At 39.6% G+C, this 61,339-nt stretch overlaps 1 protein-coding gene across 3 annotated transcripts; it reads left to right on the forward strand.

Moving 5' to 3' along the window:
- Window positions 1-44,298: 44,298 nt before the first annotated feature.
- Window positions 44,299-58,100, forward strand: LOC140741605 (uncharacterized). 3 transcript variants are annotated; one of them, XM_073071902.1, is made up of 6 exons: window positions 44,299-44,452; window positions 45,046-45,203; window positions 46,783-46,885; window positions 48,727-48,759; window positions 52,768-52,821; window positions 57,144-58,100. In XM_073071902.1, exons 2-6 carry the CDS (start codon window positions 45,084-45,086, stop codon window positions 57,194-57,196), a joined length of 363 nt encoding a protein of 120 aa, XP_072928003.1. In that variant the 5' UTR covers window positions 44,299-44,452; window positions 45,046-45,083; the 3' UTR covers window positions 57,197-58,100. The 3 variants fall into 3 exon arrangements, with proteins under 3 accessions (XP_072928003.1, XP_072928005.1, XP_072928004.1); XM_073071903.1 differs by having other exon boundaries at window positions 44,365-44,452; window positions 45,043-45,203; XM_073071904.1 differs by lacking the exon at window positions 52,768-52,821.
- The last annotated feature ends 3,239 nt before the right edge of the window (window positions 58,101-61,339 follow it).

The following is a 61,339-nucleotide window of genomic DNA, read 5'->3' on the forward strand; positions in this document are numbered from 1 at the left end:
GTTAGATGTGTTCAGGAAGGTTTCTTGACACATTCGGCCCTCCTTATCTGCGAGGGATTGGTCCCAGGACCCCTCACGGATACCAAAATTCACAGATGCTCAAGTCCCTTATTCAACTTGTCTCAATGCTGTGGATCCTAGGACCTAACGGAACCCAAGACCTTATTTAACCTGTTTCAGTGTGGTGGACATTAGGACCCAGTGGCAGATATCTGAATCCGCAGTGTTTCTGTTCACAAAAATAATCACAATCACGATTGAAAATAAGATGGAAATAATAAAGTAATCCGAAAGAGGTGAAACGCCATCGGTCATTGGAAAAGCGTTAGGCTACGTCGGTCAATGATCGGAAAAATTTTAAAGGATAAAGTGAGAAAGGCTGTGCCCCGATGAAAGCTACAATTATTACTAAGCAACGCGGTGGTTTAATTATTGGGTTTTGGTTTTTGATCCTGCACATCAACCCGGCACGGTGGAGAGCGCACTCGATAGTGATCTGTCACTAGATCGAACTCGGGAACTTCCCGAGCCCGGCGCTGAAACATGCATTTTTAAATGTTTTATATGCATAGAAAGGTAACATATATACTATATACGAATGCAAACGTTTGACTAACTGACGCTAAATAATACCGGATGTACCTGTTCCGACTTACTTAATAAGAGAACTTCCGGTTTTTTTCGATCCCGATCCACGATAACCCATGCACATCCTCCTGTATACTTTAAATCATCTCTAGATTACTTATAATACCTAATACAATATAAATGCTATGTAAAATAGTTGTTATACTGCATTGTTTAGGGAATAATGACAAGAAAAAAAGTCTGTACATGCTTGAACAACAAGTGCTGGAAGAGCACTTCCGGGTTTTTGCGATTCGCGGTTGGTTGAATTCGCGCATGTGGAATTCGCGGATAAGGAGGGCCGACTGTATGTGGATAAGCCTACAAGAGAAGACGCTGTACTTGATCTGCTATTGGGAATAGGTCTCTCAGTGGGAGAGCATTTTGGAGATAGTGATCACAATTCTATCTCGTTTACCATAGCATTGAAGAGGGATAGGAACAGACAAGTTAGGAAAGCGTTTAATTGGAGTAAGGGGGAATATGAAGCTATCAGGCTGGAACTTGGAACCATAAATTGGGAACAGATGTTCTCAGGGAAATCTACTGCAGAAATGTGGCAAATGTTCAGGGGATATTTGCGTGGTGTTCTGCATAGGTACATTCCAATGAGACAGGGAAAGGATGGTAGGGTACAGGAAGCATGGTGTACAAAGGCAGTTGAAAATCTAGTCAAGAAGAAAAGAAAAGCTTACAAAACGTTCAAAAAACTAGGTAACAATAGAGATCTAGAAAATTATACGGCTAGCAAGAAAGAGCTTAAGAATGAAATTAGGAGACCAGAAGGAACCATGAGAAGGCCTTGGCGAGCAAGATTAAGGAAAACCCCAAAGCATTCTACAAGTATGTGAAGAGCAAGAGGATAAGATGTGAGAGAATAGGACCAATCAAGTGTGACAGTGGAAAAGTGTGTATGGAACCGGAGGAGGTAGCGAAGGTAGTTAATGAATACTCTGCTTCAGTATTCACGACGGAAGAGGATCTTGGCGATTGTAGGGAGGACTTGCAGCAGACTGAAAAGCTTGAGCATGTAGACATTAAGAAAGAGGATGTGCTGGAGCTTTTGGAAATCATGAAGTTGGATACGTCACCGGGACCGGATGAGATATACTCCAGGCTACTGTGGGAGGCAAGAGAGAGGAGATTGCTGAGCCTCTGGCAATGATCTTTGCATCATCAATGGGGATGGGAGAGGTTCTGGAGGATTGGAGGTTGCAGATGTTGTTCCCTTATTCAAGAAAGGGAGTAGAGATAGCCCAGGAAAATATAGACCAATGAGTCTTACCTCAGTGGTTGGTAAGTTAATGGAGAAGATACTGAGAGGCAGGATTTATGAACATTTGGAGAGACATAATATGATTAGGAATAGTCAGCATGGCTTTGTCAAAGGCAGCTCGTGCCTGACAAGCCTGATTGAATTTTTTGAGGATGTGACTAAACACATTGATGAAGATAGAGCAGTAGATGTGGTGTTTATAGATTTCAGCAAGGCATTTGATAAGGTGCCCCATGCAAGGCTTGTTGAGAAAGTAAGGAGGCATGGGATCCAAGGGGACATTGCTTTGTGGATTGAAAACTAGCTTGCCCACAGAAGGCAAAGAGTGGTTGTAGACAGGTCATATTCTGCATGGAGGTCGGTGACCAGTGGTGTGCCTCAGGGATCTGTTCTGGGACCCTTACTCTTCGTGATTTTTATAAATGATCTGGATGAGGAAGTGGAGGGATGGGTCAGTAAGTTTGCTGATGACACAAAGGTTGGAGGTGTTGTGGATAGTGTGGAGGGCTGTCAGAGGTTACAGCGGGACATCGATAGGATGCAAAACTGGGCTGAGAAGTGGTAGATTGGGTTCAACCCAGATAAGTGTGAGGTGGTTCATTTTGGTAGGTCAGATATGATGGCAGAATATAGTATTAATGGCAAGACTCTTGGCAGTGTGGAGGATCAGAGAGATCTTGGGGTTCGAGTCCATAGGACACTCAAAGCAGCTGCGCAGTTTGACTCTGCGGATAAGAAGGCGTACAATGTATTGGCCTTCATCAACCATGGGATTGAATTTAGGAGCCGAGAGGTAACGTTGCAGCTATATAGGACCCTGGTCAGACCCCACTTGGAGTATTGTGCTCAGTTCTGATCACCTCACTATAAGAAGGATGTGGAAACTATAGAAAGGGTGCAGAGGAGATTTACAAGGATGTTGCCTGGATTGGGGAGCATGCCTTATGAGAATAGATTGAGTGAACTCGGCCTTTTCTCCTTAGAGTGACAGAGGATGAGAGGTGACCTGATAGAGGTGTATAAGATGATGAGAGGCATTGATCATGTGGATTGTCAGAGGCTTTTCCCAGGACTGAAATGGCTAACACGAGAAGACACAGGTTTAAGGTGCTTGGAAGTAGGTACAGAGGAAATGTCAGGGGTAAGTTTTTTATGCAGAGAGTAGTGAGTGCGTGGAATGGGCTGCCGACGACGCTTGTGGACACGGATACAATAGGGTCTTTTAACAGACTCCTTGACAGGTAAATAGAGCTTAGAAAAATAGAGGGCTATAGATAACCTCAGGTAATTTCTAAAGTAAGTACTTGTTCAGCACAGCATTGTGGGCCGAAGGGCCTGTATTGTGCTGTGGGTTTTCTATGTTCTATGAAAAGATGGACTATTATTGCATGCAAGTGGAACCGAATTGACAGATATTGTAACAAAGGCAGGTGAGATTTTTCACTTCACAAACAGAGCAGAACCATTTATTAGTGTGTGCCACAATTATGAGATGAAAAGAAGTTGAAATTAATGTGTAGAATAGACCATAATTCTGCTGTTTTGTTCCTGATCTGGCTAGGAGAGATGATAAGCAAGATACAGGATGTAACATAAAGCCAAGCAGCTTTATGATTGTATATCTTTAATGAGGAATGCAGGAGGCATGAGTGTAGAAGGGCAAGAACGCCAGGAGCTGCATCGGGGTATACCACAAAATGACGGGTCAAGATAGCGAAGCTGCAGGACAGGACTACTTGCATGTCAAGCTGCATAAGCAGCGTGCAACAGGCAGAACAAAGCAATCCCTCAACAAGTGGATCAGATCTTTGCAAAGCTTCTCATTGCAATCATGGACAAAAGGGTGTCCTCCAGAGTTGAACTGAGAGTAACTGTCCTGGACTTCAGGTAAGCATTTGACTGAGTACTGCATTAAGCAGCCTGATTAAGACAGGAGCCAACAGGAACCTAAATTCAACCCCTCATCTGTAGGAGTTATCCTTCGCACAAAGGAAGATGGGTGTGGTGGTTGGAGATCAGTCATCTCAGTCACAGGGTATCTCTGCATGAGTTCCTCAGGGTAGTGTTGCAAGCCCAACCATTTCCAGCTGGTTCAGCACTACTTGCAACTATTTAGATAATAAAGTAGTCCACATCCAAAGACAGAAAGAGATTTGATAGGTACCTCATCTACAATCTTTCACTCCCTCTGCAACCAATGCCAGTAGCACCAGTTTGTACCATTTACAGAATATACTGCAGCAACTGATCAAGATTCCTTAGATAGCTCCTTTCAAACTCACATCTTCCAGTTAGGACAAGGACAGCAAGAGCATGGGAACACCACCATCATGAGTTGTCCTCCAAGCAGGACACCTTCTTGTCTCAGAAACGTATCACGGTTCCTTCACTGTCACTGGGTCAGATCCTGCGACTTATTCCCTAATATCATTATGGGTATACACACACCTCAAAAATTACAGCAGTTCAAACAGGCAGCTCACTTTGAACAGTCATGAGCCAGTATTCAACAAAATGTTGCAATTCTTCAACAAAGTTTTGAACACATCCTTGAATCTTTTTCTCTGTCTTCATGACAACCCCCTTCAGGAGTCTGTTGTCAGGCCTGAAGACCATGTGGCCTGCTCGACATAGCTGTCTGAGAGTGACTTAGTGTTGCCCCGGTAAAGGTCATTAACATTGGTTTATATTTCTTTCCATTGAATTTTGGAGAATTTTGCAAAGGGTTGTATAGACTCAGCCAGTTCCATCACAAGCACAACCTTCCCTGACTTTGAGGACAAATTCAAAAAGTGGTTCATCAAGATGATGGCATCTATCATTAAATACTCTCAATCTGGGAAGTGCCCTCTTTGCAGCACTAAAATCAGGGAGGAGGTACAGGAGCCTGAATGCCTGAATCTTCTCTACCACCATCAGATTTCTGAATGATCCATGAACTCGTCATCATTATTCATCTTTTGTGTATATATATATATATGGGCCATTCAATAATATATATATTTGTAACATCGTAATTTATTTTTCTTTCTTGCACTGTACTGCTGCTGCAAAACAACAAATTTCACAATATATGTCAGTGATAATAAACTTGATTCTGTTTCTAATTTTAAACTGTGTTGCTGGTATATTTCAAGTGCTTTGCGATAGTGGTCCAGGAATCAGAAGCACATAGGAGGGCAGGAAACACTGATAATCTGGTAGACCACAAGTTTTTTACTGGCTGATACTTTCTTTGACGTACTTTGACTCCGTTCCACAGCAACCAATTTTGGCCAACAAGGCAGCTACACTCAGTAGCCACTTTATTAGGTAGACGTGCTTCTTAATACAAATATCTAATCAGCCAATCATGTGGCAGCAACTCAATGCATGCAGACATGGTCAAGAGGTTCAGATGTTATTCAGACCAAATATCAGAATGGGGAAAAAAATGTGATCTAAGTGACTTTGCCTGTGGAATGATTGTTGGTGCCAGACAGGGTGATTTGAGTATCTCAGACACTGCTGATCTCCTGGGATTTTCAGGCACAACAGTCTTTAGAGTTTACAGAGGATGGTGCAAGAAACAAAAAACATCCAGTGAGTGGCGGTTCTGTGGTGAAAATGCCTTGTTAGTGAGAGAGGTCAAAGGAGAATGGCCAGACTGGTTCAAGCTGACAGTAACTCAAATAACCACGTGTTACAACATTGTTGTGCAGTAGAGCATCTCTGAACACACAACATGTTAAACCTTGAAGTGGATCGGCTGCAGCAGAAGACCATGAATATCCACTCACTGGCCACTTCATTAGTCATAGGAGGTACCTAATAAAGTGGCCATTGAATTCATAGTCCAACTAAAAGATAATAATTCCTTGGGAGCAGTCACTTGCCCTGCTAAAATTCTAAAACATTGTAGTAAAGAGCTTCAATCACAGATCTGCAATCCTATCATCCACTTCTAGGAATGCCATGGCACCTCAGAGATGCCAAGATTTGTAATTGTTTCATTGCATTTATGCACAACAACATCTTTAATATCTATGAGGGTGTTTTTTTCCAAATAATGGCCATTAAAAATCCTGAACAATAAATATTCGACAACTATTTATGTCATAGCTGTTCATCCAAATTGGTGAGACTGCTTTGATACTATAGTTTTCATGGTTTCATGAGCTGCATGCAAGTATTTTCGGCAAAGGGTATTCTAATTATTTTCATAGGTCATATGTGGATCACAAATCCTTGAATTGATTTTTCAATCAATGCACATGGAAATGTGGGATTAATTTTGAGTTACTTGTTGTGTTGCTAAGAATTCCAATATGTAGCACTCAACCTGGAAAGCTACATTACTTCAATAGCTAAAAAAACTCTGCAGCTTCCACCATCATGTCCATCTGAGTTCCATTTCTGCCAGAGAAAATACTGTCTGAACTGAAGAGCCAAGTTTGATAAAGAATCAATTTAATTTTCATACTCCTTAAATTTATATGGCTATTCAAATGTCAAATGGTTGGCTAATTAAATGAAAAGGCAAAACATGAAACAAAATATAATTTATAAAGCATTTTTCATATGGTTAATTTAGATGTGGAAAAACATCTAAATTTTACATTTAGATCAGTGAGCCAGATAATTGGTTTGGAATATCAAAGTTTATTTACATGAAATCTCCTTCAAATTTGGTGGGGAGGCATTGAGTTATTTTATGGTGCATCAGCTAGTGAGTTACTTGATTTCAACTTTTGCAATAACATCTATATCTTTTAAAAATTAAAGATATTAGCTTTATTTGCCACATGTACAATGAAACATCCAGTGAAATACATCATTTGTATCAAATCAAATCTTGTGCGAAGGGCAGCCTGCAAGAGTTGCTATGCTTCCAGCACCAACATAGCATGTCCACAATTTAATAACCAAACCCTAACCATACATCTTTGGAATGTGGGGGAAAATCAGAGCACCATGAAGAAGTCCATGTGGTCATAGGAAGAACGTACAAACTCACAATCGGTGTTCGCTGATGCTGTAAAGTGAATGTGCTAACTGCTACTCTAGGTTTATGAGGGTATTGCACTTAAATATATTTGTCACACCATTGTTTTCTATTCATCAATATTCCCTAAAGTAATTTCCTCCTCACTATCCATTAACAGTGAAGACAATCTTGACATCTTTCCCATCACCTTAACAGAAAGAATAGCTAATTGGCAAACTATTCACAATTGCAATTTTAATGGGGCATTAATTGGGTACAATTGGAATGGAAGCAATATAAATCTTTTTTTTAAATAGCCAGAGCCTTTCAATATTTAAGCTAAAGTATTTGTGAAATGTTACTGTGTTCAGATTACATTCTTAAATTTTAAAGAATATTGAAAATTAAAGCTGGTTTCAGTCTGAGAAAAACAAGTATAATAATGTAATGATTATTTTACTCTCAATTAACTCACAAACATGCAGAATTTAAACCATAAACCAAAAAAGAGAATAACAATGCGTCAATTGTTCTTCAGTGAGTGAACATTTTGTACCAGGTAACATACTTCGCTATCTTTTAAAACTCGGTTCACATAGAGTCAAGAGTTTGATTTATCTGAATGGTTTCTCCAATCACTGAACTGCAGCTTCCTATTAGTAGCTATCTGATTGCCTGTCCGGATTGTCTTTGGAATTGAATTTTCCCACACAGTATGAATTAAGTTCAGACCCCTCACCCCTCATCGAGTGGATAACAAGAACAGGGGTTATGATGGGAAATAACCCATCTCTGTTTCTTCTTACAGGCAAACTGTACAATGTTCTTACAAGTCACTTCCCTTATGACCTTATAAATATCTTCAATACAGCATCAACTTAAAACTTATAAGTATGTGGAAAACATGACCTGAATACTGGAACAATCACTTGCAGCTCTAAAGGATTAAGTATTTGCAGACAAAAGTTTAAGAAGTTATTCAAGACAAGTTTAAAAATTTTTCATTCTGTAACTCCACTGACCAGGAGAATCTAGTGCAACCGTAGAAATCAAGTTGCCTCATAAAGGGTGGCTTATATACAGATAAGGCCATAAGACATAGGAGCAGAGTATCTATTATATTAAGAACATAGTTTCCTAAGTGTCCCTTTACCTTAAGATCCTTAATCAAATTCAGTTCATTACAAAACACCTAATCTAGATTTGCCTTTTCCCTAGTGGGCTCGATCACAAGCTGCTCTAAAAAGCTATCGTGTGGGAATTCTACAAATTGTCTCTTGAGATCCAGCACCAACAGATTTTTTCAATCTACCTGCATATTGAAATCACCCATGACCATTGTAGTAACATTGAACATTGAAAAGCTGGCTGAGTGATACTACAACAACAACGTCTCACTCAATGTCAGCAAGACCAAGGAGCTGATTATTGACTTTAGGAGGAGGAGACCAGAAGTCCATGAGTCAGTCTTACGCAGGGAATCAGAGGTGGAGAGGGTCAGCAATTTTAAATTCCTCAGCATTATCATTTCAAAGGAACTGTCCTGGGCCCAGCACCCAAGTGCAAGAACAAAGAAAGGACAGCAAAGTCTCCACTTCCTTAGGAGTTTGTGAAGATTCAGCATGATACCTAAAACTTTGACAAACTTCTACAGACATCTGGTGGAGAGTATATTGACTGGCTGCATCACAGCCTGGTATGGAAACACCAATGCCTTTGAACAGAAAATCCTACAAAAAGCAATTGATATAGACCAGTCCATCATGGGTAAAGCCCTCCCACCCACTGAGCACATCTACATGAAATGTTGTCGCAGGAAAGCAGCATCCATCATCAGGGATCCCTACCACCCAAACCATGCTCTGTTCCCACTGCTGCAATCAGGCAGAAGGTACTGGAGCCTCAGGACTCACACCACCAGGTTCAGGAACAGTTATTACCCCTCAACCATCAGGCTTTTGAACCAAACGGGATAACTTAACTTGCCCCATCACTGAACTGTTCCCACAAACTATGGACTCACTTTCAAGGACTCTTCATCTCATATTCTCAATATTTATTCCTTATTTATTTATTAATATTATTTCTTTATTTTTGTATTTGCGCAGTTTGTTGTCTTTTGCACACTTTGTCTGTTTGGTGTGGTCTTTCATTGATTTTATTATGGTTATGGGATTTATTGAGTATGCCTGCAAGAAAATAAATCTCAGGGTTGTTTATTACTTTGGTAATAAATTTACTTTGAACTTTAACATTGTCCTTTTTACATGCCTTTTCTCTCCTCCATTGTAATTTGTACTCCACATCTTGGCCATTGTTCAGAAGCCTCTATATCACTCCCATCAGGGTCTTTTTACCCTTGCAGTTTCTTAACTCCAATCACAAGTATTCTATATCTTCTGATCCTCTGTCAATTCCTTCTAAAGGATTTGATTTCTCTTTTTTTAAAACCAACAAAGCCACCCCACTCCACCTGCCTGTCCTTTTGATACGATGTGTAACCTTGGACGTTAAGCTTCCAGCTGTGATCTCCTTTCAGCCATGACTCTATGATGCCCATGGCATCAAATATAGCACACCCAGTACTGCCGTGTTAGAATTTTAAAATGCTCCTTTACATCAGTAAACAGATCATGATAATGCCCTTCTGACATTTGTGCATTTCCTTTGTGTACATATAATCTTTTGTTCCATCTTAATTTTAATTACTATGTACCACCATGGGAAAAAAAAATAATTTTTAGTGAAGCAGTCTTACATTTAAACTTGCTACATACATATAATGCTCTTTTTTGTCTTCTTTTACCGTTATAAAACTACATTGAAATGCAGTAACCGAAATGCATATAATAAATCAGTTCATTAGAAAATGTTTTTAACATGTTTAACTTACATGAACAGAGTGCAGATTTAAAGGCAATGTATTTCTAAGAAATCATCTCACATAAAAAATAAATTAAATAAATTTAAAATGACAAGTCAATAAAAAAACAAAACTTTAAAATATTTTTGCAGTAATAAGTGTATGACTCTTATGCTGAGAGTTTAAGACATCTTTAATGAAAAGGGAAGACAATTTGTTTATTCCTTGACCAGAAAATTTCAAGGCCAACATGCAGTAATGTACTATGGGAGTGCTGCTGTGCCAGATATTGCAAATTTTGTCTGCTCCCTCAGTCACATGCAAACGAATTCATTGCATTATTTTGAAGGAAAATATGTTATTGTAACATTGGCTGATAGCTACGTCCCACACAGCACTCTAAATCACATTATCTGATCATTATTGCATCGTTGTTTGCACGGCGTTGAGTGCCCAAGATGGCTGTGTTCTTTTTACTTTACAACAGCGATTACATGAAAGGAGCTGTCAATGCAAAGTCTTTCTTTCAATCCTTAATTGCTATTTATGCAGGGATTAGTACTTAATGCTGCAAGTAGATTATTAATTATGCAGATTATGTTCTTACTATTGCCAGTTGACTTCTTCAGCTCAAAAATGATAGAGATCTAGAAGATTATAAGGCTAGCAAGAAGGAGTTTAAGAATGAAATTAGGAGAGCCAGAAGTGGCTATCAGAAGGCCTTGGAGAGCAGGATTAAGGAAAACCCCAAGGCATTCTACAAGTATGAGAAGAGCAAGAGGTTAAGACAGAAGAGAATAGGACCAATCAAGTGTGACAGTGGATTAGTGTGTATGGAGCTGGAGGAGATAGCAGAGGTAGTTAATGAATACTTTGCTTCAGTATTCACGACGGAAAAGGATCTTGGCGATTGTAAGGATGATTTACAACAGACTGAAGAGCTTAAGCATGTGGACTTTAAGAAAAAGGATGTGCTGGAGCTTTTGGAAAGCATGAAGTTGGATAAGTCACTGGGACCGGATGAGATATACCCCAGGCTACTGTGGGAGGCAAGAGAGGAGATTGCTGAGCCTCTGGCAATGATCTTTGCATCATCAATGGGGATGGGAGAGGTTCTGGAGGATTGGAGGGTTGCAGATGTTGTTCCCTTATTCAAGAAAGGGAGTAGAGATAGCCCAGGAAATTATAGACCAGTGAGTCTTACTTCAGTGGTTGGTAAGTTAATGGAGAAGATACTGAGAGGCAGGATTTATGAGCATTTGGAGAGGCATAATATGATTAGGAATAGTCAGCGTGGCTTTGTCAAAGGCAGCTCGTGCCTGACGAGCCTGATTGAATTTTTTGAGGAAGTAACTAAACACATTGATGAAGATAGAGCAGTAGATGTAGTGTAAATGGATTTCAGCAAAGCATTTGATAAGGTACTCATGCAAGGCTTGTTGAGAAAGTAAGGAGGCATGGGATCCAAGGGGACATTGCTTTGTGGATCCAGAATTGGCTTGCCCACAGAAGGCAAAGAGTGGTTGTAGACAGGTCATATTCTGCATGGAGGTCGGTGACCAGTGGTGTGCCTCAGGGATCTGTTCTGGGACCCTTACTCTTCATGATTTTTATAAATGATCTGGATGAGGAAGTGGAGGGATGGGTTAGTAAGTTTGCTGATGACACAAAGGTTGGGGGTGTTGTGGATAGTGTGAATGGCTGTCAGAGCTTACAACGGGACATTGATAGGATGCAAAACTGGGCTGAGAAGTGGTAGATGGAGTTCAACCCAGATAAGTGTGAGGTGGTTCATTTTGGTAGGTCAAATATGATGACAGAATATAGTATTAATGGTAAGACTCTTGGCAGTGTGGAGGATCAGAGGGATCTTGGGATCTGAGTCCACAGGACACTCAAAGCCGCTGTGCAGGTTGTCTCTGTGGTTAAGAAGACATACAGTGCCTTAGCCTTCATCAACCATGGGATTGAGTTCAAGAGCCAAGAGGTAATGTTACAGCGATATAGGACCCTGGTCAGACCCCACTTAGAGTACTGTGCTCAATTCTAGTCACCTCACCACAGGAAGTATGTGGAAACTATGGTAAGGGTGCAGAGGAGATTTACAAGGATGTTGCCTGGATTGGGGAGCCTGCTTTATGAGAATAGGTTGAGTGAACTCAGCCATTTCTCCTTGGAACGATGGAGGATGAGAGGTGACCTGATACAGGTGTACAAGATAATGAGAGGCAGTGATTGTGTGGATAGTCATAGTCTTTTGTGCCAGGGCTGAAATGGCTAACACAGGAGGGCACAGTTTTAAGGTGCTGGGGAGTAGGTACAGAGGAGATGTCAGGGATAAGTTTTTTTATGCAGAGAGTGGTGTGTGTGTGGAATGGGCTGCCGACGATGGTGGTGGAGGCAGATACAATAGGGTCTTTTAAGAGACTCCTGGAAAGGTACGTGAAGCTCAGAAAAATAGTGTGCTATGGGTAACCCTAAGTAATTTCTAAGATAAGGACATGTTCGGCATAGCTTTGTGGTATATTGTGCTGTATGTTTTCTATGTTCTATGGTCTAAAAAGGAATTAACAAAGTATGAAGTATTGTCCTTAATAATAATATATCGGTTCTCCCCAGGTTATGGGTGCCCAACAGAGAGACACCCCAGACATATGAGTGTGTGTTTCTGGGATCAGCAGGATAAATGGGGATAGGAAATACAAACTACTGTGAGGCTGCTGGAACCTCCTACCATTTTTACAGCAGAATATTTCCATGTCCCTTCTCTCCCCACTCATCCAGCCCCCAACACAAAGCCACAACAATCGGGATCTGGGTTAAGCCAAGCAGAATTGGAGAACACTGAACAGACTCAGTGAGGCCAGTTACCAGTCATTCTTCCTGCACTTGCTCAGTGTCCCATAATAGCTGTTTTTGCCATTCTCTTCCCACACAGGTTTTGTTCACTTCCAACTGACGAACAGCTCTCAAGAATGGAACCCTATTTAACCTTATGATGGACCAGGACGCTACATGTTTGCCAAGCTCGGCTTTCTAAACACAGCAGCTGCAAGTTAAACTTCCAACTATATCCTTTATTTAGCTTCCGGTCATAAACGGGAGCCAGTATTCACTTCATTAAATGTAAATAGCAAGCAGTAATCAACTTGAAGTTTGAAAACATTTTCGCAAACAAGCTCTGTCTATGGAGCAGAATGCTAGCCCACAACACCTTACTGCACAAGGAGTGCAGTATAAGATAAAACGTTACTTTATTTGGCTTGTTTCAAAACAGACAATGCTGGCTAAGTTGCTTAGTTCAAGGAAGCTTGCAGAACAGATGAAAGCAACCACTTAGCATATCAATAATTGATTTATTGGGAGTTTAACATGCTCAAGGAAGTTCAATTTATAGCATTAATTATGGGTAGCTGGAAACAGTCTCCAAGAGACTTTTAGACCTTTTGTGTAAGAAGATTATCTGTGGAAATATCATATACTGTACATGTGAAATCACCCAAGTGGCAAAGAAACTGTACAAATGTAGAAAGCAGTTCAGGCTTATTAGGAATGGGGTAGGGAACTGCAGAAAGCATGAAAGAAACACGAGATGAAATATAACCCATTCTTCTGGCTTCAATTTCTGCAACGAGCGATTCAGTTGTCTGCATTGGTCTGTATATATAGCTTATATAGGAATTGTACCTCATTCATATCCTCGCCATTCTATTTTTTCTTCTCTATCCCTCTATAATTTCCACATTTTTATATTTCTTTGTGACATAGGAGACCACTTGGCCCATTGTGCTTATGCTCTCACAGAGCAACTCTATACCCTTGCCGATCCTTCCTGTGATCTATTCCCATCAATTCTCCACCCCATCCATAGTCCCACAACCACAAGTTCTACCACCCACCTATACCACGTGGTCAATTCTAGTTAACCTACCAACCAGTACATGTTTAGGATGTGGGAAGAAACTGGAGCACCCAGAAGATAACTACAAGGTCACAGGAACAGTAACATCACTTGTTACACCATTATGCAGCCCAATTTCTTTATGAACCCTGAAAGAATTGCAGAGAGTAAAACGGGGGTGGGATTTATTTTGTTATTAATGTAAACATATCAGATGGTATTTGCTGTTTGTCCTCAGTTTTGCACAATGTCTTCAGTGCTGTTACTCTCTGTATTCATTTTCTTTAATTCACACACTGCCTCTTATTTTCTTAAATCTCATTGGTTAAAGGAATGTGCTACTTACTAATAGCTTCATTTCTCAAGGTCCCAAATGCTCATTGTCCTCACAGCACTAGTACAATCAACAGCTGTCAGAACAAAAACAAATTGAACTGAAGAGCATGTGGAAAAGATGATCCACTTTAAAAAAAAACTTCTGTTTAATGTGAATAAATATGAGTTAACCAACATTGGTAGGAAAACTAGAAAGGCCAAAAATTATTTAATCAGAATCAGAATCAGAATCAGACTTTAATCGCCAAGTACCTATGCACATACAAGGAATTTACTTCCGGCAGATGTTGTCTCTCTGCTCATAACAATAATAATGATAGATATAAATGAAAATATAAATTATACATACAGGTAGTGCAATCCAAGTAATAGTTAGCCGACAGTTAACCAGCAGTTAACTGTTCAGCAAAGTGACCGCAATAGGGAAAAAACTTCTCCAGTGCCTATTAGTCTTAGTCTGGAGGGATCTGAAGCGCCTACCAGACGGAAGCAGATCAAACAGTCTGTGCGCAGGATGGGAGGAGTCCTTTATGATGTTCCCCACCCTCTATTTAAATTATTTAAATAGAAAATTTGGAAAACATTTATGCACAAGGGGACTTGGGTGTACTTTCTCTCAATGGCCACTTTTTTTAGGTATATGTGTACACTCGCTCATTAATGCAAAGACCTAATTAGCCAATCATGTGACTGGAACTCAATGCATGAAAGCATGGTCAAGCAGTCCAGTTGTTGTTCAGACCAAACATCAGAATGGGGAAGAAATGTGATCTAAGTGACTTTGACGGTGGAATGGTTGTTGGTGCCAGACAGTGATTTGAGTATCTCAGACACTGATCTCCTGGGAGTTTTATGCACAACAGTCTCTAGAATTCTTATAAAGAATGGTGCAAAACACAAAAAAAATCCCCTGATTGGCAGTTTTGTTACAAAAAATGCCTTGCTTATGAGAGAGATCAGAGGAGAATGGCTAGACTGGTTCAAGCTGAAAAGGTGGCAGTGGCACAAATAACCACGTATTATAACAGTGGTGTGCAGAAGAGCATCTCTGAACGTATATGTTGAACCTTGAAGTGGATGGGCTACAGAACCAGAAGACCACACACATACACTCAGTGTATACACCCATCACTGATTTTCCCATGTATTTGGCCATTCACTCATCTTGCCTAAATCATCTTGATGCCTCCTTGCATCCTCCTTACAACTCACAATCCCACCCAGCATTGTGTCATCAACAGCCAATTTCTTCATCCAAATCATATACATTCTGAACAGCTGGCCCCAAGCATTGATCCCTACAGTACCCAACTAGTCTCTGCTCTGCACCTCAGCATTAACCCAGTAATTCCTGCTCTTTCAGTCCATACAAATACATCATTTAGTTTTCAACACTAACCTGCTGTGTGGAATTTTCTCAAGAGAAGAATATTTTGGAAAACCTTAATTTTCAAACACAAAAATGATTCTGTTTTTATCATTTCTGCAATGCATTACAAAGATTCTGGTTGTTAACTCTATTCATGCATTAAACAGCCCAGTCCAATTATTAAACAAAGCATTTTGGAACATTGCTCATCAAGATGGTTCAATGCAAATGAGTCAGTCAACAGCTGAAGGTAAATATTGTTTGTTCTTGAAACTGTGTTGCTGGGATTTTAAAAAAGGGGATATCAATTGAATTATTTCCTGCAATCAATCAAAGCATAGCATCAATATACAATTAACAACATAATCGGCTCTTTATGACCCAACCCCAGTTATAGAAAGGTTATTAATCTGGAAGTTCTGCTACATGTTACAATCTGAACAGATTTTTATCTTCTTTAAATCCTGTAGACATTGCATCAATTTTAAAAGGACCATTTTTAAAACCACAAGTAAAATGTATTGTATATGGAAATTATGATATCTGGAGACTAATATGTAGTCATCTGATTATGATAAAATATATGCAAATATTGTAACAAATGTTCAGTAAAAACAGGGGTGGGCAATAAAGTCTATTTCAGGTTGGTATACAATTTCTAAAAGGTGTGATCCAGTTAAACTTTCAATGACTATATACCATGCAAAAGAAACTCCACATCAGAACTGATTAACCAGAAACATCTGCTTGGTTTCCTCTTCACTATATCTGCCTTAACTGCGAAAGAGAGAAGATGCTTCCTTGTAGGACTGAGTTCTGGCTGGTCATGTGCATGTATACACGTACAGGGGTGAGATAGTAAGGGAGCTTAGAAACACAACACTTATTGTTTTAAGCATATCATCCAAGCACCAACAGCAATCAAAATATCTGTGGTTTATAACATCATCCTGAGAGACCTGATATGATTATTCAACAACATGGTTTCAAATCCCAAATAATTAGTTGGGAATCTTAATCAATTAAATAAACTGGGAAAAAAACTATATGATAGTGACCATAAAACCATCCGTAATAAAATTCTATCTAATTCACTAATACCCTCTCATATAGAATATCTCCCATCCTTACTTTACATAGTTTATTATAACTTAATCAGAATCAGGTTTATTATCACTGATATATGACATGTAATTTGCTGTTTTTTGGCCACTGTACAGTGCTTGACTGAAATAGTCTCACCACATATTTCAAGAGAGATTGAGGATAACCATTAAATGATGGTTTCCATCTCATGGCCATGATTTGTGAATGAAAAATAGAAAAGTTGATCTCTGAGCTCAGATAATCTCAGCTGGTGATACATTCCAGAATGTACAAATTGGAACTAACTTCGGCTATTCAAGACATCCATTTCCTGCAGAAAACATATTAATGTCTGTTCCTTTGCCTTCATTCTTAAGTGAAAACTTATTTCTACTGTAGAGTCAGTAAGATCACTCCAGCTTTCATCTCTGGTCAAATTCCCTAAATGTACAGTACATGTTCTTTCTATTCTGTCTCAAAAGCCCACAGGGAGGTTCTCTGACACACCCACACACCTCAGCACAGAACGGCCACTGATCAAGTGTGTGGGATTGAACTGTTGTCAATAATGAGAAGCTGCCCCTTTCTGTTGAGGAAGGTTGGTATTGCAAATATTTAGGTCAAAGACCTAAATAAGAGATGAAATGCTAAAGAAGGCTTTAGTGGAAGAAACAGAGATGTCAGTTGGAATTAAGGAACAGAGTCAAACTGTTTTTCAAGGTGATAAATACCATTAATTAGGCATCTGGAATGTTCTCACACATTGTTAAATTGATCTATAATTTTGACATCTTGTGAAGTGATCTCTCCAACAAGGTGACTTTTTCGGAGATCAATAGTAGCTCATTAGAGACAACCATTTATAAATTACTTAATCTGGCAACATTTACACTCAGGACTTGCCTTTGTGATTAGACAGAAGAACTATAGTACTTACACTCTGTGAAACAATTGATTAATGATTAATGACTGAGATTGAGGCAGAGTTCTGACATATTAATTTTGAATAATGATATTTGTAATAACTGTTTATTTTTCAATAATTGCCTTCCATGTATTTAGCACCTGAATAAACAATGGTAAGCATACTGCAGATTACCTGGCACATAAACCTGGGAGACTACAAATCATGATTTTAATTATGCATAAAGGAATGCACATAGCTGAAATAACATTAACGGTATATCTTAAGAATATATTTCAAGTGTATGATGGAACAACTTCATCGGGAATCCAATGTATGACTGTCCTAATTTTGAAAATAATATGTTGTACACTGATTTTTAAATTGGTGTTTCACAACATTTAACGATCTGGACGAACACTTAAATTGCCAAAGCTACAAAGCACTTGCTGGTAAATGGAATTAGTTTAGATGGGTACTTGATGGTTAGTATAGACATGGAGAACTGAAGGCTGTTTCTGTGCTATATCACTCTAATCTGTCACTGCTTGCAATATTTTAAATATTACCAAAAAATTGATCTATCCAGTTTCAAAACTTCACTTCTCTTTCTTAACATTTCTCATTTAAATACCAATATATTAATTCAAACACCATTCATTAAGTACTCAAAGATGCCTTTAGGCCTCTGAAGAATTCTTCTGAGCTGTCTAAATGCCACTAAACAAATCACATTATTGGAATGGCTACAACCACTACAGAGAACAAAAAAAATGCATAAGCTTGGTTTGAGGTATGTTGTTCTCTGAGATTCGTAACATCCAACAAGATCCATCTATAGACTATACAGTCAAATACTCATGGAGGCTCAAAGAGCTCAAAAGAAAACATCACCTTTCTGTTCAACAGGCCTTCCCATTCTGTCTCTCTAGAATTTTCTTTGAACACTGATGCAACCCAGAGAGCAGTGCACCTAAAACAGGTTAACAGTCTGATAGGAACAATTATTATTCACAGCCAATGCCACTTTAAAAGGCCAACAGTGTAGGAATAAAAACTGACTTTCTGGGCTAATTGTGCTGAGGTGGAAGGTATGAAAAGTATCCTTTCAGTTTTTGATACAAGATCACAACTGAAATCAAAAAACAGTTGCATGTTGGGTACATTTACATCAGACCTAATTCTTTGTATTCAGACTGTGCTTATGGATCAATCAAAAGTCAAACATTAAACAGACATCAAAGCAAAAGATGAATTCTTAAGAAAATAAATCCAAACCAAGCCTGCAAAGCTAAGCTCACAAGTGACAAACTCGTCATATTAAAAGTAAATATCACTTGCGATCTTTTTTTCCAATATTATTATTCTTTTAAAAGACCAAAAGCAATGAAATTCAGGAATTTTGTTTCAAAATCTTATCAAGTAGTTGCATGATCAGTCCATTGTGGATTCACTCATTGATTTGAACTTTCAGTATTTACAGACTTTGGTTTGGGTCACCTGTCCAATGACACCTCCCATGGGATCCAAGTGGTGTACTTGTGTGACCCTGGAGCAACCAAAGTCCTCAAAGCTTACCAGCTGTAAGTTGGGGTAGTCCATAAGGAGGAGCTGAGGGACTGGATATTCTTCATGCCATCAGTCCACACAAAGAGATCCCCACCCCTGGGCAACAGGGATTGTGTCCTGAAGATTTGATGCTTTCAGAAGATCCTTTCCACTGTCTCTACATGTCTCTCAAGATTAAATACATTTAAAATCATTTGAAATGCTTTTAAGTCATTAAAAATAATCTATGGAAGAAATAAATAACTTTATTAAAAAAATTCAACTTATGGAAATTCAGTAGTCACAATAATAGTAATTAAAGTCAGGAAAAGCAAGTGACTCATTTTCAATTTCCTGTTCCAAACTTGTTGGCAATCTCATTCAAATGGAGAGGTCTTTGCTCATAATCCAGCTTTGGTGGCTTCAGAGCTGAGAAGCCAGACATGAAGTATATCCAGTCCCTCAGTTTAGCGCTTTATGGAACTGCCCCTAGACTCAGTGGTGGGTCTGAAGGCAGTGCTAATGCCATCAAATGCTGATGTCATTAGATGCCATCTCACTGTCAGAATAAAGCAATACACTGCCATGCACACTAGAGCCTATACTCCCTTCAAAATTATCCCCCTTCATATCTGCTTCTAGTCCCCTTGCTAATAACAACTCTTAAACCATGCTTTCATCTTTTATGAAGCAAATACAACCAAGAAGCAAAGATTTGTTGCCTGACAAGGTTAGTTTATCCAATTGCAGAGCAAATTCTGTTGTCAAGCTTTTTCACACAACAGGCACATTGGCTTAGTGCTGATATAAACCCATATTTTAGATACTCCACACTATACTGTCTACACTTCTTTTCTGTTTGGTCTGTTTCTGTCATTTTCATTATGGATTAACAACCACAATCAATCGTCTATTGTTTTAAGTCCAACCTCAAGCACTGCGATTGATAAAGGGGAAAGTTATGATTTCATCATAGCTCAGGCAGACTTGACTCTGCCTGAAGGTACATAAACCAAGGTGATATCTCAGTTGGACCTTGGGGTGGAGAAATGCAGTCAAGACCATTCAAAGGGTTGTTCCAGAACTTTACCCCATTGAACACCACATTCTAATTCACAGGAAATGCATCACTGTGTGATTAGAGTATGGGAATTGGACTAGCTAACACTGTACTACAGTAGTGAATGGCAAAAATGTGCGGGCACAATTTCTTCAGTTCAGATTTCTCATGATATGCCAAATACAAAAGCGTCACTTTACTTTTCAACAACTATAACACGTTTCATGCAATGTCTAAGAGAACAGTGGGTTAGCAGGAAATGAGATGATTATGAGATCATTGTAATCAATTATAGGACAATGAGGAGCAAGAGCTTATAATAAATAATTATTTTCTTAAATTAAGCCTGTCATTCCTCAATTTTCCCTTTGCTACCAAGTGCCCCTTTATATTTATTGCCCTCTTAGAATCTCCCACTGTCCCCGTGGGGGGCAATATCACCCACTTAGGGAACTATGCATTAGGGTTAGAGTTAGGATCTATTATCTACTGCCTAATCTGGATCTTTGGAAGCTAACTATATGACTTTCTTTGCCAATTATTCTCACTATAAAACACAGAAGGAACTAAAATGGATAGTGCTAGGAAATGAATACTGTGATAGTGAGACTCACTAATCCACTGCCCTTTGACCCAATGTAAGAATCATATCTAGCAAGCTGATTACTAGATGATTTAGGATCATTAGTACAGTTGCTAATCTTAATACACCACTATGGGCCTAATTTCTTCAGTGGATATCTAACAGTGCAAGCTATCCACAGTGCATTAAAACCAGCCTGCACGTGAACAATTGCAAACTTCATTCCAAAGGTTTTTGGCATCCAGACTTGAACAAGGTGGGAAATGGGCATTGGTGAGGTGGTGCTGAGGAGTACGGTCCTCCATTGGCAGTGCCAGGAAGTCTTTAGATAAGCAGAGACAATAGCAGAGGTGACTATCAAGGATGACATTTAAAATAAAAATAAAGTACTTTTCATGCAAGATATTTTTACAGTTTCATGAGATACCTGAAGAATGCAAGAAGTCAAGCCTTGAGGACGATGCAAGACAAAGTTCAATGTTCTTATACTTGTGGTCAAGCAAGACACCTCAAATCCCATCTTCCAAAACCAAACTAGTAACCTCACATAGTGTCCAATCACATACTTATCATTGGCCAGCTTCTCCCCTAATGACCAGGATTGAGATGTCCTAGACTGTGGTAACTGAGTTGTACTGTTATGCTGAAGAAGCTTTCACTTATGTACCATAGGTAAGTGCCAAATGGGATTCATACAATGTGCTTTCCAAAGAGCACACAGGCTAAGCTGTGGGTGTTTGGCGTGTAGCTGAGTGAGAATGTGATGATACTCATGAATTATCAATCCACAATTACACATAAAATACAATACATAAAATTATGCAATTTTAACAACTACTTACTCATAGAAAATCGTACAACCACTAAATTACTTACAAAGTTATTACAGTAAAGAATATGCCTCTTGTGACATAAAGTGAATATTAAGAGCATTATTGACACACTTAGAAATCTAATCAGACATATATTTAGTCAGAAATAAAAATCAGGAAACACTCAGCAGGTCAGACAGTATACAATATATTGGAAGAGAAATGGAGTTATAATTTTGGGTTGAAACCCCTTCGTCAGTTTTGAGTGTTTCCAGCATTTTCTGATTTTATTTCAGAACACCAGTGTCAGCAGATTTTTTATATACATCTAGTCAGTCCCTTGGTTTTATATATCTATATATAATGAGTTCTTTTGTAATATTTTGCTTGTAAATATTTGTAGAGATCTTTATCTTTTAGACTTATTTTACTTTTCTTTGCATTTGCTCAGTTAGGTACAGTAGAGATGCCAAGCAGGATAGTGGAATGTTCTTGTTGCGAGATGTGGGAAGGCAGGGAGACCTCAAGTGTCCCTGGCGACTACAACTACTAGAAGTGCATCAAACTGCAGTTCTAACAATCCGCATTAAGGAGATGGAACAGCAACTGGATAAACTCCAGATCATTTTGGAGGCTGAGGGTGTGATATTGAGAGGTAGTTACACCCAAGTTTCAGGACACAGGAAACTGGGTGACAGTCAGAAAGGGGAAACGGGTTAAACAGCCAGTACAGAGTACTCCTGTGGGCAGCCTCCTCAGTAACAGGTATACCATTTTGGATACTGCTGGGGGGGATGACCTCGTGGACAGATCTCTGGCACTGAGTTTGGCTCAGTGACTCAGAAGGAGAAGAGACAAATGTGGTGGTAGGGTATTCATTAGTTAGGGGAACAGAAAGAAGGTGGGTGAGAACAAGAATCCTGAACGAGAATCCTGTATGTTGCCTCTCAGGTGCATGGGTCTGAAATATCTTGGATCGAGTCATCAGCATTCCTAAGTAGAAGGGTGAACAGCCAGAGGTCATGGTCCATGTGGGTACCAATGACATGGGTAGGATGAGTGACGAGGTTCAGCAAAGGGAGTTCAGGGAGTCAGGTGAGAAGTTAAAGGGAAGGACCTCCAGGGTTGTGCTCTCAGGATTGTTACCCATACCACATGCTAGTGAGGCCAGAAATAGGAAGATTACACAGTTTAACATGTGGCTAAGGAATTGGTGTAGGAGGGAGGGTATAAGATTTTTGAATCATTGGGTTCTCTTCCAGGGAAGGTGGGACCTACACACCTACACTGAGACAGTTTGCACCTGAACTGGAGAGGGACTAATATCCTAGTGGGAAGATTTTCTAGTGGTGTACGGTGGGGTTTAAACTAAAGTTGCGGGGGAAAGGGAAGCAGAGTGCCAGAAAAGTTAGTGGAGACGTTGTAGAGAGAGATGTTGATAAGACCTCAGACAGTCAGGAATCAAAATGTTGATCATGGTGCAACTAGTGTCCTGAGCTGCCTATATTTCAATGCAAGAAATATCATGGGAAAAGTGGATGAGTTCAGGGCATGGATCAACAACATGGAATTATGATATTGTAGCCATTAGTGAGACTTGGTTGCAGGAGGGGCAGGACTGGCAGCTCAGTATTCTGGGGATCTTTTGTTTTAGATGTGACAGAGCGGGAGGGATTAAAGGAGGAGGGGTGGCATTACTAGTCAGGGAAAATGTCACAGCAGTGCTCAGTCAGGACAGACTGGAGAACTTGACTAGTGAGGTATTATGGGTGGAACATGTTAATGGGGCTATATTACTGACCACCCAACGCCAAGGGATTTAGAAGAAATTTGTAGAGAGATTGCAGACTTTTGGAAGAAATATAAGGTTGTTATAGTATGTGATTATAAATTTCTGCATATTGACTGGAACTCCCATATTGTCAAATGACTTGATGGCATAGAGTTTGTCAAATGTGTTCACGAAAGTAATCAATACATAGAAGTCCAAAAGAGAGAGGGTGTGATACTGGAACTGCTATTAGAGAATGAGACAGGGCAGGTAACCAAAGTTTGCATCTTGTGACTACAATACCATTAGTTTTAAAGATAGGTCTGGTCCACGGGTTGAGATTCTAAGTTGAGAAAAGCCAATTTTGATGGTATAAGAAATGATCTGGTAAGTATGGATTGGGACAGGCTGTTTTCTGGCAAAGGTCTACTTGGAAAATGGGAGGCCTTCAAAAATGAAATTTTGAGAGTACAAAGCTTGTATGTACCTGTCAGAATAAAAGGTAAAGTTAACAAGTGTAGGGAGGACCTGGTAAGGCTCTGAAAACCTGTGCCAACCAACTAGCGGGAGTATTCAAGGACATTTTCAACCTCTCACTGCTATGGGCAGAAGTTCCCACTTGCTTCAAAAAGGCAACAATTATACCAGTGCCAAAGGAGAATAATGTGGGCTACCATAACGGCTATCGCCTGGTAGCATTCACAACTACAGTGATGAAATGCTTTGAGAGGTTGGTTATGACTAGACTGAACTCCTGCCTCAGCAAGGACCTGGGCCCATTGCAATTTGCCTATCACCACAATAGGTCAATGGCAGACACAATCTCAATGGCTCTTCACACAGCTTTAGACCACCTGGACAACACAAACACCTACGTCAGGATGCTGTTCATCGACTATAGCTCGGCATTTAATACCATCATTCCCACAATCCTGATTGAGAAGTTGCAGAACCTGGGCCTATGTACCTCCCTCTGTAATTGGATCCTCAACTTCCTAACCGGAAGACCACAATCTGTGCGGATTGGTGATAACATATCCTCCTCGCTAACAATCAACACTGGGGTGTGTGCTTAGCCCATGTTATGGTCCGGTCCGGAGCCCGCATTCCAGGTCTTGATCCGGTCCACGTATTCCGGACTCTGGGTCTTGTAGCCGTTCCTCCTTTCACCCTTGAACCCAATCAGTCACACCTGTGGATCATCGTGGCTTGTTGGGGCTCAAGCAGGCGCACCTGATGCCCATCGGCTGGCGGTGTATCGGCTGGGGGCTCTGGGACTGAGTGGAGTTGGGGGTTGTCTTGCTCCTCTGGTTGCCATGGCTTGGAGTTCCCCTCATTAAAGATGAGTTCTTTGAGTAAGTCTGGCAGTCACCCTGGACCTAGATCCCTTCCTATCCCTTGCCTCTGTTGGGCAAGCCTGGCTGGACTGCTGTTGCCCGGTGGAGGACTCTGCCTCTTTCCATCCCTCGCTGCTGATGGGTTGTGCCCCGCAACCTACCCAGGTGCCCCATGACCTGCTCAGGCCCCTGTGTTCCTGCCTAGGAGGTCTGGGCCCTGCCTAGGAGTTATGTGGCCTGCCCAGTGAACTCCAAGATCCTGCCTTGCCTGAACTCTAAGACTCTCCCGGAACCCCAGAATCACCTTGAACATCACGTCCCTCACGCATGCCACGGTCACCACATCTTGTCTATCGTTTAGTTGTTCCTGTCCTGCCCCTAGTACTTCAGTGCCTGCGTCCTGCACTTGGGTCCAGCCTCCTGTCCCCTTATGACAGCCCAGTGCTCTACTCTCCCTGTACCCATGACTGTGTGGCTAGGCATAGCTCACATACCATCTATAAATTTGCTGACGATACAGCCATTGTTGGTAGATCTCAGGTGGTGATGAGAGGGTGTACAGGAGTGAGATATGCCAACTAGTGGAGTGGTGTCACTGCAACAACCTGGCACTCAACGTCAGTAAGACAAAAGAGCTGATTGTGGACTTCAGGAAGGGCAAGTCGAAGGAACACATGCCAATTCTCATAGAGGGACCAGAGAGTGAGCAGTTTCAAGTTCCTGGGTGTCAAGATCTCTGAGGATCTAACCTGGTCCCAACACACTGATGTAGTCATAAAGAAGGCAAGACAGCCGCTATACTTCATTAGGAGTTTGAAGAGATTTGGCATGTCAACAAATACACTAAAAAACTTCTATAGTTGTACCGTGGAGAGCATTCTGACAGGCTGCATCACTGTCTGGCATGGAGGGGCTACTGCACAGGACTGAAAGAAGCTGCAGAAGGTTGTAAATCTAGTCGGGTCCATCTTGGGCACTAGTGTACAAAGTATTCAGGACATCTTTAGGGAATGGTATTCCATGTGTGGAGCCAAAACAAATGGGGAGAAGGGTTTGGCCTGAGAATCTCGATCGTGTTCGGAAGCCTATGATCTCAGGGCTCTGGAGACGGGCGGACCGAGAGTCGTGTCAAGGCAGGAGACTCGTGTGTCGTCAGGGAGCCTGGAAAATCTTTTGCTGTGGGCCCAAAGTCCTGGGGTCTTTGCGATCTTCAGACACAGAGCTCGAAAAAAGTGAGGGAACGGACTTTTAAGATCATAAACCAGCGGGTTGTTGTTATGTCTCCCACTCACTGTGAAAATGGGGGACACCTCCCTCTCCCTTGCCAGGGAGAGAGAAAACCTGTGGTTTGTCGAATGTCAGATGAAATGCGAAGCTTTTGGGCAAACTTCGGTCTACGTCTTTGCTATTGCTTAGCACACGCTTGGGCTCGGTGATGGTACCGATGCGTGTTTTTTTTGCTGGTGGGGGGAGGGGGGATGGTTGCTCACTGCTGCTTACGCGCGGGAGAGGGGAGCGGGGGGCAGTTTGGGGTTCTCACGTTTAACTGTCGTTCATTCTTTGGGGCAATTCTGTTTTTGTGGATGTTTGCGAAGAAAAAGCATTTCAGGATGTATATTGTATACATTTCTCTGACACTAAATTTGACCTTTGAGATCTTAAATAATATTTTTGAATCTGTATTTACTAAGGAGATGGACACAGAGTTTATCAAAGTGAGGGAAAGTGGCATCAACTTTATGGACCCTGTACAGATTACAGAGGAGGAGGTGTTTGCTATCCTGAGGTAAATCATGGTGGATAAATCCCCAGGGCCTGACAGAGTGTTTCCTTGGACCCTATGGAAGGCAAGTACAGAAATTTCCAGGGCCCTACCAGAGATACTTAAATTATCCTCAGCCACAGGGGGGATACCAGAGGATTGCAGGATAGCCAATGTTGTTCCACTGTTTAAAAAATGCTCTAAATATATCCCAGGAAATTATAGACCAGTGAATCTGATATCAGTAGTGGGAAAGTTATTGAAAGGTATTCTAAGGGACTAGATATGAGTATTTGGATAGACATGGACTGATTAAGGTGTGGTAGGTCACATCCAGCTAATTTTAGAGCTCTTTGAGGAAGTTATCAGGAAAGTGGATGAAGGCGAGGCAGTGGATGTTGTCTACATGGACTTTAGCAAAGCATTTGACAGGGTCTCACATGGGAGGCTGGCCAAGAAGGTTTAGTCACTCAGCATTCAGGATAATGTAGTAAATTGAATTAGACATTGGCTTTGGGGGAGAAGCCAGAGAGTGGTAGTAGGTGGTTACCTCTGACGATAGGCTGCAGGAATCGGTGCTGGGTCCATTGTTGTTTGTCAATTATATATACGATCTGGATGATAATGTGGTTAACTAGATCTGCACATTTGCAGATGACACCAAGATTGGGTGTGCAGTGGACAGTGAGGAAGGCTATTATGTCTTGCAGAGGGATCAGCATCAGCTGGAAAAACAAACTTAAAAAATGGCAGATGGAATTTATTGCAGACAAGTGCAAGGTTTTGCACTTTGATAGGACCATCCAGGGTAGGTCTACACAGTGAACAGTAGGGCACTGAGGAGTGTGGTAGAACAAAGGGATCCGGGAATACAGGTCCATAATTCATTGAAAGTGGTGTCGCAAGTAGATAGGGTCATAAAGAAAGCTTTTGGCAGATTGGCCTTCAGAAACCAATGTATTGAATACAGAAGATGGGATGTTATATAAGACATTGGTGAGGCCGAATTAGGAGTACTGTGTACAGTTTTGGTCACCTACCTACAGGAAAGATGTAAGAAAGATTGAAAGAGTACAAAGAAAATTTACAAGGATGTTGCCAGCTCTGAAGGACCTGAGTTATAAGGAAAGATTGAATAGGTTAGGACTTTATTCCTGAGAATGTAGAAGACAGAGGGGAGATTTGATAGTGGTGTACAAAATTATGAGGGGTATAGATAGGGTAAATGCAAGCAGGCTTTTTCCACAGAGCTTGGGTGGTACTACAACCAGAGGTCTTAGGTTAAGGATGAAAGGTGAAAAGTTTAAGGGGAACATGTGGGGAAACTTCTTTGCTCAGGGGATATTGAGCTAATTAATTTTGCAATGAATCTTCTGGTCCAGTACAGAACCTTTAAAGTGTTGAAGCCAAATCTGAAGTGTAAAATGCTAATCCTCCTTTTCTAATGAAGGAAGGATTTGAACCACTTTATGACATGGTTTGCTATTTACACTGTCCTGTGCCAGAACAGGAATGGCAAATAAATAATTTCCAGTATAAAATCAATATTAATAAATATAAAATCTATATATATTCAAAAGCCCAGTCAAACCATAACCTGCTTCCTCCATGCAGATAATGTTTTCTCCATTTCTCTCCTCACCACGAACTATTAGCCAACATTTCCTCATCCTCCTATTGTCTACTGGAAGTAAAGTACTTCCAATGAACATGTTTTAAGCAGAGTGCTAAGAGGATGTATGTATTAAAAGTACAGCTATTTTGTATTTGCTAAGTATAGGATAACTTCTACAATATTGAATGAACAATACCTGAAGCCATCAAATTTAAAGGTGCATTGCTCAAAATATTAACCTTGCATTGATAAAAATACAAGAAGTAATGGACTTTGACGCAGGAATAAATGAGAAAGAAGGGGAGAAAAGGGATGGAGAGAGGAGACAAGATATGGGAAAGAGAAAACAATAGGTGAAATAAATATAATTGTCTTTCTTAGCATGAGGCACCAATGAATTGCTTCAAAAATACATTAAGCATTGCAGCTAATTTGGCCTCAGGAATTTCACATACACAATTTCACAATGACCAAACCGATTTATTTATGATGATTGACAGAACAATACTGTGCAAATATGTATAAAGAACATACCTGGGATTTTTCAAATCCCCCTAAGCTTAGTTGGAAGGGAAAGACCTCAGTTTAAAGGCTCATCTGAATAGCAGAAGCCCCAACAGTCCAGCAATGCCTTGGTATTACAATTCATTGTCAGCCAGGCTTGTATTCAAGGCACTGAAATGGATTTGATGTGAGCACAAAAGCTACAAAATCAACTATGATATGGTATCATTAATCTCATTTCTCTGAGCAACAACTTAACATTCAAAGAGCACCACTAAATTGAGCTGTCTGTTCTAATCTAACTAGCTATTGCCATTTTTGACATTTTCTTCTCAATGCTTGTCAAAGTTAAAAGAGTCAGATCAAATCAGGCATCAGGCTAGTTATTTCCTCTCATAAATTATTGTAAAGCACAAGTCATTTTTGATAATCAAGCACTGACCTTTTATACTTCAACTTTAATTATTTTTGTTTTCAATTTCTGGAACTTTCATGAGAATATGTAAAGTAAGGTAATTTTTCAAATTAAAAAATGTTAAAACATGCATATACAGACTGTGTAGTCTATGTTCATTGACCATCATTTAAAAATCCAATTAAACATAAATACAGGTATACAATTGCTGTTCCTTGAGCACAGCAGTGCTTTCATCATATTATCAGTTAATAGTTCTTGTATATCTAAAATTCAACTTCCATTGTCTACCTTCTATTACATTTCATTGCGGGACAAAAATCAGCACAAGGTGCTATGTTATTCACCTACCTGCCTCAGTCACACCACCTAATATTAATCAATTTATTTCTGTAGATACCTCACAGTTGGCTTTATTGTGCATGTCTTTATTGATGAGGCTAGCCTATTACATTATTTCATGTCAAAGACGAGTGACTGACCATTCTTCATTATGAATCAGTTTTGCCTAATTAGGATATTATAGTCTTGCAACATAGACAACAGCCATTCATGCCATGGTGTACAGACTAGCTATTGGAAAAGACCAATTCCATTCATCCCACTGTTATTTCCCCAAAGTTCTGCAAATATTTTTGTTCTCACAGAAATATTCAATTATTTGAACGTTACCGCTGAATCTAATTCCATCACTATTTCAGACAGTGCATTTCAACAGTTTACAAAAGAAACGTGCATCTCTGTTGCAATTATCTTAAACTTAAACTTATCTTCCACTACCATCAAAAGCCATTTCTCATTACCTGCTCAACAAAGATCATTCATAATTTTGAACCTTCTTCTTGCTTCTTTTCCCACCCCCCAACCCCCAGCCTTCTCTTTACTGGGAATAACAGCCCTTTCTTCTCCTCTCTTTCCAGTTAAGCCTCTTCTTGTTACCCTTCTGTTCTACACACTCCCCTCAGTCACAAGGGATAAGGAAGATTGAATTAGGAATTATTTCACAGAGAAGTTTTCACCTCAGGCAATCAGTCCAAAAATCACTGTAAATTATCTCCATAGGTACACCACTCTCACAAATCTGCTCTGTGGACAGATTTGCACTTGTTAAGTCCAAGAATACAGGCTCATTCTGACACTCAACAAATTGTCAATTCAATCATTCTTTTTTAAGCTGTAAAATGTGGCACATCATTTGCATGACTTCCTTCATGAAGCAACAAACTACACCCTCACTGTTTAAACAGAAGTTCAGAAAACCCTCCTCCTCCCTGACAATCAACACAAGTACACCTCAAAGATGTATGCTTATCCCACTGCTTTACTCTCTCTACACTCAGGACTGTGCAAATTAACAGCTCAAACACGATCTGCAAATTTGTTGATGACACCACTATTGTTGGCAGAATCTCAGATAGTGACAGAGACGTACAGGAGTGAGATAGATCAGCTGGTTGAGTGGTGTTGCAACAATAGCCGCACACTCAGTGTCAGCAAGAACAAGGATTTGATTGTGGACTTCAGGAAGGGGAAGTCATGAAAATGTACACCAGTCTGCATTGAGGGGTCAGCGGCGGAAAGGGCGAGCAACTTCACACCTGAGAGGATCAATCCTGGGCCCAACAAATTGATGCAGTCACAAAGAAGTCACACCAGCAGTTCTGAGAAAAAGGGCTTTGCAATGAAGAAAGCAAAAGTCTCGGCTAACCAGTTCTGAGAACCTCATTGCCAAAAACTCCTCTTTTTAGATGTAGCATTAAAATGTGTTTTTTTTACATTCTTGGGAGGATTTGTTTTTAAATCTCACAGCAAGAAAATCTACTCTTTATTTGTTCTTTAAGGGAATTATTATGTTGTTTAGGGGAAATGAGAGACTGCAGATGTAGGAATCTGGAGCAAACAAAACAATCTGTTGGAGGAACTCAGCAGGTTGAGCAGCATCTGTGTGGAGACAGGATAATCATTGGTTCAGGGCATATCAGTCCCTCAGCAGTTTTTTTTGTTGTTTTTTGGGAGCTGTTTGTACATAAATTAGTTACTGTGCTATGAAAGTGGCTACAATTCAGAAGAACTTCAACTAATAATCATCTTGAAATCACAAAAGACATTCTAAAAATTTAACACTTTCTTTCTTGATTTCAATCACAAACATATCTCAGCAGTAAAATCCAGAAGGGTCCATATTCCTGGCCTGACAGGTAACTAACCTCAACAAAGTTTACAACAAGACTGTCACTATACACTACACGGAGATTCATCATCTTGCAGTACTCACAGTGAATACGAAGAAACACAATAGAATCAATGAAAAACCACACACAAAGCTGCACAAACAACCAATATGCAAAAGACAACAAAAGTGCAAATACAAAAACAGGAATAATAATAATTAATTAATTGATTGATTGATTGATTGATTATTTTATTAATTGATTAATTAATTAATTAATATCAAGAACACATTTTCCAGAGTCCTTGAAAGTGAGTCCATAGGTTGTGGAATCAGTTCAGTTTTGGGGTGAGTGATGTTATCCCCTCTGGTTCAAGAGCCTGATGGTTGAGGGGTAATAACTGTTCCTGAACCTGGTGGTGTGGGACCTAACGATCCTGGGCCTCCTTCCTGATGGCAGCAGCATGAAGAGAGCATGGTCTGGGTGCTGGGGGTCCCTGATGATGGATGCTGCTTTCCTGCAACAGTGCTCCTTGTAAATGTGCTCAATGGAGGGGAGGGCTTTACCTGTGATGGACTGGGCTGTATCCACTACTTTTTGTAGGATTTTCCATTCAAGGGCATTGGTGTTTCTATACCAGGCAGTGATGCCATTGGTATACTCTCCACCACACATCTATAGAAGTTTGTCAAAGTTTTAGATGAATTAAGTAGATGCACTGCTGTGCATACTATGTAATGGAACGTAGGTGCTGGACCCAGGACAGATCCTCTGAAGTGATAACACTGAGGAATCTGAAGCTAATCTCTGATCCCCTGATGAGGACTGGCTTGTGGACCTCCAGTTTCCCTCCTTCTGTAGTCAATAATCAGCCCTTTGGTTTTGCTGACATTGAGTGAGAGGTTGTTATTGTGGCAGCAATCAGACGGATGTTCAATCTCGCTCCTATGTGCTGATTCGTCACCACCTTTGCTTGATAGCTGCAAAACTTTTCCTCGGCACACTTTTACATTGAGGGAAGAATAGAGAGGACTCTATACAGCATTCCAGAAATACAACCCTTGCTTTCTTTTCACTGAGGCTAAAAGAGGAATAAGGATTTGGAATGCATGAATATATTTTTATTGAAAGCTATTGCAGAACCATAAAAGATTATCTAAATAGTTAATAGAAAACTGACCTTTATCTCAACAAAAAAAATCTGAGGAAGTGGTAGCTCAGTTGTTCAGAATTTTGATCAGCTGTCAACTAACATATTCTATTCAATTTTTGGGCATCACACAACAGAAAATAAGGATTTATCTTGGAACAAAGATTCAGGGGAATACCAGAGATAATGAAGTTAAATTATCATTGGAATTGCTTCTCCCAGAGAAGAATAGGAATGTTGGTGGGGTGGGTGAGGTGGGGCATGGATTCTAATTGCGGTATCTAACATTTTATGAAATAGGGAAACCTGAAGCAGCTTTAACTTTCAGAAGGATACAACAAGCATTATAATTTGGAAACACCAATTTCTTGCATTTGCTCTGAATAACTTAATCCTCAAAGATTTGGAGGCCATTTGCTCCCAGAACCTAAATTCCATTTGAAAATGGATCCATATGTCAAACCAGCCACTTCCTGTGTTGTGCCTTCTACAAACCTTTCAAAACATCCAAAATTGGCTTACTTTTGAAGTAAAGTCATAGTTGTAATGAACTTCTGCAGTAAGTAGGAAATGGGCCAGCTAATTAATGCATAAATAAACTTCCACAAATAGCAGTGTGAAAGTTACTTGATAATTTAGAGCTGTTAATTGTAATGATAGCCATTAGCCAATACATGAAGAATTAACTCCTCTGCTCTTTGAAGTAGTGCAATGGACATCCTTAGTTTCCAGTTGAGATGGCTAGGGCTTAAGTTTAACATCTCATATGAAAATATGTACATGTGTACAGCATTTCTTCAATACCTCACTATATTGTCACCCTAAACTGTTGTGGTCAAGCCTTTGGGATTGGATTTAAATCTGCCATATTGTGGTGAACTACATATATCTGTCTGGACACGCCCCCTGCTGACTGCTCCTGTGGCTCCTCACAGGCGATTGAGGCCTGAGCCTGGCCCTCATTCTCCAGGATGTAGTATGGTGGTCAACTACTGCTTGTTCTTTCTTCCAGTCAATAAAAGCCGATATCTCTACTTCACGTCTCAGAGAGAGTTATTGATGGTGCATCACATATTCTGACTCAAAGTCAAGAGCACTGACAAATGAGCTGCAAGTTACTGCCTGGTGGCTCAATTAATGTGTCTGAGTGATAGTTTCCGAGTTTAATGACGTATAATGGTTCATGTGGACAGTTTCGGAGAAATCAAATTTCCATCCCGCAATACAATTCTAGATTTGATTTATGATGCCATCCTAAAATAATATTTTTCTCCAGATACATTAGCCAGGATATGCACAACAATAGAAATAATCAGCTTATCAGTGAATTTGTGCATGATTCAAACACTAGGAGAAATTAGTTCAAGGTCTGCTAATACATAACAATTTGATATACTTATAATTTTTTTCAGTATTCATTAACAAATGGACTGTTTCATAAAGTTTTAGTGTGTGTAGGACTCATAGCACGAATGTTGTCCGAGGGACAACATTTCTTAGTAAATCCCTTATCAAACTATGTATGAAGCCAAATAATCTATATAGTCTTGATGAAGTACTGTTGAAGAATCCCAACCCAAAATATCAACTGTTTATTTCCATCCACAGTTGCTGCCTGACCTGCTGAGATCCCTCAGAATTTTGTGTGTGTGTTACTCAAGATTTCCAACATCTGCATAATCTCTGTGTGTCATCTATAGTTCCATGGCATTACTGTATAACTTCCCACAATGATTAATTCAAAAGCACACAGTAAGAAAGCAAAGCACATTACAAATATATTTGATAGCAAAAATAGACTTTTAAAATTACCTTTCTAAACCTTATAAAAGCCCTGTTTCCCAATTCATCGAATCTAATTTCATTGCCTTTATCTCTTTTGTTTGTCCGTCTTCCTAATACTTGGTTCTGATTTAAAACAAACTCAGCTACATTTACAAGTCCAATTTTGCAAATCATATTAAATGACCCCTTTCATTAGTAATACTATCAGACTCAGGCCCTTGATAGAAGTTGTGGTTGGAAATCATTCAATAGCTGACCAACAAAAGGATTTTAGGTTGGAGCCAGTAACCAAAATATCCAGATATGTCTTAATTGTTACCTCATTGTTTTATAAAAAGAGAATTATCAGCTAACTAATCGCATTGATTAATATTGATTCAATCACAACAAAGAATGAGTAAGTTCTACTATTAGAAAGATGTCACTTGAATACTAAACAATATGACTGAAAAAATACATTCCACTGGATAAAATTACATTCTGTCATAATGGTCAACATTCCTTGTTCTTATACACAATAGATTATTAAACATTAAATTTTGCTTTTTTTTGCTAACATTATTTCCAGATCATTATTTAAGGAAATTAATTTGTGGATATTAATTATTAGCATAATTAATACATTATAATTTTATATTTTAAATCTGAGGTTGAATCTGTGCAGCATACATTTTTTGCTATTTTCTACAAGAGTCCTACAGGAAATAAGTCTGAAAAGATTTATACATTGGACAAGAATGATGAATCATTATTATATAGTATACATTTATACAGAATTGCTCACCATTGGGAGATAAATATGCAATTAAGTTTACATTGGTCTACCAGGGCAGAGTCTCTAATGGTGAGGTGAAGGCATATGGAAGGAACAAGCGTCTCAATTTTACTGAGTGAAAAAAATTGCAAATAATAAATAACATCATAGAATAGTGCGCTGCTGTTGAACGTAAAGTGCTCTCTATTGAACTGGCAGATGAATAATATTGGATCATACAATTCAAAGTAGTTTTAAACTTCACTTACACTACTCTTTGTCTGAGATCTTTCATCATTCACAGCCCCGCTAATTCCTGACAATATTCAGACCACTTAAGGTTAATTTAGACAGTATCAGAAAATTAGAACTTTATACTGCATCACAACATTAGCTTCAGTACATTTTTAGGTAATATTTTTATGCAGATCCCTGCTGTTTACTGCTGTTTCTTCTTTCTTGATTCTTGACATCCTTTCACCTGTTAATATAGCAGCTTTCCTTGTGACATTTGTTAAGTACTCACTAGATTTGAGTTTCTGCCCAGGTTGCCAGTTTTGCTAGAGAGAAGCATTAACAAAACATTCCATAAGAGTCTAAAAGCAGACTTACTGTAATTTTATCTTTACAATGATGGTATGTGATAGAGGTGATAATCATTCATTGACATGTGCTAGATTAGGGCTTCCTGGTGCTTTTTTTTATATACCATAAAACATAGGAGCAGACTAAGGCCATTTGGCCCATTGAATCTGCTTCACCATTCAGTCATGGCTGATTCTTTTTTCCCCTCCTCAGTCCCACTCCCTGGCCTTCTCCCCATTACCTTTGATGCTGCATCCAATCAAGAACCTATCAAGCTCTGCCTTAAATACACCCAACGACCTGGCCTCCACAGCAGTCTGTGATAATAAATTCCACAACTTTACCACCCTCTGGCTAAAGAAATTTCCCTGTGTCTCAGTTTTAAATGGATGGCCCTCCATCCTGAGGTTGTGCCCTCTTGTCCTGAACTCCCCCACAATGGGAAACATCCTTTCTACATCTACTCTGTCTAGGCCTTTCAACATTCGAAAATTTTTATCCAACATTTGACACCAGGTGCTCATATGATAAGCAGAAGTGTCTCAGCAATGTACAGTGCCAGAAAGCTGCATACATTAGAGAAAAGGAATATTCTTTCCTCAGAGATTACAAATGCAATAACAGCTGGAGCTTTCATGAATGAAAGGCAGAGCTGTGGATGTTGCCTACATGGATTTTAGTCATTGGGAGCTCATCTAGAAGATTAAGGTGCATGGGATCCATTATGAATATGCTAATTGTCTATTAATGACAAGACCCTTAATAATGTTGAAGAGCAGAGTGATCTTGGGCTCCAAGTCCGTAGCTCCCATAAAGCATTTACATAGGTTAATAGGGTGGTTAAAAAGTGATATGTCTTTACTAGTTGAGGAATTGAGTTCAACAGTCTATATAGAGTGTTAAAACACTACTCAATTGTTGCATTTGGTTCTGATTGCTCTGTTATAGGAAGGATATTGAGGTTCTGGACAGGGTGTACCAGGATGTTGCCTGGATTAGAGGGCATGTGCTATCAAGAGAGGTTGAACAAACTTGGCTAGTATTCTCTGGAGTGAAGGAGACTGAGGGGCGATCTAGAGATTTGTAAGATTATGAGAGGCACAGACAGTCAGTACCTCTATCCCAGGTTTGAAGTATCCTGTACCAGAGAGAGCACATTTAAAGTGAGAGGGGGTAAGTTCAAAGGAAACATGCAGGGCAAGTTTTTACACAGAGAATGATGGGTGCCTGGAACGCGCTGCTGGGGTGGTGCTGGAAAAGAAACAACAGAGAAGTTCAAGTGCATCTTAGAAAGGCACGTGAAAGTGCAGAAAATGGAAGAATATGGACATTGTATGGGCAGAAGGGATTAGTTTAGTTGGGCATTTGATTTTCAATTTAGTTGGTGTGGCACAACATTGTGGGCCTATGAAGCTGTTCCTGTGCTGTACTGTTCTATGTTCTATGAGATGGGCATATTTCTGTTACATATGTCTTTCAAAGGTTATGAAGCTCCAACAGTTATATCAAGCTGGGATGCACATCATCAATGATCTAACTGAATGGTGAAGCAGGGATAAGGGGTTGAAGTAACTACTTTTGTTCCAATGTATGAGAACATAACATGGATTTGTCTATACTGACATTGATTCACCAATAACGAGTGTTAGTGATTTCAAAGTGTGTAGATTACTGAAAGGTAATATCAACTAATGTAACAAGTGATCTAGGGCTAGCACAAAATGAAACTGTTAAATCCCATATTAATCAGTATACTCTGCTGAAACTTTGTGTTGTTGCCTCAACACCAGCTCCAAGCTGAAGTCAATGCCAGAGCTGCTTTCAATGAATGGAGCTGAGGAGGAATTAGTGGTTATTTCATAATATAGAGTAGCAAGTAAACAATTGTTAAAACACTAGAAAATATAATTTAATTTGTGGATTTACTTATGAAGGGCAGTTTCCAGTGCAATCAAGGAGCCTCTGGGCTCTGCACAAATCACAAGTTGCAACAGTCGACTTTATAAGAGAGAGAAAAAGAACAGGGGAAGTCATTTTATAGAGGAATGCATTTGTCAATGAAGTAATAATGCTGAAGATGGAAAACAGATGGAGATAATCAGTTAATTACACTGATGTGTAAGAATTGTAATAACAATTCACTTTTGCATCATCTACACAAATAATAAATGGAGAAATAAGAAGGTGATTTTAGGAAGAAAAGATTCAGACTGAATGAGCCAGCTGCGACAACCAATCATTTAATTTACATCTTTGTTTCATAAATAGACTTTTAGTGTATCTCAATGATTAAAACTTCCGAAGTGGAGTTATAATACTGGGCAAATTGTTAAAATTTTTAAAGAAAATTTCCCCATCAAAATAGATAGGGCACTTGAAATACTGTAACTAATATTATCTGCTGTTGTTTGTGAGAGTTTCCTGAAATATATATACTGTAAGTAATGTATCTGTTTGCAACTACATTCTTCTGTTCTATCTTACAAATCACAGTAACAAAAATAGAGAACAGGGACAGGCAGAAGGCATCTTTGTGTCTGGAACATTTAAAAACATTTTACCAAGAGGCTTTTTGTCTTCATTCACCTTCAGTATCCAGACTATTTTACTCTATAGTTATACAATCATCACATATAAAAAAGCTGAGTATCAGCCTTCAGGAAGTTTATTTTCTTTAAACCTGCTGATTGCACACACCTGCAGAAACAGCCCTTCCAGAGATCGACCAAAATGGCATTTATTAAAGATCAAAACAGTTACACAGTAGGCCCCCACATGACTCCGGCTAGCTTGGAGGAGAGCAACTATCAACTATCAACATTTAGTTTGATATATATTACAGATTGAGTACCCCTTATCCAACATGCTTTGTGCCAGAAGTGTCTCTGATTTTGGATTTTGAAATATATATTGAGATAGCTTGGGATCGCCATCATTTCTGACTCTGAATTTGTCTGCTACTGGTAAGCAGTCTTTGTCTTACACTTGTTCATCACACATATGCAATTAATAGTAAAAATTGTTACAAACCATCAAAAAAATGAAAATATAATGTGTGTGCAAGGTAACAAAAGCAGCACAGCATCGGGAGCATACCTGAATCAGCTGTTGAACAACAGGCTTTCAGTCTCCATCTACAATGCCACATTTTGATTAACAGGTTACAGAACACTATATTTGTATTTTACTTCTTTTTAGATTTTATGTAAGGTATAAAAACAATCAGCATTGGTGTCTTGTACTGGTGTTAGATTTTCATCAGCGACGATCTCATCAAACTCAATGAATTTCTCTGCTACTTTATGATAAGCAGATGCTTTACTATCTTAATGCCACACCTTTTCTTAAATTTCTGCAACAAGCCTGCTTAATATTCACAATAACTTCAATTATCAGTTTGTCGTGATGGACCTTTCATTATTCATACCGTTAAGCAGCATATGTTCACTCCAATGTGACAAATTCACTCTTTCAATACATAATCTAGATATTCATTTTTCGCTTTATGCAGTGTTTGTCTATTTTTCATTATTTACATATGTGAGGTCGCTTCTCAGAACTGTCTGTTGTGAAGCAAGACCTGCATATCATCTGGGATCCTTCCCAGTGCCTTGTGGAATTTTCCATTTGTGACATCAAATCAGCGCTCAAAAAAAAATTTGGATCTTGGAGGTTTTTGGATTTTGGAATTTTGGATAAGGAGTACTCAACCTCTTCCCTGCACACCAAGCTAATTCAAAATTGCTTAACAAAATCTTTTCTAGAGACCATTTCTCTAGAAAAGGTCTGACCTCCAACCAATACGTGATCTTTTGCTGTCCACATCTGACAAAGTCTTCACAGGCGATTCTTTACCAGCACTCGGTCCTGGATTCCTTCAGCATTTGTCTCTAGTACCAGAAGTTGACAGAGAGTATGTACATTTCAATGGTGCTTCCTGGCTTTGAAAACAAAGGATGTTCATACATTCTCCAGGTCAAATCACAGCTTCAACTCATGGGGAAACCATTTGAAGCACTGTCTTTATTTCATGAACAAGGCTTTCGGAGGTTTGTAATTCACGTAAATGGTGAAGTGACATCCATATATATCCTTATGAAACTATTCCACTCCAAACAAGATGGGTAACCCTTCATTGGCTGCTGGATATAAACTCTACCAGCTTTCTAGAACTATTTTCCATCCAATATAGCACCAACATTGTATGGACTGTATCACTAGACTCTCTGCCTACTGAACAAAACAGGCACATCAAAGAACTGTATAAGTTACTTGAAGTGCATAAGAGCCTTACCTTAAGCTTCAATTCACAACCATTTCACATTATTTTTTTGGTGTTAATGCAATGAAGTTAAGTGCCTTGCTAGAATTTGGGAAGAATTTATTACAATAATTCAACAACCATAGAAATGTCTTTATCTTAGTTACATTTTCTGTGGCAGCAGCTGTGATAATATCTTTTACCTTCTCTTAATCTGTGTTTAGTCTTTAGCATCCATGTAACATCTTAAATATTGTACTTCATTCACCAAGAAAGTACACCTTTTAGATGTAGTCCTGCCTTTTCTGTGTTCCACTCACCACTTCTTCCTGACACCACAGGTATTTATCTCTCAAGGCTGCTACAAGCACTCAAGTGAACATTGACCATGCTACCCTTCCATAGACCTTTGAAAGAAAGAATAACACAGGCAAAACTCTGAAGGGTTAGTAGTCCTTGTGAGTCTTCACAGACTTCTTATATTGATCTGCTAATATTATCTACTGGTGTGCAAGGCAACTGACACATAATGTTTGTGGATAAATCTAAGAAGTCTGTTGGAAAACTGCTGCCTTCCAGAAAACACTGCAAGTAAGTCCACTGCAGGAATAAGATACTGCTCCAGGGACAAGACGCAATTAACACTCAGCTTGTAATTTTCCACAATTTCATATTTTATATTTCTTTACAAAATAGAAAGTCATTTCAGTTCATCATGTCAATGCCAGTTCTCAGTGCAATCACATTCCCAACCAATTTTCCATATAACCTCTTCTCCCTATATCCTTTTCAATTCTTTCCAAATTCTACCACTCATTTGCATACTAGGAACAAGTTATAATGGAATCAACCTGCCAATTTGTGTATTGTTATGGATGTGACAGAAAACCAGAACTTAAGTTCAGTATAACGCTGCATATTCAAACTGGCTCATCACTGTACACTGAAAATCCAACATTCACTTTCATCGGCTCCACTTTTGATAAGTTTGTCCCTTTTAAATGTCAACCTTGTGAATGCTTTCTCTGTATAACAGCTTTCCTTTATATGGTGAAAATGATGGAAACTTCTAAAATGTGAGCGTTTACATTCTTAATTTGAATTACTTATTCTCTCATTTGTTTGCTTAAAATTACTTACCACTAATTCCATGCACCATCAATCTTCAGGCCAGGCCACTCAGGGACTTGTGCTAATATTATTTTGTGACTGTATAATGCTTTATTATATCTCTATGTGACTGCATGTATTGTGTTTTACACCTTCACCCCAGACGAACGACGGTTTGTTTACCTGCATACATGTGTATGGCCGAATGACCATTTGTGACATTTACCACAAGATTTGCAGGCAAGGGGCTCGAAGCTTTGTTGAGGATCCGTACCACCCATCTCATAATCACATTGACCAACTACTATTGGGAAGGAGGTACAGGAGCATCAGGAATAGGACTGCCAGACTGGGTAACAGCTTCTTCCCTCAGGCTGTGAGACTAATGAATACCCTGCCACCACCGAGGTTTCATCACAAGGACAGCGACCTGTTTACTGTTAACTGTTTGCCTGTGCTGTGCACTACATACATTTTGCATTATAGTTTATTAACTTATTCATGGTAATATTTTGGTTTATGTGCTGTGTGTGATGTATGTTTTATGGGTGCACTACAGTCTGGAGGAACATTGTTTCATTTGGTGTATATATGTACAGTCAGATGACAATAAACTTGAACTGTGGCAATGCAGCTTTTTAAACCACAATGTCACACATTTCTTGCCTAAACCAGAATTCAGACGGCATATATTTCCCTCCAGAGTGGTAATAGAAATTTAAAGTGATGTTTGGCTTCAGAACTGTGTCCATCACTTGCACACACATTACATATGTGACAACAGCCCGTTTCACTTCCAAGTTTTGCATATTTTACTGTTTGTGTTTTCAAAGATCAGAATCACTTCTGATAATGACCACTTCTGGATCCAGTTGTCATTGATTCCACGCACTGACCTGCCCATTAACATTTGCCATAATTACAATAACTTCCACACTTCAGCAAAATCTAAGTCACGGTTTCAATAGGTTTTCTTAACTGTGAATCAAACTTAAACCATTGAATAGTATTCTATTTAAAGCAATTCTTCAACAAATCCATTATTTTTATTACCTGTTTCTTGCAGGATTTTTCCTGCATTTTTTAAAAAAGAATTTCTCTTTTTTTTACACCTGAGTTTGGCAATAATTTTCCTCATCATCAAGACCTTTGGCTATAAGTAAGTGTTTGCACCACCCTAATTAGGATGGACCTCTGTTCATTTCTATTGGTGTCATTTGCAGTAAATAAATATAACAACATCCTGTAATATTTTGCCACTGATTGACACTAATATGATGCAACAAACCTATCCTGGCGGTCCTTCCCTTTCCTTTTCTTTAAAAAGCAGCCAGTTATTAGGCTTTCCTTCTCTTCCCAAGATTTTTTTTGTAACAAAGTGCTTCTCTTTGTCTCTATCTGAGTTTGGAAACAATTCTGATCATCAGTACTTTACAACCTGATGCACAAAATAAAAAGAGAAGACTGAGGTTCTTCTGTTAGGAAGCTGATTTATAATTTCCAAATCTGGTAGGTGTACACGTCTGCAAATTTGAGTCCTACAGAAATCTACCGAAATGGTGTCTGTCAATTATTGAAACAATGATATAAGATAAGCTCCCAAAAGCACCTTGACCCCAGCTGTCTTGGAAAAGAACAACTATAAGCATATACTTTCAGTTATAAATGTATTACCAAAAAAGTTTAAAAAAATACAAAAAATAAAACAGTTACTGGAGGAACTCTGAGTCAGGCAGCATCTGTGGAGGCAAAAGGATAGTCAATACTTCCGTTGAGACCCTACATCAGGAGAAGTTGGTTTCATGCTTCTAGGCCTTCCTTCACTGCTCACCATTCTCCAGAAAAATCTTCCCTCCTTTAAACATTACAGGTGTCAAAGTTCCAAGTTGTTTGACTTGAGATTAGAGTTTCGAACTGAGTCCATAAGAACATGAGAACATAAGAAATAGGAGCAGGAGTCGGCCATCTGGCCCATCGAGCCTGCCCCACCATTCAATAAGATCACGGCTGATCTGGCCATGGACTCATCTCCACCTCTCTGCCATCTTCCCATACCCCCCAATTCCTCTATTATACAAAAATCTATCTAACCTTGTCTTAAACATATTTACTGAGGTAGCGTCCACTGCTTCATTGGGCAGAGAATTCCACTGATTCACCACTCTTTGGAAAAAGCACTTCTTCCTCTTCTCCATCCTAAATTTACTCCCCTGAATCTTGAGGCTATGTCCCCTGTTTCTAGTCTCACCTACCAGTGGAAACAACTTTCCTGCCTCTATCTTATCTATCCCTTTCATAATTTTATGTGTTTCTATAAGATCTCCTCTCATCCTTCTGAATTCCAGTGAGTACAGTCCCAGGTGACTCAATCTCTCCTCATAGTTTAACCCCCTCATCTCTGGAATCAACCTGGTGAACCTCCTTCGCACCACCACCAAAGCCAGTATATCCTTCCTCAAGTAAGGAGACCAGAACTATGCGCAGTCTTCAGGTATGGCCTCACCAGTCCCTTATACAGTTGCAGCATAACCCAAAGGAACAGCTCCCTCCTTCCCCAATACTGCTGCCAGTTTCCCATGAATTCAAACCCACTTCCCCTACACCAATCTTTGAGACACTGATTTAACTCTCTAGTCACCATACAAGACACATCAGCAGCATAATGTGACCTCCATGGACCTCTACAAACTGGAAAAAATCTATTAGATCAATTAATTCACCCCTGTATCCAAAATTACTGGACCCACTAATATCAGCTTCACTGATTCATACTAATCAATATTACCAGCCCTGCCACTTTACCCTGAAATCCATTTTAATATCTTCATAATTTCTCCCCATCTCCAAATCAGGATTACCAGTTCCGCAAACTCACCCTGCAGTCCATATTTACAGTTCCGCCAATTTACCCTGAGTCCAACACTACTACTTCTGTCAGCCTCACTGATTCAAACGAATATTCCAGCTCATTAGCTCAGTCCCACATCTAAAATCCAAACACTGCTGGAAATCTGAAATTAAACTGAATTACTGGATCTGTGGAGAGGCAAGCAGAGCGCAAAAGTTGTCTACCTACGTTTAGATCAAATTAATCAGATTCAGCTCATATCCCCACACCACTGAATCACTTCCCCTCCACGTAATCTTACTCCGTAATTTCAATGTTCAGTTCTTTCTCGGGTGAAAAGAAACGTAGTGAGTATGATGAAAACGTCCGAAAATTTAAATGTGCTCATTTATTTTGCAATTAAAGGTGCGCTCTCCCAAAACAAAACGAATGTTCGCCCAATTATTCCATCAGATTTTCTGATCTGGAATAGTCGTCAGAAGTGTTGGCCATACAAATTTGCACATTCCGTACTTGACATGTAGTTTTACACACACTCGCCTATAAACATTTAGAATTGTAAGGGAATTAGAATAGCATGAATAGCAGTTAGTTTCGTCGCTTAGATGTTGGGTCTGTATCATTAAAATGATCCCTAGTGACATAGTTACAAAAACCCGAGGTGTTTTTCTCTCAGTGTGTAGCAAAGAGTCGGGTTGAGAGTGAGATCCCGGGAGGGCGAGAGGACAAGTCTTTGTTGCAAACAGGTCTCGTTTTTCTAACCAATTCCTTATCGCTCCATTCACTAATCGTTACCAGTTTCATTTGACGACCTGCCTCCATCAATACTGATGCTCTCATGGGACAAGTACTGATTGTCACACCGAGCCTACTACTTCTCCCCTCCTCCCTGATAAATCTGATAGTGAAACGACAGGTTGGTGATTCATTCGCTTTCGATAACGGAAAGGAGGGTCTTAGACCTACAGATCACGTTGAGATTTCCTATAAATGAGTCTTGGGCGCACCGAAGCGTCAGCGAGAAGCTAAAGAGGCTGGTGAAACTGCACAGAGGTTGGAAAACTTCACTTTTGTTCTGTCTGATAGGAAGAGCTCTCTCTCTCTCTCTCTCTCTCTCTCTCTCTCTCTCTCTCTCTCTCTCTCTCTGGCTGTCTGTCTGTCTCTTCCTCTCTCTCTCTCTCTCTCTCTCTCTCTCTCTCTCTCTCTCTCTCTCTCTCTCTCTCTCTCTCTCTCTCTTCCTCTGTCTGTCTGTCTCTTCCTCTCTCTCTCTCTCTGGCTGTCTGTCTGTCTCTTCCTCTCTCTCTCTCTCTCTCTCTCTCTCTCTCTCTCTCTCTCTCTCTCTCTCTCTCTCTCTCTCTCTCTCTCTCTCTCTCTCTCTCTCTCTGGCTGTCTGTCTCTTCCTCTCTCTCTCTCTCTCTCTCTCTCTGGCTGTCTGTCTGTCTCTTCCTCTCTCTCTCTCTCTCTCGCTCTCTCTCTCTCTCTCTCTCTCTCTCTCTCTCTCTCTCTCTGGCTGTCTGTCTCTTCCTCTCGCTCTCTCTCTCTTTCTCTGTCTGTCTGTCTGTCTCTCTCTGTGAGCATATTTCCTTCATTTATAAGTAAATAGATACCATAGGTTGAGTCACATTGTTTCCCTCCCCTACAAGTAGGAAGTCGGATCTCAAGACTTGCCAGTCCACCCTAGAGAATGGAAATGGTAAAAGCCATCCTTCTGTTGATCGTGGTGTTTGCACATGCTTACTGCGATGAAGAGCCGTCGCCGACCGCCGACAGGGACTCGTGGAACCTCGACACCGAGAACTGGCAGGTAACCTGTGCACGTTAACTTCCTAGAATACTTTCTGGTCCGTTCGATGCTGAACTGAAACTTCCTGACCCCATCGGCGACTCATCTTGAGAAGGGAGGATTGGGGTTGCAGAGAGGGGTGGAAACTGGAAGAGCGTTGGGAAGAGTCGGGCTATTGGAAATAAGGTGAGCCAAGGGCAGAGCAGCTGATGGATTGGGACAGGCAGGGGCTGGGAAGAGGTTTGTTGGGGCTTGATGAAAAATATGAAGAGCAAGTCGTGTTCAGTGTGAATTGAACGAATTGATATAAACTTCATTCGATAAAGACATTTTGTTCTCCAGAGATCTGACATAGGGGTGAACTCCTCGAGTTTTCCCGATCAATGTCCTCCATAAAGAGAAACACCAGGGGATATATTCCCCGTTGCTTATTTCGTACACATTGCGCCCCACGCTGCACAGCCCATTGTGACAGCCCTGAAGACTCGGGAGCTGACCCATGCCAAAAAGGTTCTTTCCGGACATTTCTCCAACTCGTCCCATCTCCACCGCGCTTTTTCTCCTCGTTTTCTCTTTGTACCAGTGTTTATCATTTGGGATCGGCAGCGAGCCTAGGTCCCCTGTTAGCGCCAGATTTCTTCTTCACCTTCCAATAACGCGGTCGTGTCCTGAGTTTCCCCGTTTACAAGGCGAAAGCCAAGCACCGATTGATGTCCAGTCCCTACAAGAGTAATTTCAATCGGCGCGATCATCGTTGCAGGAGAATGGAGAAGTAACAAAATCTCTCATCTTGATAGAAGTTATCACAGAGAGTACAGGGGTCGTCTCCAACAGCTCGTTGCCGTGGTTTTACCGCCGGGTCTGAGCTTAGGTTCGTCCCACCATCTCTCCTGATCGGCTATGTCAGAATTCCATGTATTTTCCAGTTTTAATAATTAGGTTCATTCTCACCGAATTAGGAATGCATAACCATCAAATCAATATACATGAAGATAAACTAGTATCTTTATTCAACTAAATTAGACTTAGTTCCACAATTCCCCCATTCACTTACTAAAACAAGGAAACTATTTTATTAAACGCATTAAGGATATACCCTTTTCTCACTGTTACCGTCAGGTAGGAGGTACAGAAGCCTGAAGGCACACACTCAGTGATTCAGGAACAGCTTCTTCCTCTCTGTCATCCAGTTCCTAAATGGACAGTGAAGCCATGAACACTACCTCACTTTTATTTTTGTTTTTGCAGTACTTTTTTAACTTAACTATTTAATGTATATATATACTTACTGAAATTCAGCTTTTCTTCTATATTTATCATGCATTGCATTGTACTGCTGCCGCAAAGTTATCAAATTTCACGACACAAGCCGGTGACATTAAGCCTGATTCTGATTGTAAAATAATTCATATATCTGGTCTGCATTGGCACCTGATCGCCCGGTCTTAAAATTGTCAACCTATCATATCCTCATGTTTGGTTTCATGCTACCTTTCAAATCATTTGCTTCTCCGCTGTTCTCAAATACTGTATATTGCGATAATGTGCGTGATTTAAAACATTGCTGAAAGAAGTAATTACGCTTTTGTTCTATCTGCAGGATAATTTACCAGAAGACAACAACCTTATCCAACAGTTTGCGCGCCTGGTAAAAAGAGCAAAATTTGATAAATTCTATGGCTTAATGGGGAAGCGTTCTTCTGGTAAGAGATTCTATCTGTCCTGGTTTATGGTTCCGTCTTTTGGTAGAGAGCTTCATCTCTGGTAGAGGGCCGAAATCATTGGATAATTCAGTACATTTGCTATTGTGAATGTCCCCAAATGTCGGTTCAGAGACTAAATCCGCCATTGATAACGAGTGCTGCAGTGATTTCATAAATGATTGTATTTGCCATCCTCCTTCTGTAAGCTGGTTTATCTGTCATATTCTGTGTCTGTACTCTAGGTTGTATAAGGTCTGAGAAGATGTGATTGATATGTCTTACAGTTTGTCTCCGTCCTAGTGTCAGAAATTGATGGTTGTTTCCCAGTGAGAGACTACAGAAATATTTTTCAAAACATCTTGTTAAAATTTTCCATCTTTTTCAATATAAAATTGTGAAGAGTTCAGTCCTAGGCCCTACCTTAATCATACATTTCTAAAGTTTCAATACTAACTTAATACTATCTTACACTTGCTACACAATTGAGTTTATATCTTTATTCCTTTTAGTTCAACTTTTTGATTAATTATTGCAAAATATAATTTATCAAGACAACATTAAAACAACCATAATATCTTAATCCCTGCTGAAATTTGTTTAATATTTTTAAAGAGCTTTGGCATTTATTTTAAGAAAACTACAACTGTATAGCTGACACCTTTCAACTCTGCCATTATCATCAATGATAGTAATATCTTGTATGTGCTTCAATCTTTCTGATTAGCACTGTAATATTTTATTTTATATATAATTTTGAAGCAAGACTGAGATTAATCTTTCCAATCCTGCACAGATTAAATAACAGCAATTCATTTCCTTTTCTTCTTGAGTGGCTGCTATTAGCATTTAATGGAGATTTAGTCTTTCATAAAAGTATTCACTATTTATCTTTTCCCTTCGCTATATCAGTAGGGATGCTTTTGATTTATTTTACTCCCTTATTTTCTACTCCTATGCCACACAAAGTACAGGAAAATTCTGTTTATAGATGTTGCTGTTTCAGGTTATCAAGGTATTTCTGACAACCAAAAGAAGTGATGGCAGTTATTCATCATATCGTGTAGGATCTAACACATTAACGCACACACACAGTAAACTCAACTTCAAAAAAGAAGCTGATTTAACATAATTTGAAATATATTAGTTCTAAGCTGTTTTGAACAGCTTCTATTGTTATAATACTTTTCAGATCAATCTGTGCAATCCTCTTAAGAAACTAAAAGGAGAATGTGCTGAAAGATCTCAGCCAGCCAGATGCATTGCTGGTGAAAAAAAGAGCTGGTTATTTTTTTTCCCCAGATTGATGACTTTTGGATAAAATTGTTCTGATGGGAGGTTATCAACTTGAACATTAATTCTCATTCAGGTCTATTGATGGTTGATTCTCTGATGTTAAAACAAAATTAATAACTAAATTGGGGGAATTATTTTTGCATAATAAACAAAGTAAATATTTTTTGTGCGTGTTCCACTCAAAAAGATAGCACTTTTGAGTTAAAAAATGCAACGCCTACAAGATTAATAGGAGAGATAATGGATAAAACTAGGTAAAATTCCACAAACTCTTGAATCCGCCATCAGGTTTGCTTAAAGTTGCATTTAACCCAGGATTGCCCCAGGTTTAACTTCCTTGCCTGTTTTTCTGGCACTTACTGTTCTTTCTCATGCCTAAAACCACAGATGAGTTACCAGAATGCTACTGATACCTTTGAAACCATGTTAATATCTTGCTATCTTTAACAGAGGAGGGAAATGAAGTAATGAAATAGTTTACCAGCGATTATTGTAAGACAGATATTCACTCAAGATTTTTTGTATGTAACACACTGTTGTTTTTACAGGCCCAACACAAGCTGGTATCGTTGGCCGTAAAAGTAAGTGTATTGTTGAGGTATATGGTCTTTCTTCAAATGTGGTCATGAATTTTAGTTAATTAGTTATTAGCCAAGGACTGCATTTAAGTAAGAAAGACAAAGGAACACAGGGATGATCCTTGGAGGTATCCAGGGTGAATGGAATGGAAAAGGGAAGTCATAGACCGAACTGCCCTGGTGTGATCAAGCACAGAGAAGGGTAATAGGTGAAATGTGTTAAAGGTCACAGAAGGATTCAGGAATTGTGTACCACAGTCACATCTACTAAGAGCACTGATTAATCTATTTCAGCTCTCTGGGGAGACATAAGCAGAGATTTTGAAAAAAAGATAGGTGTAGAATTTGGGAAGATAACAAAATAACCAAGAAGTTTCAAGGAGAAAGAGAGGCTGAAGCAATGTGCTTTTTTGGTTCAGAATGGTATCAGTAACAATAATGATGAATGGCCAACAGACTGTAATTGGGGAGAGAGAGCCATTTATAATTTCAACACACTACCCAATATTTTAAAAAGCTTACCATAGACCCATAGAACATTACAGCATAGAAACAGGCCCTTATGCCCTTCTTGGCTGTGCCAAACCATTTTTCTGCCTAGTCCCACTGACATGCACCTGGATCATATCCCTCCAAACCCTTCTCATCCATGTACCTGTCCAAGTTTTTCTTAAATGTTAAAAGTGAGCCTTCATTCCCCACTTCATCTGGCAGCTCATTCCACACTCCCACCGCTCTCTGTGTGAAGAAGCCCCCCCCCAATGTTCCCTTTAAACTTTCCCCCTTCACCCTTAACCCATGCCCTCTGGTTTTTTTCTCCCCTAGCCTCAGTGGAAAAAGCCTGCTTGCGTATTATTATACATAATATAATTGTTTGATTTTATGGTGTATAACAATATTACCATTTCAAATTTGAATCTTCAGAATTTGAAACGACATTACTATCAGTATATATTCTTGGCAAAATAAATACTAGTACTATTTCTACTCAATTCAAATTAGGCCCAACCATATATGTATTTAATATACATATAAACAAAAATACTTACATTTTTACATAACATTTGGGATGTTTGTTAAGAAAACATTTCCACAATTAGGGCATGTAAATATAAATTCTGAGCAATATTCTTACATAATATAATTGTTGCTAACTCATACAGAAAATTTATTTTATTTATTAGGACAACCTGCAGTTGTCGCAACTTCAGATTCAGCTTATGTATTTTCCACTTTCTAGCTGCAGCCTAAAGCTGTTTAGCTACAGATTTCAATAGCACCAATAGATCTCAAAAATCATCACAGACATCCAGTGTGGTCACACCAGGATAATCTTGATAATCCGCTTCAGAAGACCCATAAAATAAGTGACTAAATTGCCTGGATATGAGAAAAGAAAGAAAGCAAGTAGATTGCATCCCAATTAGAGATAATTAAGCATGTAGTCTCATCTGTGGTTCAATATGAGCAAGTGTTCAAGATGTGAGGACATGTCTTTTGGAGAGTGGAAATTGAAGTTGTGATGTTCATGGGAAGTTGTGATGTTCATGGGAATATCAAAGCATGGCTCCACATCTGTGGCTCTGTTTGGTGAGTTCTGAGTTTCAAAGAGGGAACTTCAGTGCTCCTAGTGTGGTCTCAAATAATTTAGCACCTGAATATAGAACAACATTGGGAGAAATACGTTATTATTTTATGTTTGCATCTGTGAAACTAAATTTGGTTCTCACAATGAATTGTAAGGATAGTAACTCATTGGTACCAAGATATAGTTTGCATGCCATACAATTGAGAATGCAGATTGTAATGTAGAAGCTACAGAGAAAGTTCAGGAAACAAATAAAGTGCAAGGTAGATTGAGATCAAAAACTGAAATGTAATCTACCAGGTTTTTTCATATCTAAGGCATATCATACATAATGATCCATAGTTTGGCATTAATTGGTGATAACGTTCAGAAAAGTTGTGGGAATTGCAAATGGATATCAAGGTGGATACTCAGGTTTGGATAGAGTATTGTGAAAGGGCATCACAAAATGCATTTTACATCTACATATGCTTCATAATGTGAACACTAGGTACTTGAAATGGGAATGTGACAGTGAAAAAGAATACAAAAGAAACCCATAACCTTCTCAATCTGCCATTGACTGATGCTATTGGCAATTCACTTACATGCATCAGTTCAAGTTCATTGTCATTCAATGTACACATGTATACAGCTAAAATAAACAACGTTCCTCTGGGACACAGGTGCAAAACACAGTCCAAATCTCACATGCAACACATAAAATAATATTAACAGATAAAAACGTATTCTGTAGATGTATAAGTTGTGCATGCATCTGGAAGTTACTGCAGTAAAAGAATCTGAAGAGTAATATTTCACAAATGATATAAAGTTATATAACACTGTATATAGTAATTTAACAGCAATAGTAATTACCGGTAAGTAATTTTTACAATTTACTAAAGCATTCATTTAAATTATCCTGTTTCAATTCCCAGTTAAAATTGAAAAGAAGAAGATACTATATTTTGAAATGTGAGGTCTTGAGTTACAAATGTAGAGGACTAACCAGAATATATCTAAAATATAACAGTCTGCCAAGACTAAACAAGTGTCAACTTCCTTCATGGTGAACTTTTCTTGCCTGCGTTTTGAGTACTGGTATCGAACGCATGGCACATTGCAGCCTTTCTGATGCATTTCTGGCATATGGAAATCATTGCAACACCAGTGTGTATTGTCTTTCCATGATTAACGTAGAACAGAGGAGGTAGTTCAGAAGCTATCAAATTGGTGCACAGAGAGGGAGAAATAGCACATTTTCATCCCCGAATGATGTTAGTGAAACAGATGGATATGTTATGTGAGTCCTGTAATTTCGGTTATGGTTACTTTGTTCAAATTCTAGATTTTTGTTGGACTTAAATCCCCCTCCCTGCCTTGAAGGTTTTTAACCTTTTATCTATGGATCAGTGGTCCTGCCGAAAGAGCTGTTTTAATTTTTCATTATGGAGGCAACATTCTCAAGGCAGCAATTTAAATCCTGTTTCTCATGGCATTAGTTACTGACATTTCCTTACATATTTGTTTCTCAGACATCAGCAAAGAACCCAAGTTTGAAAATAGAATTGTCTTCCTATTGCTACAAATGCTGTGGAATTTCTCCCTTGTACAGTTGCAACTGGAGGCAATCCCCAACAAATCATCTACCTGGAGCAGTCCAGCACATGAAATCACCTTTAATTGCCTTCCCTTTTTAATATTAGTTCAGAGAGAGTTTATGCTGAAAGCATAGGGGTTTTATTGCATCCAAGCAGTCATAGCATAATTACATTTCAGCCAAACCTTTAGTATTCTGAAAGTAAATAGCTATCAATCTTACATTGTTAATACGTGACGTACATCATTTGATTGCTAATTTGTTCACTCCCCCCCCCAGGCCTACTTGCACATTGAAATATTTATTAGCTCAGTATTTTGTGAACAGAATGCAGTAAACAACAGACACATTCATTGTAAATAAATCTCTTCAGTGATACATGCCTGTAAATGATGTACTTTAGATTGTAAATCAGGTTTTACAGCAACATCATGGCTATTTGGGAGAATAAATTCCATCATGGGCATCAGAACATCTTTCAAGAGGTCTGCTGAAGTTTATAATCAAGCATGAGAGAGGTTGTTGTTCCCTAGTGGAATGAATGCTGTGACCCAATTTTTCAGCAAGTGAGATGTATCAGACAGGATTGAAGGTTATTACTGGAAATGAGTGGGTTCGAAACTCCAGCAGAAATGCAGTTGAGGCTACTCCTCTGAAAATAGGTGATGAGTGAAGGCACTCCTCAGCATTAGCAATCCTAACACCAATGACTGAAGAAGAAAGTGACATGTAATGGTGGACTCTTTCACAATGTACACTATGCTAATTAAAGGGCCAATGAGGAAATGCAGACGTGTCTTTAATTCCTATTTTTGATCATTTCCCCCATTTTTCAATGTAGGGCAAAAGGGAGAGATGTTTGTTGGACTTATGGGACGTCGGTCTTCAAGTGCTGGTATGTCATCCACACTCTGAACTATAGTGCTCCTTCTACCTTCCCTCCCTTGGGTTGGGTACACAGTAAATTCTGATCACTCATATCCACTTAAACTTAACATCTTCAGTCAAATGCAATTGTTGCAAAGGTAATTCAACAAATTACTCTACACGTTTTTTCATTTACTTGAATCACAGCATTTTAATGAGAACTTGGCTCATTTTTGTGGTCTTTTAAAAGAACAGTGCATAGGAAGCACTTCCTAACATTGACCTAGTAGCAAATACGCCGTGCAAAGAACAGTGCTGTTGGACAGTTTTGTCTCTACAGTATGGTACCACTATATGCCTGAACTTAATAACAATTCCAACTCACTACTCCTTGTCTTAATGCATTTCCTTATCTTTCAGTCCCTTTGAGTAAGTTTGACAATGGTAGCTTAATGTTACCTTAATTCTCCATTGCCGATAGTCTCAATTTAGTCAGTGCTATCTATAAGAATATATTATATAGAAGCAGAATAAGGGTATTTGGCACATTGTGTCTGCTTCATCATTCAATTGTGGCTGAACTTTTATCTCTTGCCTGTGGAAAGCGGCCAGTGAGTGAGTGGGCCAGTGAAGGAGTGCTTCGACGGGAAGAGGCGGAGGATGAGTTTGTTCCCAGTTAGTCTTTGCAATGTCTCCTGAGACGGTGATGTGCCTCTCCTGTGAGATGTGGCAGTTTTGGGGGAACTCCCCTCTCCCGCAGAGTCACATCTGCCAGAAGTACATGTGGCTGGGCGATCTGGAGCATGTTGATATTAAGGGAGAAGAGGTGTTGGAGTTGTTAAAATACATTAGGATGGATAAGTCCCCGGGGGCCTGACGGAATATTCCCCAGGCTGCTCCACGAGGCGAGGGAAAAGATTGCTGAGCCTCTCGCTAGGATCTTTATGCCCTCGTTGTCCGTGGGAATGGTACCGGAGGATTGGAGGGAGGTGAATGTTGTCCCCTTGTTCAAAAAAGGTAGTAGGGATTGATGCACCATCAATAACTCTCTCTGAGACGTAAAGGCGAGATATCGGCTTTTATTGACTGGAAGAAGGAACAAGCAGTGGTTGACCACCATACTACATCCTGGAGACAGAGAGGCTGGGCTCAGACCTCAATCGCCTTTATACCGGGGTCTGTGGGAGGAGCCACAGGAGCAGTCATTAGGGGGTGTGTCCAGACAGGTATATGTAGTTCACCACAGGGATAGTCCGGGTAATTATAGACCAGTGAGCCTTACGTCTGTGGTGGGAAAGCTGTTGGAAAAGATTCTTAGAGATAGGATCTATGGGCATTTAGAGAATCATGGTCTGATCAGGGACAGTCAGCATGGCTTTGTGAAGGGCAGATCGTGCCTAACAATAAAGAACTGATAGAGTTCTTTGAGGAGGTGACCAGGCATATAGATGAGGGTAGTGCAGTGGATGTGATCTACATGGATTTTAGTAAGGCATTTGACAAGGTTCCACACGGTAGGCTTATTCAGAAAGTCAGAAGGCAAGGGATCCAGGGAAGTTTGGCCAGGTGGATTCAGAATTGGCTTGCCTGCAGAAGGCAGAGGGTCGTGATGGAGGGAGTACATTCAGATTGGAGGGTTGTGACTAGTGGTGTCCCACAAGGATCTGTTCTGGGACCTCGACTTTTCGTGATTTTTATTAACGACCTGGATGTGGGGGTAGAAGGGTGGGTTGGCAAGTTTGCAGACGACACAAAGATTGGTGGTGTTGTAGATAGTGTAGAGGATTGTCAAAGATTGCAGAGAGACATTGATAGGATGCAGAAGTGGGCTGAGCAGTGGCAGATGGAGTTCAACCCGGAGAAGTGTGAGGTGGTACACTTTGGAAGGACAAACTCCAAGGCAGAGTACAAAGTAAATGGCAGGATACTTGGTAGTGTGGAGGAGCAGAGGGATCTGGGGGTACATGTCCACGGATCCCTGAAAGTTGCCTCACAGGTAGATAGGGTAGTTAAGAAACCTTATGGGTTGTTAGCTTTCATAAGTCGAGGGATAGAGTTTAAGAGATGCGATGTAATGATGCAGCTCTATAAAACTCTAGTTAGGCCACACTTGGAGTACTGTGTCCAGTTCTGGTCGCCTCACTATAGGAAGGATGTGGAAGCATTGGAAAGGGTACAGAGGAGATTTACCAGGATGCTGCCTGGTTTAGAGAGTATGGATTATGATCAGAGATTAAGGGAGCTAGGGCTTTACTCTTTGGAGAGAAGGAGGATGAGAGGAGACATGATAGAGGTGTACAAGATATTAAGAGGAATAGACAGAGTGGACAGCCAGCACCTCTTCCCCAGGGCACCACTGCTCAGTACAAGAGGACATGGCTTTAAGTTAAGGGGAGGGAAGTTCAAGGGGGATATTAGAGGAAGGTTTTTCACTCAGAGAGTGGTTGGTGCGTGGAATGCACTGCCTGAGTCAGTGGTGGAGGCAGACAGACTAATGAAGTTTAAGAGACTACTAGACAAGTATATGGAGGAATTTAAGGTGGTGGGTTATATGGGAGGCAGGGTTTGAGGGTCGGCACAACATTGTGGGCCGAAGGGCCTGTAATGTGCTGTACTATTGTATGTTCTATGTTTTTTTCTCTACCCAGTTCTCCTACCTGCTCCCCATAACCCTTAATAATCTTTCTTATCAAGAATCTATCAATCACTACCTTAAATACATCCAGTGACTTGGCCTTCACAGCCCTTGTGGCAACATATTCCACAGATTCACCACCCTTTATCTGAAGAACATCCTCCTCAACTCAGTTCTAATGGGATGTCCCTTTATTTTGAGGCTGTGCCCTTAGATCCTAGACTCTCCTACTAATATAAATATCCTTTCTGTACCCACTCTAGCTAGGTCTTTCAGTATTCAGTAGGTTTCAGTGAGAATCCCCCAATATCATGGTGAACTCCATTAAGTACATATTTAACCTAAACAACAATTCTTATAACTGACAAAATAGGAAAATTAACTGCTTGCTTTTGTTCTAGTTCAATGTGATTCATAGATTCATGAGAAAACACTAAGTTGAGATACAAACACTTAAGAAAAGAGCTCATTACAATGGAAGAGAAAGCAACCAGTAGGATGGAGCGCATGATAAATGGACATTTATCCTTTATTACAAAGGGAATTGAGTACAAAAGCAAGGAAATCCTCTTGCATTTGTACAGAGCCCTGGTGAGACCACACCTGGAGTATTGTGTACAGTTTTGGTCTCCAGGGTTAAGGAAGGACATCCTGGCTGTAGAGGAAGTGTAGCGTAGATTCACGAGGTTAATTCCTGGGATGTCTGGACTGTCTTACGCAGAGAGGTTAGAGAGACTGGGCTTGTACAGGCTGGAATTAATGAGATTGAGAGGGGATCTGATTGAAACATATAAGATTATTAAGGGATTGGACAAGATAGATGCAGGAAATATGTTCCAGATGCTGGGAGAATCCAGTACCAGAGGGCATGGTTTGAGAATAAAGGGTAGGTCATTTAGGACAGAGTTAAGGAAAAACTTCTTCTCCCAGAGAGTTGTGGGGGTCTGGAATGCACTGCCTCGGAAGGTAGTGGAGGCCAGTTCTCTGGATGCTTTCAAGAAGGAGCTAGATAGGTATCTTATGGATAGGGGAATCAAGGGATATGGGGACAAGGCAGGAACCGGGTATTGATAGTAATTGATCAGCCATGATCTCAAAATGGTGGTGCAGGCTCGAAGGGCCGAATGGTCTACTTCTGCACCTATTGTCTATTGTCTATTGTCTATTGACATAGTCTCTGAGAGCTTCCTACATTGTGCCAGTGATGTGCATCTGCATTTATCACAGGAAATCCTCCTAAGCCCCTCTGAGGGGTACTCCTACTCAGCGCCACATAGGCTGATGCCAGTTTAGAATCAGGTTCTCCAAATCCGTCTCAGAAAATGGATATTACTACTCCATCCATATGTTCAGGGTTTGACGCCCCTGAGGTGAAAGACGAAGTCATGGCGTTAGGATTTGTCAGCTTGTAGAGAAGAGCAATGGGGATTCCATCTAATTTAATACCCAACTCAATGCTAGCTAACATATGTAGGTAAGATTAACTTAGATTTGTTGCAAATGTCCATGACATGCCCTACCAGTAAGAGGATATATAACAGCTGTTGTCAAAAATCAGGGTAGAAGAAATGCTAAGGAATAAAGCAAATTCTGAAAATTAAAGTAGTATTTTATTTCTGAGGGAGCCTTACAATTAAAGGATATGACTGAAGGTAATACACTAGCAAATCTGGTGATACAATGTTAATGCAAGGAATCTTCTTGTTGTTTTTCAGAGTCACCTCCTGAGTGGGAAAAAATTCAGTATTTTGGAAGAAGGCGCAAATAATAGAGTGTAAATGCAAAACTCCAGGAACGCCCTCTGCTCCAAACCACCAGGAAGGGCATTTTTTTCCTTTTGGCTAAATAGCCATTATCTCAAAATTTGTGCTTAAGTTCCTCGGAATTTACCAACCATCAAGGCTGATGCAAGACCTCCACATAAACAAATCTCCTTGTGTAATTTGTCAAAGTCGTTAGGTATTTTAATCTCTTTATGTCAATCCTTTCAGTTAAAGTTCACAAAGACACAGGAATCCAAATCAAACCATAATTATGATTGTCAGTAATATATAATGCCTCAGACGTCACACAGGGTCTGTGTCCAATAGAATAGGACAATGAATGTTCATACTAATGTATTTTTGAAACTGGCATTCATAAAGATTTGAAGTCATAATTGTGTGCTAGAAATGAATCTGAGCTCTGGTATAAATGCACTATTAATTTCATGGTTTTAATTCAACTAGATTTAATTTTTAAAAAATGTTAACTTTATGGACTCTTATTTAAAAGTAATTTATTTAAAACAGAGCTTTGACATTTACACATTTCTCAATAGCCAGCTGTAGTAGAAAAGAATGAAAGTTCAAGTAACATTAATGTAAAATAGTTTTTTAACAATCACTTTTGAAACCCCCTAGATCAAATAGGTGCATATTGTGTACAATCATTCAGACATGCAAGCTTTGGTATTCATTCAATTGGCTATTAAGTTAAACAGCATACAAAAGAATGCATTGAGTCAACCGTTTTATGATCTGTGACGTACCAACGTTTTTAATTGTAGGAACCATCACAGCAGTCCACATTACAAACAAAAACATTTATTTTCTGTGTCTGATTTAAATTGATGATTCATTATGTGTCTGTTCTATTGGATCAATAAAATATGCATCTTGTAAAGTGTAAAACTGGCTTATTCTAATCTTTTCACAATGTAACACCGTCAAACCATTGTGAGTGTGAGACTGAGAATCGATGGTACTGTTTAGAAGCATATTGACATATACCCAGGGTTATCCTCCCAAAGATGCTGCTGTAACCACACTTTTCTAATAGCCCAGTAAATAAATATGATCAGTGGCTGAGGTGAACAGAACAAGACAATTATAAATACTCCATTGATTCAGTGGACTTAGCTGAAATTTCCTTTGGAATCACTGGATAAGGGATGAAGGAGCAGAGTAGATAGGTGTTCATTGGCTTGATGGGTTCAAATATTCTGCTGATAATTATCAACAAGGCTAATAAATGATTAACTGTAGTAGTCACTGGTAAACACCCAAAGACCACAAGGCCAGGGGTCAATTACTTCAGAATGGGACAGGGAAGATGTTCAAAAAGATGCAGGACACAGGAGAGCCAAGGATTCCAGCTTCTTAATAAATGCTTACTTTTAATAGAAACAAAGCACAGAACCCAAGAAATGGAACATATTTTAGGAATAATATTGTGATCTGCTCCATTTAACCTAACTTGCACCTAACTATATAAACCTTAATAAATATGGCGATGTCCAGTACACAAATTGGAAAGTAAATCAGGGGCACAGAGAATCGTTCACTCAGCCTTCCTTTCAAATAGCAAAAGCCAGTCATAGGGTCATAGAGTTATACACCATGAAGAAGGCCTTTTGGCCCACGTCATCCATGCCAACCAAGATCTTATCTGAACAAGTTGAGAAGACGTCGAAGTGAACTCAAAATTCAAAGTAAATTCATTATCAAAGTGTGCATATGTCACCATAGAAGTACCTTGAAATTTATTTTCCTGCAGGCATTTACCAGAAAATAGAAGCACAATAGAATTTATGAAAAACTATATATAAACAAAGATCGATGAACAATCAATGTGCAAAAGACAAATCACACCATAAATTAAAAAATGTAAATAAATAATACTTATAACATGAATTGTAAAGTGAGTCTATAGGTTGTGGAGTCAGCTTGGCTTTGAGGTGAGCAAAGTCGTTCACATTCATTCAGAAGCCTTATGGCTACTAGGGTACTAATTAGGGTACTAATTGTTCCTGAACCTAGCGGTGTGGAACCTAAGGGTCCTACACCTCCTACCCAAAGATAGTAATGAGAAGAGACCGTGGCCTGGATGATGGGGATCCTTCATAATGGAAGCAACACACACAAAATGCTGGAGGAACTCAGCAAGCCAGGTAGCATCTATGGAAAAGAGTACAGTCGACGTTTCAGGCTGAGATACTTCAGCAGGACAGGATGCTGCTTTCTTGTGACAGCACTCCTTGTAAACGTGCCCAGTGCTGGAGAGGGATTTGCCTGTGATGGACCAGGCTATGTCCACCACTTATTGTAGACTTGTCGATTCCAGGGCATTGATGCTTCCATGGCAGACTGATGCAGCTGATAAGATAACTCAAATGTGCTGCCCCAGCAGATCTAGTTTTAGTAGTTAGGAAAGTTGATTTGATATTCAGGTATGAACATGAAATTCATGTGCAAATACCAGAAATGGGGTAATTAATCAAATGAAGGAGAGTTAGGCAATTTATATGAGACATCATATAGCAGTCCTTTAACAGCAGTCTCCAGTTCATTATTACATGGTCATAAGTGAGGCTTGACCAAGATCCCTAGCAACCAGATGGAATTACTAAGGATGCAGCTATACAGTAAAACTCTAATACAACTTATTACAGCAAGTCTCACTGAATTAAAATTAACATCTATCATTCGGTAATCAAGATATTACAAAAAAAGCATCATGCAGAATATGTGACTGTCTCTGGTAAAATATGGAAGACATATTAGCGGACCCTTCAAGTCAAAATACAAAGCACACACACACACGCAAAATTAATGTGTATTTTTCCAACTAGTTAGAGTTTGTAATTATGCATTCGTGCCTCTGAATTTAATCATACAGTTAATCCCTCAAGGCATCAGCTCGACTATCTTAATAAGGATTTCTTAGCGGAATTTGTGTTTTAAGTGGTAATGATCAGTTTTTGAAACTAGAACAGTTAATGCACCTCTCCAAGTTCACAGCTTTAGATTTTTTCTACTGCTGTACGTCTTAAGTTGGAAAATGTTCAAAATAGTCTCGCAGAGGGTACAAGAACTATCCTGGTGTGACTGGGTCCAAACCCAGAATATAATATAATGGGCAGTTGATGAGTTAGTCGTATAAGTATATGAGGTGGAAAATATTGGCTGATGCTGTTGACAAATGTTGGCAAAGGAAGGTAGTGAATTTAGCTCAAATAATCCAATGAACAAAGTTCCAGTTTTGACCCTTTCTTCATTGAGATTATTGAGATATCCAGGATATGGGGTTTGGTGAGTGGATTGTGTACGTGTGCTTGGCTGGGGGTTGGGGGGGTGAGTTGCACTGAGCATTGGATGGTGGTGCTGAGAGTTGGATAGCGGAGATGAATCACTATTTCTGACCATTATTGAAGGAGCTCTCCTGGCAAAACGGATCATCAGAGGGGGACCAAATTGGGCTTGCTGTATTAGCCCACTGTTGACTGGTCTGTTCAGATGCACAGGTCAGCTCATATTTACTGAGGATGCAGTGCAGATACTGATATCAAGAGAAGTGAGTGCTGGGAACATCCAACCATTTTTATTTCCTCACTTACAATATGCCCTCTTGTAGTTCGTGAAATCACATTTGATCACCAAGAATATAATGAGAAAACATAACTTAGTAACATTTAAATTGCAACAATTTGGAGCGACGGAGGATGAGAGGTGAGCTGATAGAGGTGTACAAGATGATGAGACGCATTGATCATGTGGATAGTCAGAGGCTTTTCCCCAGGGCTGAAATGGCTAGCGTGAGAGGGCATAGTTTTAAGGTGCTTGGAAGTAGGTACAGAGGAGATATCAGGAGTAAGTTTTTTACGCAGAGAGTGGTGAGAGTGTGGAATGGATGGCTGGCGACAGTGGTGGAGGTGGGTACGATAGGGTCTTTTAAGAGACTCCTGGACAGGTACATGGAGCTTAGAAAAATAGAGGGCTATGGTAACCCTAGGTAATTTCTAAGGTAAGGACATGTTTGGCACAGCTTTGTGGGCTGAAGAGCCTGTATTGTGCTGTAGGTTTTCTATGTTTCTTTGTTTCAAACTGCTAATGAATGTGAGAGGAGAAAAAGGAAAGAGAAATGAATGACT

This window comes from Hemitrygon akajei, chromosome 18, assembly GCF_048418815.1.
Source record: "Hemitrygon akajei chromosome 18, sHemAka1.3, whole genome shotgun sequence".
Taxonomy (NCBI): domain Eukaryota; kingdom Metazoa; phylum Chordata; class Chondrichthyes; order Myliobatiformes; family Dasyatidae; genus Hemitrygon; species Hemitrygon akajei.

What these genes read in the sequence shown, in the direction of transcription:
- LOC140741605 (XM_073071902.1), top strand. Translation starts at nt 45,084, where the DNA reads ATGGAAATGGTAAAAGCCATCCTTCTGTTGATCGTGGTGTTTGCACAT. An exon ending in TCGACACCGAGAACTGGCAG is followed by an intron (nt 45,204 to 46,782) that starts GTAACCTGTGCA and finishes TTCTATCTGCAG; the next exon opens with GATAATTTACCAGAAGACAA. An exon ending in ACGTCGGTCTTCAAGTGCTG is followed by an intron (nt 52,822 to 57,143) that starts GTATGTCATCCA and finishes GTTGTTTTTCAG; the next exon opens with AGTCACCTCCTGAGTGGGAA.